Source organism: Cydia amplana, chromosome 2 (genome assembly GCF_948474715.1).
Source record: "Cydia amplana chromosome 2, ilCydAmpl1.1, whole genome shotgun sequence".
Lineage (NCBI taxonomy): Eukaryota > Metazoa > Arthropoda > Insecta > Lepidoptera > Tortricidae > Cydia > Cydia amplana.
The window spans coordinates 20394044-20466132 of record NC_086070.1 but is presented as its reverse complement, the minus strand read 5'-3'; the positions used below and the strand labels follow the sequence as shown (position 1 = coordinate 20466132).

Genomic DNA, 72089 nt, shown 5'->3' with positions numbered 1-72089 from the left:
ATAAATCCCCTAAATACGGAACCCTTCATGGGCGAGTCCGACTCGCACTTGGCCGCTTTTTAGTTTATACTTACCTATATTAATTTATAAATAGCCTACTTATTAATAACAATGGAAACCTAATGCGTATTGGGTCACGATTTCGAGGTATCTATCACGTCATTCACGTCCCAATGGAGCATTTGTGCAGAAAACTCGAGTGAGAGCATGAAAAGGCATAGGCCATTTTATTTCACATACAACAGAATTCTGATAATGAGGGTAATTCCCACCTATTCATAAATATCGCCCTTCCTAATATAAACCAAGTTGCTGAATAATTTACATAAATTTAAAATAATTTCCCAACAATTCATGCGAAATGAAATTTCTTTCAATCGAAAAGTGAATTAAGTCGGGCACATCTGCTGAGCGATCCAATTCGTCTTGAAATATAAATTACTTACTATACTAAAGATGCGTGAAAATGGGATATTAGCCTCGTAACACAGCCTCGTCTCGCTGTTTCTGCCTCAGTTTCTCAATATTGGTGGAGATGGAGGCATTGTTTGTTACGTTATATACCATCTGCGCTGTCTCGTGTTGGGTAAAATTAACGTACTGGAGCCACATAATTACGTAAAACGCAGCCTATAATACTACGTCGCAGAAAGGCAATTGTCAAACAAACGACTCACAAATTATTCCCAAGGGGCCGGTCACGATCCGTCTGGATTTCGCGTATACTCGGCGCTGGGTGAAAAAATAAAGGAAAACTGATAAAGTACGTAATAAATCGTTATCTTACTAAAGTACTTATTCGTATCTAATCTACCCTTTATTATTTACGTATTATAGTTTGGCACACCACACTGCTAATAACCACGATGCAGCAGCACCATATAAGTATATATTTTTTGTCGCAGAATGGAGGTCAGGGCCTGTGCCACGTTCCTTTCCTTGCCTTCCTGTAGGTATATCTGATTTCCAATTGAATCAACCTCTTTTGAAATACGAACCTGACTTCGGACGGGATCCGTATATAAAGTTTCCACTTTTCTTTTGGTTATTTCATTCAACTGCAAATCGTAATTATTGTGGCGTAAAGTTCACTTTATGTATCAAAACGAAAATAATCTAAAAGCTACCGACATTAAAGATATTTCGAATTCTAATACTTTAAAAAAATATAAAATATGTTCCCGTACTCCAGATATTTCCAAATAGATATGTTATCGCGTCTATGTGACGGCATCTAACCAATAAAACTTAAAGCGAAATGTGAAGCTACAGATCCCCTAAGAACTGTTATTGTTAGTCGAGAGTTACGGGATTGAACACCAAACTCTGGAAAAGCATCCTCAGTCCGGGTAGTTGCAGTTAGGGAAAGCTTCTTAACAGTATCCGTCTCTTCGAGGAGTTAGATGCAAATCGTCAGGGCGACCGATTCTGATTTACCGTTTTGTTACCACTTTGATCTCGTTTTGATACGACCTTTAAAGATCGCTCACGCTGATCACGCTTATACGCGCGAGAGAGACCTTATGACATGACGATCTTCAAGGTTCTAAACCAAACAAATTGTTAAATCAGAATCGGACAAATGTCTTCAGAACAAATGTGGCTTCATCCAGAAAGGAAAATCAAACGGAATAGACATCTTCCACCTAACCATAATATTTAAACCTAAGCCATAGGGCAGTATTCAAGTTTTGCCCTAAATGCTGGCACTAATGGGTTAATTTAGACCATGTGGTCGGTGATTCGGTAAACAATGTAATTTTTATTTTTGTTAACCATGGCAATCCACTGACTAATTCATATTTTGTTCCCTTCATTTCAATGTTTCTTGAATATTAAGTTCGTAATATTCGCCTTTCTCCGATGGACAAACTAATAAATCAAAAGGTATGCTTCAGGTAGGTATGCCGAGTTACGCTTCATTCGTACGACAAATGAAAACAAAACTAATTAAAGACGCTTTGTACTCCATTGACGAATTCTTTTTGTAATAAGTATTTAGAATGTTAAATTTAAATGTTATATGGTAAATACAACAAAAAAGTGTAAATGTGTACTGTAAATTTATAAACATGTAAATAATAATTAAAAATGTGGTATACATAAATCATAAATGTCAATAAGCCCATGCGCAGGGCCGGATTTGAACGCCCAAGTTTTCGGCAAAATGATAATTATAATCGGTTTACTGTAAGTAAGTTACTGTAACATATGTTATCTGTAATTGTATAATGACGTATAAAATGTAAATTTTATGAATAAATAATTGAAATTGAATATGAACCGTAATAATTCCTAGTTGGACTACGGAACCTTAAAAAGGGAGAGTCGTGAGAAAATAAGCGATTAAGGGTTGACCTACATCGCACAAAATCCAGCGCATTGTGCGAACAAGCATCTGGCACGAATCGCGATTGATTTATCTGTTCCGAGGCCAGACCTTGTATCCTTAGTGGTTGCACGAGCATGAATCGAGTTCCAGAGCACCTTGACCTCCAGATCCGTAAGAAACATATGTAATGCGAGAAGCGTGAGTGAGTACCCTTAGGGCTCATTTAGACGATGCGAGTTTCATTAAGTACATTGCGGGTTTTGATAGGTCGGTTGAATTGGGCGTAACAAAACAGTCCGCAATGTAACTAAAATCGCATGCGAGTTCGCGCGCCGTCTAAATCAGCCCTTACACTGGTTTGTCGAGTAATCAATTCGCCGGCAATCGCTTGTCGTTGTAATAACAGCTTGGGCGATATTCCCATTGCTTGCTGACCCCAGGTGAGCATTCGACTGAGGGGTTTGCGATCTGAGTACAAAATGTAAGGAAAATTCATAACACTAATTAATCTGGATACGGATTGCAAACTCTAACTGAGGTGAACTAGTAACATGTTAGTTGTACCAGAGGACTGATTCACGTCAATCCTGCAGTTTCATGTTTGCTAACGCTCGCTCTGGTAAATACAGTTGGCTTTGCCGTAGATGGATAAAAAGTTCTAGTTTTCTGGATATAGTAATTATAATATATAGATTTAGACTAACACGATTTTCACTCATAATTTTAAAACTAACACGAACTCAGCCTGCCTGTGACCTGTGACCTGTGACCATGAACGTAACGTCACGTTCAAACCATCAGGCCATAAATAAACGTAAGTTTTACGCGATTAAGTCCCGTGTTAATTTTAAAATTATGATAATTCTAATTCTGAACTCATGAACGTACAACAATAATAAAAAACGCCCAGAAATGGTTAAAATTTGTATGTATGTATGTATAAACTCTTTATTGTACAAAACACAAATATATGGCACAGGATAGGCAATACAAAGGCGAACATATCCCTTTAAGGGATTTCTTCCAGTTTACCTTTGAGTAGATGAGAATTGATGAAGAACGGTAGACAAGTATAGCACTGAGTAGGTACAATAGACTAAAGCTAGAGGAAAATCAATAAAATAATGAAAGAGGGCGAAAATAAATCAAATAAAATGTATATCAGTAACTCACTTTTTTCCTGTATCCGCATGATGAGACAGCCGACGAGTTTCTCGGTGCCCTCCTTCACCGCCGCGATGGACATCTTGTCCTTCATCCATATACGCAAGTTGTGCACGAACTCGTCCACGCCCTCTTTGTCCTCGCTTATTTTTACCGATCTGTACGTCAGCTAAAAGAGGAGGTTACACGATAAGAAAGTTATTATTTTCCGTAAAAAAATCTTAAGCTTAAGCTTCTTGATCTTGTTTTGTTTTGCCTAGACAATAGACATCATTGGTCTGAGCAGATGACGTTATAAGCAGAGATCGGACTTTGCGACATTGCTCGCAATAATGTGGACATGACTCCAAAATTGATTAAATAACTAATAATTTAATTAATTTCTTACCTGAGGTTTAATTTTGATTCCTAATCAATAAAAAACACAAAGATTTCTTATAATGTAAATTTATTAAAGAAATTAATCAGTATGTTTTCCAAATTTTCTGTAGGTACTCATTTTTTTTATATCAATAATATATTTAAGTGCTATTTATTCACGAGGGAACAAAATTAAATCTCAAGTAAAAAAATAATTAAAATAATTAAATGATTAATTATTTAATCAATTTCGGAGTCTTGTCCACATTACTGCGAGCAATGACGCCCATCTGTCCGATCTCTGGTTATAAGAACGAATAGGTACCGTTGTCTGACTAGTCTAACAATACTTTAGTTAGGTAAATAACCATATTATTTTTCAAGACGGTTTAATTTCGTCTTCACTGCTAGGTGAAAATCTGATATTTTGGTTCAGTTATAATAAAATTCGAATTACATGCCGTAAACATCGCATTGTTAAATTAGTTACTCAGCCTACTGAACGTCTCGCCGTCTCCTGTGTTGAAACGTTTTTTCTCGGAAATTATACTTAATAATTTTGAAACTCTTTGATTGAAACTAAATGGCAAATATCCAGAAATTGTAGGTAACTTCGATAGGCTATACTCAGGCGGGTTTTATATTCAATCAGCAGAAGAAGTAGCTAAACAAACGTGGTGATACAAATGATTTTTAGGGGCAGCCGATTGGTGAGAAAAAGGTACCTTTGGCGAGTAGACTTTGACTAATTTAATAATATTCAATTCTTAACCTTATATCTTCTGACATTTTCCATAACATCTGTCATATTTAATTGCATTACAGTTTTGTAAGAAGTCAAGACACTGAATATTATAAATTTACAGTTATATATTATAATTTATAATATATAACTGTATCCACAAAAATGACGAACGCACATTAAATTTCTTCATTCATGTACGGAAACGCAATTTTGGTAAATTAATCTAATTACCCGAGTGAAACGAAACTGGGGGAATTGGAAGCGAATTGAAAAGCTATGTCTCTTGGATAAACTCCAAAAGAGGTTTATTAAAAAAAGAATCCCAAAGAATCCTTGAGTGCTCTAGAGTGGGGCGCGGGCCTCTTGCAGCGGATCTTGAGAAAACATCTATCCCACCAAAAACATTTTCATGTAAAATGTTGCCAAGACGAAACCATAAGGCTCGCACTGACAAAAAGTTATCAGATCTCTTGTAGAGCCAAGCTTCTAACTCTACAAGCCCTAACTTCACAAACTCTACACCTTAGTCAAAATATGTGGCTTGACCGTTTCGCTACTGTCACATGGACGTAAGGTGAAAAATGTATTCACTATTCATTATTTTTTTATAATACAATAGTTCTTGGAGTAACGACTTCATTTACAAAAGATGGACTTACTGCTAAAGAGCTTTTTCTGTCAGAATCTTTGAACTAAGTCTATAAAATAAATAGGTAACATTAGAAGTATTCTGCGTTGGTGTTTTTATTTGTATACTATTAAATTTTTGGGTAGGCAGAAATACCTATACCTAAATTACTCAAAAAAAACAAAACTAAAAAACCGCTAACAGTAGACCCGTGAACTGCAGCTCAACGCGATTGCTTTCCGGTCAGTTTCCCGCCGCGCAAAATATCTTAATTAACTAAATTAAAATTTAAAAATTCATCTTCCCTCTCTGTCAGTTTGCTAATTAAGTGCTCAATGTCTGAAGCAGATGCAAGACTTTTTGTGCTCGTGAAACGAGAGGGAAATGCAAATTCTTTGTTCCTTTGAAGCTTGTGTCTAGCTAGCGCATAGCATGAGATGCTTATATAAAAAACTCAAAGAAAATTAAGATCAATAAGGGGTCAGTAAGGGTTGGTATTTAATATGTTTTTCGTGGTTTATTGATTGGCTTTGCTGTTGTAATTGTAGCACCGACCGCTCACAATCACTCTGCTTAGCCTTAAGATTGACTGGTAGAGAATGCCTTATGCCATTAAGTCCGCCTTTTGTACTATAAGGTTTTTCTTTTGTGCAATAAAGATTAAATAAATAAATACTGTTTTTTAAACGATTACAAATTAGACCACTGATCCATAAAGTGTAAGTGTACATATGTATAAATTCGAATTTAAACTATCGTTAGACATTAAACATTAAGCTAATTAATAATTAGGAGACCTAGGCTCTCCGAAACATGTAGCGCGAGTGACAAAAAACAAAACTCACGTTAAACCGTGAAATTCGCTAAATGTTTGTATAATAAGTAACTATAACTTGTCTGAAGACCACAAAATGGAGCAAATTAAGTGGGGACCATACCCACACGGTGCGTCACTAGTCACTACTACTACTGTACCTACGTGATTGTCGTGGTAGTTCTATATTTAATGTGGCGGAATCTTATACCTTTAAATGAGCAATTCTTGTAGGTATACCTACATATTAATTTACAATATATATATTTTTTGGGGATGTCGAAAACGGCTCTAACGATTTCGATGAAATTTGCTATATTGGGGGTTCTCGGGGGCGAAAAATCTGTCTAGCTAGGTCTTCATCTCTGGAAAAACGCGCATTTTTTAGTTTTTATATGTTTTCCGAGCAAAGCTCGGTCTCCCAGATATTTATTATTATATGTATTCATTAAATTATGATAAGATAACTTACTTCTTCGGACAAGTAATGTTTCTTCAACAACCTCACAGCGTCCTCGTAGTATTTGTCCTGGAGATCTTCGAACCGGACGCCGCACGGCACGCGGCCCCATATGGACGGGGCTCTGATACGGTCCTCCAGAACCTTCATCTTGGCCAGGATCTCGGCTTCTGTCATCTTCGCCATGGTTAAAGCTAGGGACAAGTATATTAAAAAATTCAAGCTCTAAAACCCTGTGAAGACGAGAAAATTCTTAAGATCATAGAAATAAGAATCGTGTGATAACTTTTCCATGTCATTTTTGTTATAAATAAAAGAGTGCAATCGTATTTTGCGGTTTTTAAAAGCATCACACAAGGTTTGTGACAGATATATGTGTAGATAACATAACTTTAAATGAAAATGTTAACTGAAGCGTTTCGACCCCAACCCGCATTTTTTTACTATAATGGAAATGGAACAAGCGAAAGAAAAGTAGGTACCTACAAACACCTGACACTCTTAAGCTCACCCCACCGATATCAAATTGAAACTTAATCCAAGGCAATTCTTAATCCTAATTTAAGCTGTAGCAAAATGCCGAGGCAATCCTAGGAAGATGATGACTCAATTTAACATCGTACTTATGGGATCGCGTTTTCCTTAGACGGATATTAAAACAGATATAAATAGCAGAAGAGCCTTACTCAATAGAACTGGGTTAAGAATTTCGAATAAGAGTATAGGATATTGTTGTATTGTTGTATGTAACACAACATTTACAAAATCATGGCTCAAGTGATTTACTAATAGCAGTGCTTGGTTGATCGGTGCAACAAGCTATGGAACTAAACGGGTAGGTACCTAACCGGACATATTCAGGATTAATTAAATGAGGAAAACTGTTAATTATTAATTATTCAAGTAAGATGAATAATTAATAATTAATTTCAATAAGACACTTTCACCTACCCCACTTTAAATGATGATTACTGGCCACCTTGATACAACTGGACACCTTATACTAAAAGAGATTTTGTTTAACTTTCACACGATCAAAGTAAATCATAACTTAATGTTATTTGGTTTACTAGAATTGTGTTAATAAATAAATAGAATTCTTATTTGAACCATTTAAGTATTATGGTGTCCATTTATTGAAAGATGGCAGCTATAGACGATTTACCCTAGGCATATTTAGTAGTAGTACTAGGCATATTTTGAATTTCCCCCGCATATCACTTTCTAATAGTTTTTGTTTTGTTCAAAAATATGCCTACAAAAGCGATTTACCAATAGCATTGCTTTACGTTTGATCGTTGCAGAACTAAACGGGCATATTGTATATTGATTCAGACAACCGGACATATTCGAGATCAGTGACTGCCATGCGATTAACCGGTACGTGGAACTCGAAGTTGCCGTTGGCAATAGGTATTGCTTCCTCAATATTCATGTATATACCGTGCTGTTGCGTTTATTCTGCCCTGAAAATACCTTTTAACCCCTGGAGCGCCCCAGAATTACCGTAGTATGGAACTCCTATACTAGTTACTAGCACACGTGTCTTGTTAGGGCGCTCCACGGGTTAAACCGATATCACACCAAAGTTGAGTAAGCGTGGAGGAAAGTTGTATCAGTTTTTATGACATTTAAACCATAAACCACGTAAAAGCATGAAATGAAGAAAGTACTGAGTGATAGAAGACTATTCCGATATAAACCACGTGAATTATACTAAATACTCGTAGTATTCTAAATTTAAATCATACCTTCCTATAGAAAGTTATAACTTTCTTGTATATTTTCCCTACAAAAGCCGGGCGATTTACCAATAAATAGCATTGCTTTACGGCTGATCGGTGTAGTTTGCTACGGAGAACTACACGGGCATACCGGTCCGGGTAACCGCACATATTCGGGATCAGTGATTGCGATGCGGTTAACCGGTAATGGTATAGTTACATTGACTTAGCCGTTGGCAATAGTTTAACTGTTTGTACTTACATAAAGCAATAAATCAAATATGGCAGAGGAACTCTAACGACAGTTAATGCGAATCTAAGCTGGCAAAGGCAATTTCACAGGTTTGTCTCCTTAGAGTCCTGAGTCAGGTCTTATACCTGAATATTGCACAAATATCTGATAATATGTAATACATCTCTCACAGTACAGTAAGCCCATCAGTGCCATTTGCAGCATGAAATGTGGTGTGGAAGTCAAATTCATCATATATCAGATAATTTCTAATTATTAACTAGTAACAAAAATATGATTGATTGCAATGGATGTAACTAAATAGTAACCATCAATAAATATTTTTGCTAGTCACCTACCTTTGTCTATAACACGATCGGTCTTAAATTAAACTGGTCGGTAGGTCGGAAATTAAACTGAAAACGCTCCGTATACACCCACAGATACTGTTTAAAATATTAAGAAGTTAGTTACAATACATTGCTAACAAATTACTGTAAATAAACTTATAAAATTATATTTAATCACAAAACTTGGATGAAAGTCGACGTGGCGTTTGACGGTGACGTTAGTCTATGTCGATTGATAAATCAATGTCATTACGAGTTTGAAAGTAAAACGTACATGAAGGTTTTAAATATCGTAAGGTACACTATGTAGGTATTACTAGAAGATAGACCAAGGAAAGTATGCAACTATTTTGACAGCATATACCTACGCAGTGCAAGCGTTACTTATACGCTCGCTTACCTATACCATGCTTATACGTCATAATTTCATAGAAGTTTGACGTTTAAAATAACACTTGCACTGCGTGTGCTATCAAAATCGTAGCAGACTTATTTTGGTCTAACTCTAATGTTTTCGACTCATGGAAAAGAACTTTAGCGCTTACTGCTTACCATAGAATAATAGACGATATTATAGTTAGCATCTGTTTCCATAAATAGGGAAAGTAACTTTATCATTATCACTTTACCAACCTAACCCTAACAAAACTCATCAAGGACAGACCGGAGCCTACGGCCTAGCCTTACCTATACTTAAATTATGTATGGAATTAGTTTCGTGACTTTTTTTAGCATCTATGGCAGATGAGATGATACATTTTTTCTGTTCGTTAATCGTTTGTCGATGTACGATTTTCATGTCGGCTAAATTAAAGTTAATCTCACAAATACTGGTACGAAACAGTTGTTTATATTTTATAACTTTGTGTATGCGTAGGCTTGATCCTGCTCACGTCTCATGAATCACCCTGTATTGTCAAGTACTTGATAGTAGACGTCTTTTCGCCGATATGTTAATGAAGTGACGTCTTTTAGCCGATATGTCCATGCTAATGAAGTACGTCCCAATTAAGATAGGAGCATAATGATCGGAATTCGGAATGGACTAACAAGCATAATCAAGCACGGTGCTAATTATCGAGTGCACCGAACCGGTCGCATGTGATCCAGATTTAGTGATCTTAAGCCATCGGAAATAAAATGTATTCTATGAAGTTTGGGAGGTCATATCGTTGCTCAAAGGAACAGTTATATAGAGGTGACAAGGGAAAGGGGGGAGAAGACCGAAAGAGATGGTCTTATGGAACTTTCGGTGGGTTTAGCAGAAAAGGCACTATTAATGTTTGTCCTTGTCATAGTCTCACTTGAAACGTATAGTGGTTATATTTACTTTGGTCACACTTTTTATTATTTGTGCCTAATTTGGCCTAAGTACTACTAAAATGTACTCAGTGCCACGTCAACACAGACAACACGGTTGACACCTATGGTTGACACCCGTGAATCTAGTATTTTAACTGGATAAGGCATGATGGGTGGGGGAAATGAGCGAACGGGATAGTCTTATGTATCTTTCAGTAGGAGTAGCAGCGAAAGCACTATTATTGTTTGTCCTTGTCACAGTCTCACATTTTTTTTATTCCCCACCATAAATTAGTATGGGTTATGGTGGGCAACAAATAAATTCGACCAATCATAGTGTCGCATTGCCTATGTTTTGTCCCTCACGGAGGCACGCGTATGCCACTTCTATAGGATCCTACCTTCTATGTTGACACCAAAGCTTGCTGGGCAACAATTAACTCGTCTAAATTACGTAGGTTGTTTTGGTAATATGTTGTCAGGAATATTATAGTTTCACTTTACAACCCTAAGATCGCTTATGTAAACGTGAACAATCGCTGCCCAGTTCGGCGTTTAATCAGAACACACCTGCCGGTTCCGGCGCTACTTCCGGCTCGGTGGCCATGCTTCGAGATATTAACGGACTGTCTCAACCACTCAGTATTAAGTAAAGTTCAGCCCTGTTAAATTTTGTCTCTTTCTAGCAAACAGAAATGTCAACATGACGCATAGGGACACACGATTATCAAGTATCAACGATGTGTAAAATTTGACAGACGTTTATGAATAACGACATAAGTGCATAGGTGGAACCCGTGGAACTGGTGGAAGCAATGAAAAGTTAGGCGTAACACCATGACAAAAGCTACGAGTAAATATAATTTTTACTTCGATGCTAAAGGAATAAATCAATCTTTTTTGGGTCTAAAATGTGTAGGCGGTTTGACTAGTGAGGTCAATAACCGCGAAATGAATTTTTCGAAGCTCGGCTATCCTCATTTTTTTCGCAAGATCATAACAACGAGTGACAGTGATGGAGATAGGTCAACTTGCCAATGTTTGGCTTCTAAAACCCATATTTTAATTATTATTTTCATCGCCACCATGAAAACTATAAAAGTGATTTTAACCAGCATGTTTGAGTATGTATTATTGAAAATCAGATGGTAAATATAAATTAGCAGGTAAAAATGGTAAAATTGTTTCTGTTTTCTAAATTAGGTAGCCGTTTGCATGAACTAACTGAACTTGGTAATTTAACGCCTTTTTATAAAGTCTTTACTAGCCGCAAAAGTTTTAATTCGACGGCGGAAGCACTCACTTCCGTCACGCCATTTGCGAAACACGAAAGAAAAAGTCCGATTTCCGTTTCCGATTCGCACTAACTTCTAAAGACTTGAGAGAGAGTAAAACATTTTAAGTGGTTAAGTTTTAACTGGTAATTGGACTAAATATTAATTTAATACACCACTTTCTTTTATTCTTATTATCTTTCGTTTTTCTGTCACCGATATTACTTAATGCAAAGTCTATGTAGTTACATACCTAGTTAATTTAGTATTTAATATTTTGGAACAATAATTTACAGTGACCCATTTTTCTCGTATATTTTACATGTATTTATAATCTTACAAGTTAATATTTTTTTTGAGATTAATATTTTCTTGGTGTGCCGCATGGGGTGACCCTTTCTTATAAAGTTTCTTACCACTAATACATAGTGTGTGGACACCCGAGAATTGGAGATGAAATGCGTTGATTGCAATGCAAACTAGGTGTCGGGCTAACACTTGAGTAAATTATTCTACTTCTACCGTAGGTCATTTAAAGTAAAAATTCAAATATAATTTTACAATGAAATAACTAGGTAAGTTGAGTTGATGAACAATGAGATACCTACTTATTACGTAGTTCAAACACTTTTGAGATTCTAGTCTACCAGGTAAAGAATTTGTTTAATAATTTAAATTATTATATTTGGCAACCACTAAGGCCCAATTGTACCATTTCACTAACCCGGGTTTAACCGGTTTAACCTGGAGTTACCATGGTTACCAGTACAATTTGACACTTGGTTAATAGTTTAATCGCTTAACCCCGGGTTATTGGTGCAAGTGGGCCTTAGTACCTAATCTAATTTCAATAACACTTGAAAGACATATGTCAAAAATATTTAAAAAAAATACTTTCCTGGAAATGTAAAACTCTACTTACATTAATGTGTCCTGTGATTTAAAAATCGAACAAAGAGAACTTTCAAACCGCCAAAACACCGGCAAATACTAGCTGGCACGGCACACTGACTTGCCGATGCTCAATAATAAAAAGAAAGAATAGATCGATAGCGTTTTTACGGGTATAAAAGTAAAGTTTGCACGGCAGGCGGGTTGGGAAGACATTCGTGACGCTCGGGTTCCGTTAGTTAAAGTCGAATTGATTATTTTTTCTTGCATTGTAGTGTACTTGGCATCAAATACTTGTCCAATTTCATATGCACCTATTCTACATAGCCCCAAAACCTTCTGTGAGATGGGGCGGAATATCTCGCGCTCAAGTGCGCGTTTGCACTTGCCACACTTTCGCGCTATAATAAGCGCGAATCGGAATGATGTTAAGTGTAATTGGCAGTGTTTAATTCAGGACTTATTTGCTTTTGTAACAGCGTGCAGTAGGGTGTTTAATTTTTCCGAATTTTCGATTTTCATCTGACTTTGCTCGAATTCTGGTTCTTCCTGATTAAAAAATATTATATACCAAAAAAAATTAAAATTGGTGAATATTTAGAGGTTGCACAACATCAACAAAGTTTTCTCAAACAACCAACGACTCTACATCGGAGAGTAGAAAATGGTTTAAGCGGCTACCATCAAAGCCGTGAGTAGTGTGATACTGAACCTTCTACATATAAATCAATTTTAAAGTTAGTAGTTAACATGGATTTTGGTTACTTGGTAAATGTTCTAATTAAGATTATTCAGTTTTTCCACCTGTTTCCAAAGGAAAAGTGGTTTTATCGTGTTTTAGACGCAAAATTCAGTTTTTTCATTACATTTTAGCATCAGTTCATAAACGTTAAACGTTAATCGATTATTATGAAAATTGAAATAGATAGTTTTTACAGTGGGGAGACTCGATTAGTGAGCAAAGTCAGGAAAAATATCACAACTTTTTTTTCTCCATACAAAAGTGAAACACCCTAGCGTGCAGCGTACGGCATTCCAAGATATACCTAACCACACTCTGTAGGATATAGGTACCTCTTCTGAATGCAGCTTTTCTTATTTTCTAATCCGCTAGCCTTGCGTTTTGGTACATAAAAGCGAACACTTTAGGACGCTACAGAAATCAATGGTTTCTTTTCGTTGCCTATTTGTTTGCACTTATATTATATAAATTTATAAACTATACCTACTTAGGTGATCGCTTCCCTTTTGCACACCAATTATCTTCATTCTATATTTGTGGTTTTATCTATTCTGTTTCTACGGGTCCACTGATTAACAGTCCGCCAGACGGTATCGGTCTGGTATCGGTCTGTCAGTTAGAACAAAAGTTGACAGTTTCGAACAACTGACAGACCGATACCGTCCGGCGGACTGTTAATCAGTGGCACAGGGCGGACACGCCATACATCAAAACTCGTTTGCGTGTATATGTGTGAACGGCATGTTTGTACACGCGTCATTGTGTGTGAGTGAGTCGCTTAGGGCTGGCGGCGTGCGGGGAAGGCGAAGCCGAAGCATGCCGAGGCCGGCCGAACTGACACGACGAGCCGCTCGCCGCGTTGGATTTACATGTTTTTGAGTTCACGGTGCGTTATCGTTGTACTCGTAAAGAATTCAAACTACCAAAACTAGAACGTATTCGCAACGGTACAACAACGTCGTACATGGTAGGTAATTTATTTACTTACCTGCTTTCTTCTTTTGGAAAGCGGAAAAAACATCTTTCTTTATTTTGTGAATTTGACAAACAACCATACATCGCACAATACACCGGCATTTTGAACGTTGCGTCATCGCGTCGCGGCGTCGCTAGCCGAACTGAGCGCCTACCGCGAACCACGTTCGACGTGTTGCCTCTCTGTCGGACTTGTAAATTCGTACGTAAGTGTGACAGGGAGGTAACACGTCGAATGTGGTTCACGGTAGGCCCTCTGAGAGTATGTCGAAAGTCCGTCGGAACTCAGTTGACGGGAGAGGTAGTCCGAGTCGGGGCGGGGCGGTGCGTGTCCGTTCTGTAGGTATGATAATACTCGTACTATTACTTATTCTGTGTCAGTGGGCCCCTTTACAGCCCGCGTAGCCAACGTGTCTATCGCTTACGCTCCGTAGCGATCGAAACGCAGCTGTCACTGTCGCACTAATATGGAAGAGATAGAGTCATAGAGAGACACAAAGCGTTTCGTTGTCGAAGCGATAGCGATTGTCAGCTTGGCTAGGCCGGCAGCACTCTGTCCTGCACTGCCATCGTCTTGCCCAAATCTTAACTAATCTATACTGAACCCCAATGACTAAAAACTCCGAATCGATATTCGGGCGAAGTCGATACAATGGCTGCAATGGCACGAAGGATTACGTGGTGTAATTTGTCCCGAACTTCGCCGGGGCGTGTTCGGGTACTTTAAATGAGGTTTTTGGGTCGTCAAACTACGATAGCTTACAGAGAACTCCGAAAAAAGGCTGCAGGTGTACGCACTTAGACGTCTTATGTCAACTTTATCCATTCAAAACTCTGGGACGTACTTAGGTACTTTGGAATCTTGGAGAAGTAAATTGTAGGAGAGGTTGTCTGAATTTCCAATTTTGCATCCTAAAATAATGTTATGTTATAAGTTAAGCAGGCGTTCATAAGAGACAATCACTGCACACCAATGCCAAAGCACACACCGGTAAAATACCTGTTAAGAGCCCATCAACGTGCACACTAGCGCCACTGCTAAATAATCGTGATTATTTCAATTTAAACGAAAGATATTTAAAAAAAGGGGCCGCTACGGACTGTATCTTGTATTAAAGTACCTTTTGAATACATCTAGTTTCTATGTTGCTGGATTCGTCAATCTATAAACTCAAAACAAAAACGGCCGTTAAAAACTTTGAACGCATGGATTGGCACGGATGGATTATTTGTTAAATGTTAAAGAATTTTTTGATTGACCAGGCGTTTTACACGGTGAAAGATTTTTATAGTTTTAATGTAAAATGATTTCCTTTATATTATAATAGACATTTGATTTTTTTGTTTGATGGTCTTAATTGACATTTGTATATATTATATATTAGGTAGGTACTGTTTTGACATTTTGTATATATTACATTTTAATTTAGTGTAAGTCATGTATTTTTTAATTTTAATTTTATTTTAAATTTGTATTGTATATTTTGACATGTGTTTTTGACATTAAAGATATTGAATTGAATTGACGAATCCAGCAACATGGAAACTAGTTTGATGTATTTAAAAGCTACTTTAATACAAGATACAGTCCGTAGCGGCCCCCTTTTTTAACCGACTTCCAAATCTAAAAGGAGGAGGTTATCAATTCGGTTGTATGTTTTTTTTTTTTTTTTTTTTATTTTTTTTTTTTTTTTTTATGTTTGTTACTCCATCTCCGTCATTACTGGACCGATTTTGAAAATTATTTTTTTGATTGTATGTATATGCATACAGATTGGTCCCGTTTTTGTCAAAACCCAGTTCTGATGATGGGATCCATGAGGAATCGAGGGAACTCCTCAAATCTTAAAGGCACACATATAGTGATTTTTGTATTTTTATCAACAAATCAAGCATATACATTCAAAAAGGTGACATTTGATGAAGTGGAACTGCTGATGATGATCAGAACGGAACTCTTCAACGATGCATAGCACACGTCTGACGATTTGTCCTCTTCGTTATGTTTTTTAAGCAAGTTAAGTTTTTAAGCTACATTTTTGTCAAGCTCGAGTGCTGATGATGGGATCCACGAGGAATCGAGGGAACTCCTCCAATCTTAAAGGCATGCGTATAGAGATTTTTGTATTTTCATCAGAAAATCGAGCATTTTCATTAAAAACTGTCGCATTTGATGAAGTGGAACTGCTGATGATGATCATAACGGAACTCTTCAACGACGTATAGCTCGCATTTGGCGATTTGTCCTTTTCGTTATGTTTGTTAAGCAAGTTAGGTTTTTAGGCACATTTATGTCAATCTCAAGTCCTGAACATGGTATCCATGAGGAATCGAGGGAACTTCTCAAATCTTAAAGGCATCCGTATAGAATTTTATATATTTTCATCAGAAAATCAAGCATTTACATTAAAAACTGTGGCATTTGATGAAGTGGAACTGCTGATGATGATCAGAACAGAACTCCTCAACGACGCATAGTACACGTTTTGTGATTTTCAATTTCGATTTTGACTTGGATTGGGCCCCGGACTCCGGACTCGGGCCCGTACTCGGACTCGGACCCAGACCCGGACCTTGACCCGGAAAACCACTATGATACCTAAACTAAATCAACCACTATGATTACCATAAAATGTATACATATTACCAAATAAAGTATAAGCACCGTTAAGTGGGTTAGGCTAGTAGTTAGAGAAGTCGGTTTTTTTCTATTAAAGATTATTAAATATATTTCGTTAAATTTAAATAATCACGATTATTTAGCAGTGGCGCTAGTGTGCACTTTGATGGGCTCTTAACTAGTAAACGCTCACTACCGAAACGGTTTGTCCGGTAGAAGTTTAAGAAGTGTAACATTCTTACGGTAGATGTCGCTAGAGCCTCCCTATGGCTCACGTATATGGTGCAAATATTCGCTGCATTGGTTACAGTCTTGGTAGCTCTGATGGTTGTACTGGTGATCCAGTGGTCGTGGGCTCAAGTCCCATCCGAGACAGTAAAATTTTCCACTTTTAATTTATTTCTAAGCTTAATAGCATCATTCGCAGATGTTTATGCTTGATACGAAATTAAAATAACTATTGCTCATATAAATTCAAACCTTTTGAAAATGCTAGTGCAAGACAAAATATGCAACTTCCTTACCGCACATATACATTTCCAATTATTTCATTCTAAACGCTCGCAATCGTATAACTAGAATCCAATTTTTTCGCTGTCCAATACAGACACGCTATAATAGATCACAGTTAACAAGATTACAGCAGGTACAATCAGCAGCAAAAAAGATAGTGACGGCCTATGTGGCGAATATTGGACCACATTATTATTTCTATGAGAACTATTATAATGTTTTCCTGTTTTCTGTTCTGTTTTCCTTCACCGAAAAGTAACTGGTAGAATATCAAATTATACATATATCGTACTCGTAAGTAAGTACATATTAAGTTCCGAAAAACTCATTGGTCCGAGCCAGGGTTTGAACGACCGGATGGAAAGTCGAACGCTCTTACCCCAAAACTACCAACGCTTCAGAAGCTCCCATAAGAACAATGATTTGTTACGATATATGTGGTCATTTTGTCTATCACTATCTATTTGATGCTAGTGCACATAAAGACGCTGCGCTTTTTTATACGTTGGGCTTTTACACTTGCCGTCTGGTCCGGGTTTAACTAGTAGTGGGACTACCGTCTAAAACCACCAAATGACGGCTTCACCTTGTAATGGAGCGCCATGAGGTCGCTATCACCATCAGCATTCAACCACATGCGCCCCGGCAAGGAAAGTCTCCTACGGGCTGCCTTTATCGCTTACGTCACAATCTCGTGCCCCAACATAATACGTGACTAGGAATACATACAGGGTAAGTATCGTTCGGAATGGCAACTAGGATATTGAAGTGCCGTCCTTAAAAGTTAAAACCTGCCTATAGAGCTTTGAATCGATTTCCAAAAAAAACTTTTTTATTAGATTTTTTGGTATTTATACCAATTTACCTATGTAAATATAGTTATTTTAAGTTAGTTGTAACCTTTTTCTACGACACCAAATTTAATCCGTAGAAAGACGATAACGTTAACTATTATATCACTATTTTATGTTTCTAGATCCGCCTTATAGTCTTAAAACCACGATTTATCCAACAATATCACGCACAACTAAAAACAAATCGATAATCCTTCGATTAAGGAGACTGATCGCGAGTCAACAATGTGATGTATCGCCCAAGAGATTAATTGTAGCGACTAATTGACTCCGGCAATCCAGTCCACTCGATATTATATCGAACTTCAGACACAAAAGGGCTTGAATTCTTGCTATTTTGCTATAACGTAACAGTTTTTGTGTAATTAAGTTATTGTTTTATTTTATTTGTTATATGGGACACATACCTACATACATAAGATACAAACAATCTTAAACATTGATGTACCCCAGTTACAGATGAACACTTCATATATTAAAGTTAAGTGTGCTTTACATGCATTATACTCTTATTTGACTAATTGTCGTATTCGGCAACTAAAAAATAACTACTTATTAAATAAAACTTTCTTTCATTTTAGTGTTTCAGTTTGGCACAATCTTAAAATAATAATATGAAAAAGTAAGTTGCGTAATATTAGGCACTTTTTTTTTAATATGGCTTTCCCCTCTTGTGGGTCAGGAGGGATTTTGCCAATGACGACGTTTTAAGACGTACAACGCACGATAAGAATGTTCGGTGAAAAATTTTGATTTGGTATAGGAATTGTGCTGGGAACCTAAAACAAAAGACATTTATTGTTATGGACAACACAGACAACACATGACGTATGCACAATTTATAGACAGTTAGGAAGCATGCCAACATAAGGAGAAAAATAAGGTGTATATATAGATATAAGATGACAAGAGTTATAGTTATAGAGTGTAGAGCAAATGTAAAGCCGTTAAAGTTTTATATTATTTTCTTCTATGTGTTTAAGAATAATTCCAGTGATGGGAGGATCCATGAGAACCAGAAGCGTTTGGAAATTTATAGGCGGAATATTTTTCGGTAAAGCATCATATAAGGAGTATTTAAGTCTGTTGCAAAAAAAGAAAATGTGTGCTTTACATGCATTATACTCTTATTTGACTAATTGTCGTATTCGGCAACTAAAAAATAACTACTTATTAAATAAAACTTTCTTTCATTTTAGTGTTTCAGTTTGGCACAATCTTAAAATAATAATATGAAAAAGTAAGTTGCGTAATATTAGGCACGTTTATTTTAAAGTAGGTAATGTAATCGTTTTGACAGCTGTCAAATCCAATCCACAACATTTTCAGAACTAGAAATTAAAATCAGAACGGGCTCACGGTCACTGAGAGAGGTTTGCTATCTCTGATAAACGCTCTGAGTCATTGCCTCATTGGACTTTCTGATCTTCACGAGCCTATATAACTTGGACTAGCTAGCGTAGAACAAAACAAACCTTTTTAAAACATTAACGAGCCTTCAGAAAATTTTAATGTGACTCAACTAGATTATTTCAAGACGTAAGTGACATCAAATAAGATCCTTTCTAGGAAGTATCTCCAGGGCCCTTACGGAGTTGTGAGAAATTTACATAACATAAACCCTTGCCTCACTCAAAGGCTGCGCTAGAATAAAAATGTAAAGAATACTCAGATTTAAAGGACAGCCTGTTTTGGCATATCCACTAAAATATTTTATTATGTGCGATCCTTATACCTAAGAAGAAATCATTCTACTTAAATAAGTTAAGTATTTATTTTTTCAATGTAAGTATTATCATATTTAAGGACAAATCGTCAAGTGACTTATTTAAAACTTCGACATCTGCGGCTACACCAGCACCGTTATAAATCCATCATAGCGCTAGAGCACACCGCCTGATCCATAGAAATGGAATTTCTTGCGCTTTTCATACTTCATAAGGGATGTAATTCACTATTATTTTATAAAAGGCGAAGGTAATATACATCTCAACTGTAACTACTACTTTGTTGTCTTTTGTCGTCTCGTCAGTGCCTCAAAGGCGCCATTAGTACAGTGTGTCTAGCGAGACCTGTCCAGATATCTATGTGGCTAGTCCACGCTACTGGGGATAAAAAAGCTAACTTGCTTAATGAACTATTTGAAGTATGTTTACCTATTTTTTGTAGTTTTTTTTCTATTTTTGTAATGTATTGTTTTTCCTGTATGTTTTTGCTACGGTAAAATGTGCCTACTTAATTGTGCAACCCCAATGAATATCACAGCCTTATTTAAGTGTTATGATAATAGTGATGGTCTACTTCACTCGGCATATCAATGTAAGTACCTACCTTAGAGTCTGTGCGGAAAGAGAAAAGTTGTAGAATGTATTGGATCCCATACATTTCACGACTCTTCTCTTTCCGCGCACTCTAACAATAGAATATTTTTAAATTTTAAATTAAACTTCGAATTTTAGAGCTGGGAGCAAAGCAGGCACATTTTACGGTACCTAATGGCATTCTTCTTCTCGTTTCTCTAAAATAAATGTACTTAAATTCGCACCAGTCTTTCAACCGGATAAAAATAAATACACACTCCTTTTTTGGGCAGTCGTGAAAAAATGTAGAATGTGCACATGTGCAGGTTTGCAATGTTTAAATTATTATAGTTCTGTATAACACAATATGCTTCAATACGCAATAAAGCGAGATTAGCTCCAATAGGACTAAGACGTCTTGTAAAAAGGTGTTTACTAGTTGTACATAACTAACTTGCAAGAGGCTGTTGTATGATACAATGGGCCTTGTCGTCTTGTAGATTAGCGTTTATTGCGTTGAGTTAAATTATTAATTTCATGTACGTTTCATTCTAAACTGTTTAGGCGACAACGGTTTCACTCACTTGAATTTTAGTCGCTATTGATTTAAGTTTAATCTCGATTACATACGTTTCATTCTGTGGGAAATTGTTTAAGCCTGATCCTAATTAAAATGAAATGTGTGTTAAATAAAATCTTTTTCATTCAAAATCATCACTTAAAAGTCAATTCCACCAGCCAACAGTAAGAATCAAGTCAATTTTTGATTTAATTACTTTGTCATTCTTGAGAATAAACTGCAAGTTTCCCATCAGTTTTTAAAAAATAAAGAGAGCCTTTATATACAAACTGGTATGGTGGAAAAAAACTATCATTTGAAATCCAATTTGTCTTAAAAGAAGTTGGAAAAGCTGTACATACCTACTCCTGTATACATTCTCCAAAACAGAAGTAATCTTCATATAGGTACCTTAAGGTACATTAAGACACTAGGTACAGTCAGCAGCAATAGTTGCTAAGCGGGCGAGGTGTTCAAAATAATCTTGACGCGACTTTATTGTTAAGAGAATAAGAGCGCGTCAAGGTAATTATGAACGCCTCGCCCGCTTAGCAACTTCTGCTGCTGACTGTAGGTAGGTACTCTTTCAAATTATGTGATATACATTTAATATTCATTGTATTCAAATCGTGAAATTTGGTAACCTGTTTATATTAACTTAATTAACTTTCGGTATTACCTAAATGCAATACTACGATTAGTTTTATACTTAATAAATGTATTTTAATTACGATTTAGTAGATTTAGTTCTATTCGGTTTAATCATGCAGGATACAGGATCACTAGGGATTACCATTATTCATGTGAATACTAATAAATCATGATTTAGTATTAATGCACTGCAACAATGTAATCTGAATGAATATTAGTTGCATAATGAACGGGAGTAAAACACAGAATGCATAATATTTTAGCAGATCAGATACGCCACATAATTATTCTAACATAACGTTGCCCTTTACGACAGTAATTGTCATCATCATTCGTCAGCAATTCTTGTATATATGTACACCTATATGATGAAATTTGCTATGAGGGTTTTCAGGGGCGAAAAATCGATTATCTCTGGGAAAACGCGCATTTTTGAGTTGTTATATATTTTCCCCCAGATCACAGTATAATAAAGAGTACTAGCATACAGTATGGACGCTCCCTGCCTCCCGTTGAAAGTGCCGCCCACCCGCTGAGACCCGCTCTCGGTTACCTCGCAGTTACCCTACAATGTCTTATCTCAATCACACAAGCATGGTACGCGGTTCACCTACACGAGCTTAGGCTGTGTGCGTAGGAACGCGTTTGTTTCATACATTTGATCGTCAGTGTCCGAGGTGTGCCCAGATGTTATTATTAATCTGCGATATATTATAATACAAACAAACACAGGTATGTACGTTCCAAATTCCGACAAAGTATCACTGCAGGATTATTTCATTCCTATTCAGCTAAGTGCAACTAAGCCGTGCAGAGAGCACACATTAACATAACTTAGGCGAAAACTGGTTATTCATGCCAAGCCACTAGATATGTTGATGTCTGAAGTCAAAACAGCAATGTACAGTAAGCAACAATAGCAAATGAAGTGCTGGAACTGATTTTCATAACCTTGTGAATAGATTCGTTTTGGTTTACTTGACCTACTTCGTAAATACTTTAGATACTTTGTATAATATAATAGTTAGGAAAACCCTAATCAACATATGCTTGGTATTTCTTGATTATTATTATTATTTGTATGTCTTACCATATCTCGGGACCATGGAGTCCCGGACTTTTGGGAGGCGTGCGTGGGGCCGAAGCCAACAGCGCAGAGTCCCTTTAAGACAAGTTTGATGTCATGTATAATGCCTGCTAGAACCCATTATAATTATTATTATTATAGCCTTTTATTTCCACAATTTTTTTTTTTTATTACAATTTACTTAAAGATTATTATTTTAATTTGTTGTGGTCCCTGTTAGGGTAAAAGCCTCCTCCAAGCTTTGCCATGTTACTCTATTTTAAGCGGTATCCATCCAGTCCCTTCCCGCTGCCTCCACAATGTCGTCAGCCCATCTTTTTCGTGGTTTTCCTGCCTTTCTTTTTCCCGTGGGGCCTGAAGGCCTACCGCGAACCACGTTCGACGTGTTGCCTCCCTGTCACACTTACGTACGAATTTACAAGTGCGACAAAGAGGCAACACGTCGAACGTGGTTCGCGGTAGGCCCTCTGGCCATCTGGTTGCATGGAGAGTCCGTCTTTTGTCTTGGTATCTCGCCAAATGTCCTGCCCATTTCCATTTCTGGGATACTGCATGAGGTACTTCTAAATATTAAACTAATTTTTCTGTTTAAACTAACGTGTTTTTAGTCACTCGTGCGACATGTTTCGGAGAGCCTAGGTGTCCTTTCTCAACTACTAACACTAACAGTGCAAGCAACGTTCACGACGGCCGTAAAATTAGTTTTATGTTAGCATGTCTCACGACAGTTTAAATTCGATTAGTATTTCTTGGTTTCATTCTACTCAAAATTAAGACTGATCGTCTTGGGATTCTAATTTAATTAGACACTAAATTTTGCCCTGAAAATAAAAAAATCATCCCTCTTCCGTTAAACACCAGTAAATTCTTCAATTTTAATTATGCGCCTCTCCTAAATAATTTCGTTCCAATTTTATCTTCTTCGATGGATTATATTCTGAATATTCTTTGATATGAAAATTGCTATTTGTTCTACCTAATCAATTAAATACTAAAGCATATAAATACAGCACGTAAAGCGTAGTGTTTCATTGTAGATGAAAGAACCCAATCACAAAGAGAAAAATAAAATATTCCAAATTCAATAATCCCTAGACAAATTAGCCGCGAGGAAATCTTATTTCAAGCGTAAATCCGATCGAGAAAATCTATGAGTCAATTAAACGCAAACAAATTATTTTGCTGGCAATCTCGATCCAAGATGGCCGGGTTATTAATGTTGCCGCCGCCAGCCGAGTAGTGAGTTAAATTTATACCCTCACTAATCTACTGCCGTGATTCGGTGTACACTGCATACCTTTATGGAATAGAATTTACAACACTTTTTGATAAGATTTCATTTATTGACATGATTGAAGATGTAAAAAAAACAACTTTTGAATACCAGTTAGGTTTAAACCAGCGGTCGGCAACCTTTTAGCAGCCAAGGGCCACATAGTTAGTTAACGAAGTTGACGCGGGCCGTACTTTGTTAATATTTATGACTTTATCAGATATTGTCGTTTGTCAATATTACATACAAAATAGCCAGGGAGGCTCGCGGGCCGCAAGTGACAGGTTCACGGGGCGCATGCGGCCCGCAGGTTGCCGACCGCAGCTTTAAACAAACAAAATCTCGGCAGGGAATTCATTTGTCTTCGTTTGTGGTAGACCCATAGATTGTGACGGATTGTGGAAGTCGCCCCCTACGCAGAATTTCGCATACTATTCCCTATTGAAGATCCGATTTGCGTTTGCTATCCATGATTGTCATCTTTGCTAGACCCCTGGTTCTTACCATGAGAGGGCAGTGTACGCGATCGCTATCGCAGCCCATATTAATCGCGAAGCCTGCCTGCGATTTGCAATGGATATGTTCCCCGACAGACCAACTAATTAATGGATCATCTCTTATCATAATTGTGTCCTTTGATCACGGTGACCAGATAAGGCATTCAATTAAAATCGAACCTTAGGCTACAAGAAAGTAACACAGTAACCGTTATAGGAAAAGAATTTTAGCAGTCTGTATTATGTATGTTCATATACATACTTATCATAAGTATGTATGTAGGTATGTTTAAGACCTTATAAAAAAAATTGCCGTCGCAGTGAAACTCAATAGCCAGATTTGATAAATGAGGCATCGGAATTTGTCGGAATCGGTTTGTTATTATCGTCCGGGTAACATAGGCTAAATAATTAACTGAGTTCTAAAAAGGAGGGTCAGATGGCAGTCGCTTTCGTAAAAACTAGTGCCTACGTCAAATCATGGGATTAGTTGTCAAGCGGACCCCAGGCTCCCATGAGCCGTGGCAAAAAATGCCGGGATAACACGAGGAAGAAGAAGAGTTCTAAAAAGGAGCTTGTACAAAAACAGTTTTTTTTAGATTGTCTCATTCAATTTCACGACTCTTCTCTTTCCACACAGACTCTATTGGTATTGTTAATAGCGCCAATGGATTTATCTGGAACTATACGCCCGGAACAAATCTGTATTTGAATTCACAATCAGATCACCAGAAATAAGAGTTCACTCATCAACCCCGATTTTTGCTTTCCGAGAAAAGAGTTGTGGCCAGTGTTGTAGCAGCTTCAAATTTTTTCGACACGGAGATTACTGTGACGGTTGTCACGTGACCGCGACACGTCGCGAATATGTTATTTGAGACGGCTCCGACATTAATATTTATGCCGTAAAATATGTACGGACGGCCAAATTATACTATTTGAATATACATTAGTTGACTTGATTTTTTGTAGGAAGGGTGGAAAATGTTGGTAACATGATGCAATATTCGTCTTAAATTAGATTATACTTAAATAGGTACCTTAAAATTGGGACCGTTAGTACATTTTCCCATTACATATAGGGTAAAGGCACCAGTAGTCAGCCTTATAACGACTTTTTTAAGTTTGAACGTTCGGCATTTCTACAGCATTAGTCGGATAATTAAACAAATGACATGGTTAGATCAATTGTTTATCATAGTTTAAAAACAAAATATTTTAAAAAATAACAATCCTCTTTATAATATCTCTAATTAAGTTTAAACAAAAAATGGCACTTTTCTCCAGTAGTCAGCCTCCAAAATCCAGTAAGCAGCCTCTGTGTACCCAGTACTCAGCCTATACAAACTATTCATAATAATTAGATCAAAATCACTAATATTTATATCAAAATCAACGATATTATAATATTTATTTTTTCTTTATAATTTTTGTTATCGTTATTGTAGTTAGTTGTAGTTTTTAATTTTAGTTTATAATTTTTTGCATATATCAAAATCAACGATGTTATACAAATATCTATTTTTTATTACTATTTTAGTTTATTTGTATCTCCTTGGATTTCACGGGCCTATAATCCCGGTTTTTTGATAGGCTTGCGTGGGGACACAGATTCAACACGTAGAGGCCCCTTGGAGAGCTTTTATGTCATGTAGAACTATTTTAGTTATTGTTATTGTAGTTAGTTGTAGTTTTTAATTTTAGTTTATAATTTTTTTGCATATACATTTGTATTATTTACCTACTTGTTTACTTATTTAATAAATAAAAAATCTTATAGGTACATACAATTCTTATGACACGAAATTTGTTGGCCATAGGTACTTAATTAACTAACATTATTCTTGCAAACTAAGAATCGCAATATTTATTTTCTGTTGGTTCCTAATTGTATTATGTCAACATCTTTGTACACAGTTATACAATAAATAATATCTTATCTTATCTTATCTTATCTAATAATTAATCCGTCAAAAATTAATGAGGTAAATCAGGTAATATATAATTATGTTCCTAGTAGGTATTCGGTAAAAAATAAGTAATCGAGTCTATGCAGATCTAATTATCATTAATAAACAAAGTCATATACCGACCAGGAAAAAGCAAAATGATAGTTATGTATAGTTAACGTCAAAAATATGTATACACTTTGAACCTTATTTCAATGAGATAGGGTTTAAAAATGTGGACATATTTTTGGCGACGACGTACCAAGCAAGGTCAATGGCTGAGTACTGGATCCGCGAAACCCAGTGCTCAGCCGCATTAAAACGTTATTTCAAATGCGGCTGACTACTGGGTTTTACTTTAAATTGACTAGGGCATGCCTAACTAAATTTGAAAATGTAAATTTAACGGTCCTAACGGTCGCATTGGCTCGAAAATAATAAAATAAACGAATAACCCAAAGGTCAGCCGTGGGGGGCTGGGCACTGGATTCTTTGGAAAAAAGTGTTATCCAGTGGCCAGCCCCCTCAATTTATAAGTGAAATATTGATATTTTCATTCAAATAAAATGCAATTTAATAGATAAACTAATAAATAAACCAATCATTAACAAAAACAATAACTTTTAACATTAAAACATAGTTTTTCTTGCCTGTTAAGAGAACACCACGTGCAGTAAAAAATATGGCCGACATGACACTATTGCACTCGTCGACAAACAGCACCTGTATGAACGAGTATATTTCTTCCCCCCGTTCCCTCACCGCACTTGTCGTGTGACGTATTAACCAATAAGGAATCAAAGCTCCTATTTGAGTACTCGCGATTTGTTTAAACGAATATACCAGATATTTATGACCAATAAACGGCTCAAAAGGCTGACCACTGGTACCCGGCTGGCCACTGGTGCCGTTACCCTAACCCAATTTGAACCCAATAGACAAAACACGATATCTTTTGAATAAATAATACACAAAACAGTTCCGTTATTTAGACAGACAGACAACGCACAGCCTCTGCCTAAGCCGTTGACGAAGGTAGGAGCTTGCAATTTGTTCAAATATTGTTGAGCTCCCCTAAAATTATTTTTTTTGGAAATTCAATCTCTAGGAGGGTGAAAATAGAAACGGTTTTTTAACAACATCTACGTAGACGAAATCACGGGCGTAAAGACTTGCATTTTATTAGGGCGTCTGCTAAATAGCTGGCGCGGTTACACTTTTTACCTATACCTATAATGGCACCCGTGTGCGTGTGCTCACTCCGTACACCCGCGCCAGCTAGCGGATGCCCCACGGACGCCCTTATTGGTGCGCGTGAGATGCATTGTGAATCGTGTCAAGATGGTATGATAAGATCAAAACCTCAACAAATTGTTTAATCAGAATCGTCCTTCTGGAGAGCGAGGTCAATATATCGGGAACATGAAAAGTAAACAATTCAGTCACGACACGGCAGCTTCTTTCTCTGTTTTTCTAGTCTATTAAATAGGGATGGGATGATGTTATCGATAAGTATTTCGTAACAAGTGTGAATAAAATGAAACTATTTTATGAGCGTGAACGTATTTATGAGCCATCCAATAACAATTGATTATAAGTAGATATTAATAAGTATATTAAGTATAAATGATGAAAATGAATGATTCCATACGTTGTGATCAGAAACACAGCCTTCGTCATTTGGATAATTTTTTTATTCATGTGCTGTTTGAAAATATCGGTTTTTTTTTATATTTTTTAGCGATTGTATTACTAACGAATATAATTTTTATCAAGATAGAAAATGTACCTACTAAAAGGGAACCCTTTTAGAACCCAGTAGGAGACCAGAAATATTAGGATAACCCTAACCGTGTTTTCTTAAAATACAAAATTTTTTGGTCCAGGAATCGGTTTTTCAAGTATTAAGGTCACATTGAGCCTAATATGTAACGTAGTTCGCTTCAACTTTGTTAAAATAATAAATAATCGACATTTATAGCAATCGATATGAATAACCCGAATAAGTACATCCCTACACAAAGGAATAAAGCTTAGTGAGTATGTTTCAATACGGACCAATACCGTGAACGAAATAACCTTCGACTTAGCAACTGCATTGAGGTACAAATTGAAAAGCAATGAGAGAGAAAATAGTCGCTAGTTTAGATTTAAACTGACTTTTGTTCTCTTCGTTTGTGGGGATTCAAGGAAGGAACCTAAAGTGCAGAAGCAATTTTGAGCTAGGTATGTACCTTACTTAACTGAATTAAAGCTTTCTTTGTAAGCTGGGTAAGCTTTATTTAGTAAATAACACTTGGTAACACTATTCAACGGTTGAATTTCAACCATGGGAAGGTGGGCCGATTTTTATTCTGTTATCGATTTTTTTTCGTCAGATTTTGATACAATTAGTTGGATAGATATGAGGAGTTCCCTATTCTGTACAATATATGTACTGGCAATTTCGTCGTATGCTCTAAAACACTAAAATCTTCCACTGAGTTACGAAAAAGTATGGATTTTCGTATTTTTTCGGGACAAATTGTGAATTCGTATTTATTCCGTCCAGAACGCGGAGCTCTTCAAACCAGTTAAATTTTAGCTGCGGTTTTTATATTTCTCTTAAAATATCGCCCTATGTCACATAATTTGCCACATATTTTTTATAAAAACCTATTCATATATGTATAATTACATTATGTTAATTGTTAATTTATTTTAGTATGACCATAATCCCTCTGCTGACAATAAAACGTATCATGCTCTTCATATCGAAATATAACCCTGAACCACAGATCATCCTAAACCAAGTCTCAAGTTTTCTCTTCAAAGCCCGTTGGCGATCGCCAACAAACTCACAAAGTCTCCCAACACTCGTAGAGGGTTGAAAGTAGTTGAAGCATGCGTTGTGCATGGAAGTTGGGCCGATCAGAAAACTACACGCGTTGCGCAGCCAATTCAGGCGATTCCGTTTTATGCGCCCCTCTGGATATGGACCTACGAGTGACCATGAGTTTTAATTTTGGTGGCCAGAAATCACTTTAGCTTCGTCCAGCTTTCCTAAATCAGTAGTAATTATAAAATCAATCGTCAAATGTAATCGACGTTAATATTAGTTCTAGAATGATTAATAAATTTTTATTTATTTCGTAAGTTCAAGGGCCCTCTGAAAATCACTAAATCAGTCACTACGCGCTTCAACAGATACTGAATATATGATGCACATGTTACACGTCGTTTTTGATGACGACATTTTTGAATTTTGATATTTTATACTTGTTATATATGTATCGTTATAAAAATATTAAAAAGTTGAATCTACCAGCCATTGTTCAACTGGATCCAAAGGTATAAGGTTAAGGTTTGAGTGATAATACTGTTCCTAAATAAATCTCGTTTTTGGGAAACCTAAGTTAAACAGACATTTATGTTGCTGTTTGAGGTTATCCAGCAAGCCTATATCCTACTTCTTTGGCTAGTGAAATAATCTCCTTGTAATCTTGACGATACGCTGGTTCGGAGATAGTAGATATAGGTCAATTATAATATTTCTTATTGGTTTATTTATAGTAAGAAACTCAAAATCGTTTTTTTTTTATACCTATGTCTTATTGACAAAAGCCGAAAAAAAATGTTAGTTATATACCGTTCAGCCAGCCTATTATGGATAGCTTTATCCGTCTTTATCCACGTGATAAAAAAACTGTCACTGTTTAACACCGTGGGAAAGAAAGTGACGGACACCGTTTTATCACGCTGTCACGTAGACAAGAACGACCATCATATCCGTACAGAAATAGTGTTAGGAACTAAAGGAAGTTACATCATACATAATATATATGGTATATAAATGGACTGTCACAGATAGGACAGTCCCATTCCGGCCCGGAAAGTCCCGCCGTCTCAGAAAATACAGTCACCCTATCAATGACGGGTCTTCCGGAGGAGAAGGACCCTAATAAATATTTATGTAACATCTACAAAGTATATTAATAGTTGTGTATAGTTGGATTGTTTGATGTTTTACGAATTTCCTAACTCCTTCAAAGAAATTTTGGGCCGAAAGACATTATTGATATCAACTCATAGTTTCGGTCATTGGAAAAGTCTCGTATTAGGTACGCTTTCCCGGTATGCTCAGATTGTTTTGCTAGAGCTACGAAAATTTGTTGTATACGGTAAATACAAGTGTAATGTTGCTTCACTAAAACCCAAAATAATATATTTTACCTACTCATTTATCCCGAGTTTATCCCTAAACCGGAAACGGCACCATTTTGCCAAAAAAAACCCTTAACACGCTTAACCTCATTAAGCCAGCAATCATTTTCCGTATTTTCAAACAACAGCATAAATTTACGTTAATTATTTTATTCCACCTTGATCATCGGAAAGGTTTCCAGTACTGTAATTATTGTAAAGGAATATCGCCTCCCAAAATTTTAATAATTAAGTAGGGAGATATCTCATATACAGGCGTTCTAGGAAAAATTATCTTAGGCTGCAGGAAATAGAGCTCAATGTGCCTTCCAATATGCAGATTTATACGAGGTTGTGTAAGTATTTCGTATGTAATAATAAAGTTGTGCCTCGTTAGGGTTTTCTTTAGGCGTAATGTTTTAATTAGTTAGTCCGGTCGTGTGTGGACGGCGTTCAGCGATAATGAACTAAGTTCTTTAATATTGGCACAGGTTACAATTTAGACCTTATATCGATTTAGATCACTCGATTACGGATGCCTCGGAGCGAAAATCTTAAGGGTGGCGTTACTTGGCCGAGTGACCCTTCATACGGTTAATTAAATCAGTTCTAAGGTGCCGGGTTTAAGGGTCTGAACCGAAAAGCCGATGAGGAAGCGTTATTTCGAGGATGATTTACGGTATACCGTTGCAAATCAGAGATAAGTAGGTATCAGCCAGTTTTCGGTCATGTCAGTGTTTACAGTGTGGCTACCACCAGTTAAGCACTGACATAAACGCTATTGAGAACGTAACTTACTTTCTATGCAACTCGCTCGTACTCGCATCTTAGTGCGAACGAGATGTATAGAAAGTAAATTACGTAGACGTTAGCCTATACCTATGTCAGGTCAAGCCCGTTGGCTTCACCGTTCGCACTGTCAAAACATTGTCTTACACGTCTTGAAAGTCATATTAAATATATAAAAACGGGTCACTCATGTATTTTAAGTCGAAAAACGCTCGACATGTTTCACATGTTTCGTTTTTAATATATTTAATATGTCTTTGTCTCACGGAAGTTTTGTTATTAAAATCTTGAAAGTCGTCTATTCTAAAGCCTGAGTCAGGATTAAAAATGTTTTTACAGTACATATGGGGCTACTTTTCCGCACTAGTGCGTAAAATAGCACATTTCGTGCGTATGTCGAAACTTTAAAGTGCCATATGTACTGTAAAACGTTGTTCGATACACGTGCGAATAGGTAATTCGCAACTCGTGTCGATTTAAAACACCCCCTTCGGTCGTGTTTTAATTTATCGCCACTCGTTTCGAATTTCCTCTTTTTCGCACTTGTATTTTCGACCGCCTGTTGTGTTCGCTTGGTTATCTATATATATAAATGCAAGTGTCCTGACTGACTGACTGACTGACTGACTGATTCATCAACGCAGAGCCGAAACTACAAAAGCTAGAAAGTTGAAATTTGCACACTAGGTTGAATTTATAAAATGTACAAGAGATAAGAAGCGATTTTGAAAAATTCAACCCCTAAGGGGGTTAAAAAGGGGATGAAAGGTTGTATGGGGTGCAAGTTTTATTTCAAGCGAGGAATTTGAAACTTTGTAAAAAAGTACTATATTAAAAAACAAGAAAATTAATTTCTGCGTTTTCGAAAATTCATCCCCCAAGGTGGTGAAAAAGGGGTTGAAAGTTTGTATGGAGATCAAATATTTTTGTGAGTGTTGGACTTGAAACTTTGTATATGGGGATATTATTATAAGACGGGAAAAGTAATTTCAGCGTTTTTTAAAATTCATCCCCCAAGGTGGTAAAAAAGGGGTTGAAAATTTGTACGGAGATTTTTGAGAGTACGGGACTTGAATCTTTGTATTTGGGGATATTATTAAAATACAGGAAAAGTAATTTCAGCGTTTTGTAAAATTCATCCCCTAACAGGGTTAAACAGGGGTTGAAAGTTTGAATCCATTACAAATGCTTTGAAACTTCTTAGAAAGGCATAATAGCCGATGACAAAAAAAAGTAATTGCGACGTTTTAGGTAATTCAACCTCTACGGGGGTAAAAAAGGGGATTAAACTTTGTCCTGGGGTGCAAATTTTATTTGAAGCTAGGACCTTGAAACTTCGTAAAAAGGTATTAAATTAAAAAACAAGAAAACTAATTTCAGCGTCTTTAAAAATTCATCCCCCAAGGTGGTAAAAAAGGGGTTGAAAATTTGTACGGAGATTTTTGAGAGTACGGGACTTGAATCTTTGTATTTGGGGATATTATTAAAATACAGGAAAAGTAATTTCAGCGTTTTGTAAAATTCATCCCCTAACAAGGTTAAACAGGGGTTGAAAGTTTGAATCCATTACAAATGCTTTGAAACTTCTTAGAAAGGCATAATAGCCGATTACAAAAAAAAGTAATTGCAACGTTTTTGAAAATTCCACCCCTAAGGGGGTTAAAAAGGGGTTGAAAGTTCGTCTTAGGGTGCAAATTTTATTTTAAGCTAGGAACTTGAAACTTTGCAAAAAGGTATTGAATTAAGATACAAGAAAACAAATTTCAGCGTTTTTAAAAATTCATTCCCCAAGGTGGTAAAACATGGGGTTGAAAATTTGTACGGATATCAAATATTTTTGAGAGTGCGGGACTTGAATCTTTGTATTTGGGGATATTATTAGAAGACAGGGAAAGTTATTTCAGCGTTTTGTAAAATTCATCCCCTAACAGGGTAAAAAGGGGTTGAAAGTTTGTATGGAGTTCAAATTTTATTTTAAGCTAAGAACTTAAAACTTCGTAAAAATATATGTTATTAAAATACAAGAAAAGTAATTTCAGCGTTTTTGAATATTCATCCCCTAAAGTGGTGAAAAAGGGGTTGAAAGTTTGTATGGATATCAAACATTTTTTCGAACGCGGGACTTGAATCTTTGTATTTCGGGATATTATTAAAATACAGGAAGGTAATTTCAGCGTTTTGTATAATTCATCCCCTAACAGGGTTAAACAGGGGTTGAATGTTTGAATCCATTACAAATGCTTTGAAATTTCTTAGAAAGGCATAATAGCCGATTACAAAAAAAGTAATTGTAACGTTTTTGGAAATTCAACCCCTAAGGGGGTTAAAAAGGGGATGAAAGTTCGTCTTAGGGTGCAAATTGTATTTAAAGCTAGGAACTTGAAACTTCGTAAATAGGTAGTTAGGTAGTAGGTTTTATTAAATAGAGGACATGAAAATCTTCTAAGGGGGTTTAGAGGGATTATATCGAGGACAATTTTATTCAGTTAGGGGCTTGAAACTTAGTAGGTTGTGAAAGACAAGTCTCATGCATTGTATAATATTAATAATTAAGAAATGATTAACCGTCCTACCGCAATCTCTTGCTGCATAATGTTCTAAGCTAATGTAGAATATATAACCACCAATATACAAATCCACGCGTACGAAGTCGCGGGCAACAGCTAGTCTTGGTATATGTATACCGTCTCCGGTCGGTCTTGGTATGTGTCTCCGTGATTCTTTTCACTTGATGGTCTCATCGGAAGACCAGCGCTGAAACCCACCAGCAACATGCTGAGATGAGGCCATTTCGTGATTCGTGGCACTCTAAATTTTGTGTTTTCTTTTATATTATGTATTGTCTCCTTTGTTTGTGTTTACGAATAAATTATATTCGTATTCTATTCATATTATTATTTTAACTATTTCAATTCAAATACAAAGATTTTACCCGCAGAGGGACAAATTATATAAGTATTTTACTTATTTTATGAAGGTTTAGAAACGGTCGAGTCTAAAAAAAATTAGTTAAGCTATAAACATGTAATTTCCATTTCCATTTTTCATAAATTTGTAAAGGGCTCAAAGCGCCTAAAATACAGAAATAAACCTGTTTTAATCAGCTTCCAATTAAGTAAAAAAGTTTCTTAAAAGAATCAGACAAAATAAGAAAAGTTTCCGCTCAAAATCTGATAAAACATTATAAAGAACTTGTTATTTAAAAATAATCCGCCTAAAATTAGATTAGACTTCCTTCCGTGATTCTGTTTTAGGGCTAATCTGCTTATCCTTGTAGGTGAGCGTTTTCCAAAAAAAGTGTACATTTCATTCATGTCTTCAAAATATTGACTTCTTGGGCTCATTTTACTCAGAATCATTTGTACATTCACGCCTCATACATAAAAAAATGTGTCCAAAAATTTCCTTTCCTGATCGTCACATTTATGTATGAAATTTTTTTTTATTTGTATGAACGTGACGCACTGGAAAAAAAAATTTTCATACAAAATTTTGGGACACATTTTTTCATGTATGAGGCGTGAATGTACAAATGATTCTAAGTAAAATGAGCCCAAGAAGTCAATATTTTGAAGACATGAATGAAATGTACACTTTTTTTGGAAAACGCTCAGGTAAGTAAGTTTTCATTTTCCTTTGATCATTGAATTAATAAAACAATTACCTACTTTGTCGAAAAGTTTCACTATGAATTACAGTCGCCATCAGATACCTACATCGGAGCGGCCAAGATGTTCACAATGTCTGAACACGCACTCTAGCGCCCTGACAATAGAGGCGTGTTCAGATATTTATGAGCACCTTAGCCGCTCCGATATATCTGACGGCGATTGTACTAAACCCTGTAAGATTATGGTGCGCACCCAAGGAAAAGGAGAGATAGGTATGTATATCAAAGTGCGTCAGGTTGCCTGACATTTTTATAAAACAAACGTATATTAAAAGAGGTAAAAAAGGCGCAGACACAGATTCTTCTCACAACATCACGCATGAGAACTAGCGCCCCGGTATTCATACCATTAATAAAGTCCTGTCTGATGTAATCTCAATACAATATTGCGAAATTTGGCGTTTTTAGGTTATTAATAATTATATGAAGATGACACCTGACATCGAGTTTGAAAGATAGAGGTTCGTTTTAATTAAATCCCTCGAAACATTCGAAAATTTAAAATGTTATGGATAAATGTCTATGTCTATGTCATTTTCATAGGGTTAGCCATACTTACTTTTCTCTTTGGTTAGCCGCGAGATTGCAGCTGTTAGTCATACCAGTTCTCACTGGTATAAAATTATCAAAGTTCACCATGAGCATTAATTTAATTAAAATCCAGTAACTGTAATGTCATACGCTAAATAAATGAACATGACTACTCTACCAAAATAAACCGAACGAGTTTGCTTATAATGCTGCATCTAGTAGTAAGTAAATAGCGATCTATGATCACAGGTATTTTCAATATTCCCAGAACTAATTTCGCTTAAATAAATTCAGAATCATAAGAGCAAATATTCCAATTCATTTATTTATTTACTTATTTTGTATATTTGAATCACTATTAAGTACGTTGCATTTTAAAATATCCATTTTTTGTTTGAGATTGATTAAAAGTCGAGATTTGTGATTGGTGAAGTGTTAAAAATGTAAATGCACCTAACTTATTTAATTTTTATAATTTGAAAGGTAAGATCATTTAAAAAAATTATAATGTGAAAGAAAAGAATTTAATTAAAGAGTAGATTAGACTAAGACGAAAATAAGTACAAAATCTTTTTTGAGAACCAAATCAATAATCGAATTTAAACTGTAGTTAGTCGTACTAACACTAATATAATACGTATTACGTTAAACCGTATAATTATCTTAGTGCAAATGAAGAATCAAATAGGACTGAGATTGTCATACTTATTAATTATACGACTCTTTATAAACTGAAATAAACTTTGTTTCTACTTGTAATAAAAACAAATTAAAATATTTTCTGAAAATAATTTGTTCTAATACGTATACAGACTACTCTTTAACTGAGATTTTCGCAAAGGAAGAAATTATGCGCAAAGTGTGCTGTTCAGAACGTTAATACTTACTCGATGAGTTTGAACATAAAATCCAACTTTTAAGATTTGAATCTTAATGATTGAAGCTCAATTTGCATTTAGTCGGATGCATTCTTGTGCAACTTAACGCCGTTATTTCTGTCTTCGCTTCGCTGAATGACTTTACTAGTGCGATTGTACTATAAGAGGCGATCGGAGACCCTATTCAAGATGCAAGATGTTTTAATAATGGAATGATTGCACAGAATTTACTAATAAGTTCTTATTACCTTTACTACGGCTGACTTGTTTGGATTACTAATGAAATACATAATGTTATTTGCACTAATTTCATATGCTATATAATTTCAAATGTCATAATTTTTAGATTCCATAATTTTATATTCAATAAAATGTATTACGGTTGTCATCAAATTCATGCATCCATATTCGATTCTGGCAATATTATGACTAATGAGAAGTTTTTTAAAGGGCTTTAAACATTGACAATCAACACAAAGCTAAATCAACCGGACAACCTGGCATAGATCCAAACAAAAGCAGATCAGCCAAAAAAGGAAAAAACTATAAGTGGACGCCCGAGAAAGAATATAAAGAACAAAAGAATAACGGCTACAGGTGGGTAAGAGATCTCCCTAAAAAAGTTTTCAGAGGACCACCGACACAAATTACGTACCTGTAAGTTTAACACAAAAAAGGGTAAGGTCAGTGTGGCAAATTCCGTCATATAATAGGAACTATTTCGTCTACTAGCTTTTTTCTCGAACAACGAACAAAATTTATAATTTCATCGACAAAGCAGCGATTGCTTTTAGTTTCAGCAATCAAAAGCAGATGGTTATATTTCCTACGATTGAAAAGCAAAGAAATATACGCACGAGCGCGGTCGTGGACAGAATAGTCCCTATGACGAAATTAGCCACATTGATCTTACAGGTTTTAAAACAGCACGTACGTACGTTAATACGTACGTATGTAGTTTAAAGATACTGTTTGGATGGACTGAGATCAATGGGACGTTTATGCCAACTAAATAATCGCGATAGACCGCGATAGAATGTCGAATCTGCCTCTTTGTGTAGGCAGCAGAATTCTGCAGTTAGTTTTCAGAGAGGATTTACTAAGAAACTTGTAGAGCTTTTGTCCATCGATTTGAGTTGAATATTGAAACTGGAATTAAATTTAGTTCCACATTTCAGGAATTTCACGATTTGGTTTGATGATGAATTTCATTATTAACAGAAATGTACTTGTATCATTTCCATTTACATCGTGAGCCTTTAAATTTATTTAAAAGTTTATTGCATATTATTACACAATATCTGGAAGACCGAGCTTTGCTCGGAAAACATATAAAAACTCAAAAATGCGCGTTTTTACAAAGATAAAACCTCGCTAGATCGATTTTTCGACCCCAAAAACCCCCACATACCAAATTTCGTCGAAATCGTTAGAGCCGTTTCCGACATCCCCGAAATAATATATATATATATTTATATGTATAAATAAACAAATAAATATACAAGAATTGCTCGTTTAAAGGCTCAGTTTAAAGGTATAAGATAATAATATTATTATACAATTATGCACAAATGGCGGACTTAATGCCAAAAGGCATTCATTTCATTAAAGTAAAACCATAATTACCTACGAATATAATTACCTAGCCCACGATACCTACGTATGAAAAACTATCTTTATGTATTGTTCTTATTTGAGTTAATTTTGGAAAATAATTAATGTATATGCTTTATTTTTTTTTATTGCTATTTTACTTATGCATACCGCCATCCACGTTTCACGCCGCTGCATTTTTGACTGGCGGGCAGGGGCTCACTAATTTGTATATTTTGTAATTACAGCAGTGGGCTCTCGGGTGCCAACTAGGCGCTTCTGGCAACCCTTAGACGTACACGTAGCCATTTTATTTTCGTTAAAATAGGCCGGGGTAATTGGGCCATAAAGAAAACGTAGTTAATTCGGAGTGATTAGGATGAAATGTGTTCCAGTCATAATCTTCTATATTACCTGATCTTCGTAAATAAGTCCGTAATATCCTTATGTATTAATAAAGCTTAATAGCTTATTGTTTGTTTGGATTTTATTTACTTGATTATAGTATAATAAGTAAATAAATTACGAAAAAATACAATGGTATACCTACCATCAATTTCATCATAATAGTAAAAGTCATAATTCTTTGCATAAGGACTCCATAAATGTTGAACTGTATAAAATATACCTACAGAAAACTTTAAAATAGGTATAACATGACTTTAAATATTAAACTATTGTTCCAGTTGCAAACAAACGATAAAGATTCATTCATTCAAGACGTAAGCAAGCGGCCTAATACTAACACACATTGTTATCGTAGAAATAATGATGAGTTCCAACATTTTTGACCACTTTGGCCGTCACTATCTATTTGGTACTTGACTGTCAATTTCTGTCAACTGAAACCTGATGGTTTTTCCAGAAAGTACATAGAGTCTGTGCGGAAAGAGAAGAGTCGTGGAATGTACGGGGCCCAATACATTCCACGACTCTTCCCTTTCCGCACAGACTCTAGCTGCAGCTAGCTGGACGTCATTAACAGCGCATTCGAGAAAAGAGCTGTCGGATCGTGAACGCAGGGGGGCCTACCGCGAAAAACGAAGTTCCCAAATTACAGGCATTTTTCTCTGTCACTCTAATTATGTCTTCATTGGAGTAAAAGAGAAAGATCCCCGCATTTTGAGAATTACGGTTTTCGCGGTAGCCCCGCAGGATTGCGAAGTGACAGCGCAGCGATAAGTCCCGCCAATCGGGGGGGATTAAAATAAAATGGCGGACACCAATTAGAAGGAGATTATGAAATACTGGAAATATTTTTAAAAGGAATTAATACGCTGCGGATAATTTACGGTAAAGCTCTATGTGTGCCATGGGGATACGAAATTAATTTTGAACCCTACCTTGTTGTTCCATATAAAATATCTGGGTGACCGAGCTTCGCTCGGAAAACATATAAAAACTCGAAAATGCGCGTTTTCCCAGAGATAAGACCTAGCTAGATCGATTTTTCGCCCCCGAAAACCCCCGTATAGCAAATTTCATCGAAATCGTTAGAGCCGTTTCCGAGATCCCCGAAATATATATATAAATAAATAAATAAATATATAAATAAACAAGAATTGCTCGTTTAAAGGTATTAGATAGATACGTATAAATTTCGTGATGTCAAGCAGAATTTTAAGATTTTATAGTGATATCAATGGATTTATATTTATACATACAGGTTAAAAAAAGTTATATATAAATAATAATCTTAAAATATGTTACGAACTCGGGTTACGAAGTACTGCTACTAAATATGAGTCTATTTCCTTCAATAATGACGTATTCTATCGATGAAGTTTAAAATAGTGTACAGATCCATAATTAGAATAACGCGCACGTGTACAGAATTTCCCGCAGTTGGATATTATTATATAATAACGGACACTATTTTAAGCACTCCTGAAATAGTTACAATAGTTATTGTAAAAGATAATTCTAAGTTACTAATTCCTACGAAGGAATACTACTATATACGAGGGGTATTCAAAATATTCTCGGTATGAGAATGAAAACAAACAAGTACGAAAAGTTTGATATTTTTATTTTTCAATATACTCCCCCCCTATGTTCATACACTTAAAAGATCGATCAATTATTTTTATTAATCCTGCATAAAAATATTTTTTATCTTTGGTGTAAAAATGCTCCTCCACTGCCGCCTTCAATGCTTCATCATCGGAAAATTTATTTCCACGCAGATCCTTTTTAAGATTGGGGAACAAAAAGAAGTCGCTGGGGGCTAAGTCCGGACTATACGGTGGGTGAGTAACAGTTTCAAACCCACATTCAACAATAGCTGCCTTGGCAATATGAGCAGTATGGACGGGGGCGTTGTCATGCAGAAGCATAACACCTTTGGTTAACTTTCCTCGCCTCTTTTCTTTGATTGCATCCTTTAATTGACGTAGAATGTTAGCGTAGTACTGTCCTGTGATATTTACACCTTTTTCTTTATAATCGATCTGTAATACTCCTTCACAATCCCAAAATATCGTGGCCATGACCTTGCCAGCTGAAGGGATGACCTTGAACTTCTTGGGATGAGCTGAACCCTTAATGTGCCACTGCATGGACTCTTGTTTACTCTCTGGGTCATAATGATGAACCCAGGTTTCATCTCCAGTAACTATTCTTTGCAGCACCTCATCAGGATTTTCACCGCACAGGTCAATAAAATCGGAACAACAAGCTACACGCATGCCTTTTTGAAGCCGAGTCAGCATTCGCGGAACCCATCTTGCACTTACTTTTGACATATTAAGATGGTCATGGATAATATCATGTATGGTACCAATAGAGAGATTGGTTACTTGTGCTATAGATTTTACCTTCACTCGACCATCTTCCAATATAAGTTTTTCCACTTTATCAATATTTTCTTGTGAAGTAGCTACTACAGGCCGGCCAGGTCTAGGGTCGTCTTCAACACTCTCCCTTCCACGTTTAAACTCGCTTGACCACTTTTGAATGGTAGATAAAGAAGGAGCAGACTCACGGTAAACACAATCCATTTCCTCTTTTATGGTTTTTTGATTTTTACCCTGTTTTGTCAAGAATTTTATCACGCATCGATGTTCTAATTTAGTTAACATTGTCAATTCCCACATGATGTTCATGTTTGTTCAGCAATTGCAGAAAAACAAAAGAACATCTCGCTTCGAATTATACTTTTTTTTAATGTCAATGAATAAACCTTAGCGGCCAGTAACGAAAGAAATTTTAGAAGAGGTTGTAAGATATCAATACCGAGAATATTTTGAACGCCCCTCGTATAGCCTATTGGCACCGTGCACGATGGCAGCGCCGCCTAGCGTTCGCAACGTGGTCGGCGCTGTCAAATAGCGAGCGCAACAAAATAAAGATTATTCCTTAAAAATATTTACTATAATGTACTTAACAATGTGCGGAATCTATTCGTATTTAATGTTAAATACACCTGGTTTTTGCTTTACTGAAAACAGTAAGAATTATCTGTGTATTTTATATTATTCGGTCAATTTCCTTCGTTGTTGTTTCAATGAAAAACGCATGTTTCACTATGTTTTGATGACTCACTTAGTGATCCTCTTCCTGGGGATACGTACGATGCTTGCAATTATAAAAACTTTGACCTTTTTCACAGGTTTTAACCTACACATTTTATGTTAAAAATGTATGTTCTCCCGCTTAATAGGCACAATGTCTGTTGTGACACTTGTGTGACTTGTGACATGCTTGTGACAGACGACAGATAACCCTACATGCCAAAAGTGTGCTTTTGATGGGCTTTCAATAACTAATATTACAATCACTTAATGTTGGTACACTGTATTAGCCATACTATTTTATTAACATACAAGAAAAACTTTGTGTTGACATAGACTAGATAAAATGTTTAGGCATTACGTTGTTAAGCCTGGAATAGTACTATATGGTATAAAAGGCTAATATCTAGCTCGGCGTTGAAAATATATAAAATTTACTATTACTGTTTCGTCCAGTATTATTGCAGTTTACCACACAATAGCTATCGTGACCCATTTTTATCGTAAGTATGATTATAAAGCTAAAATAACTGAGAAGTATGGGAATTGACAGAAACACGGTTACCAATCTTGTCATTATTGGCCACATCAAGCGCTGCGATCGTTTCGGCTTCCCCAACCACCCGCTTTGCACGGAGCTAATATAATATAGGTATTCTTAGTAATTACCTGGAGATAAGAATTTCCGAGTAAATGGCTCGTGGCCAAATATCCTAATATTTGGCCACGACGCTTTCTCGCTTACTCTTACAGTTACTATCAGATATAGAGGAGTGGCCAAGGTGCTCACAAATACCTGACCACTTCTATTGCCAAGATCTTGCGGCTGGTGGATGCGCCACCAAAGTTGTTTTCGGCCCGAATGTGGTCGACCGGCATATCTGAAGCTGAACTGATTAGGATTTCTTGCCAGTACTCGCCAAATCCTCATAGAAATTTTCAATGTTTTAACGCGAGTTATTTCGTTCGTGTCGTGTTCGTGTCGTTTCGTCAAGCCTGCACAGCAAGACCGGCAACGCCCGGTATCAGAAGAAGTGAATGTGAATGCTGACGGTCGTCCGATAGTCACTTGTCCGAACACAAGTGGACTCATTACCACGTTTTGGACGCGTAAAGTGAGCGATAGTGTGCAATGATACAATCTAATACATACAAATCGGGCACGATATTCTATCTGAAGAAGCTGGAGGGTTGCGAGGCACACCGTGTAACGAACGCAAACGGAGCTCCTGTACCGTTCCCTGGATCTCTTGCGTGAATCGGATTCAAGTACTTGTTTATTTAATACATTTTATTTGGAACCCTCATTGTAATAATAAATTTGTTAAAAACACAGAAATGGAGGTAAAGTTAGAGGTAAGTTTGGAACGCAGCCAAGCTAACAAGAGGTCGCTCAACATTTCGTATCGCATTCTGTACACCATTGTTTTCCCGATAATTGGCCAGCACTTGCCAATAAACTAAAGTAGATTTACCTTCCGTTCTATTTTTTCTTAAATATGGCCGACTGTCGCTCTGAAAGTTAAAAATTGAGGTAAACGAAGTAGGTAACCAGTTTATGGTCAGTTATTTAAAAGTTAAACATGATCGGTTCAGCCATTTTGAGTTACTCAAAGTCTTCTCTTCTTAGTATTGTAATACATGATACTTACTAATAGAGATAGAGATAGAAATCTTTATTTTGCATCCAATGTACATATTTATAGCTTATAATAGCCCCTAGTTTAGCCTATTCTGACAGCTTGGTTACTACGTAACACTAACACTGAGCATGGTCCGACATGCTCTTGGTCTATTTTTGTTCGGTGCAGCTACCACCAGTTTGGCACTGACATAAATGCTAGCGTGACGTAACTTTCTAAGTATGCATCTCGCTCGTGCTGGCATAATTACGTAGACGTTAGCGTATATTATGTCAGTGTAGACACCGTCAGTGACTCGTGGTACGGGTACTGTAAGCAAACGATGACCATCGGTGTCTAAAAGTAAGTTAAGTAAGTGTTTTGTGTACCTAATTATGTGACATTAGGTTTCGTCTAAAATGTATGTAATACCTGTGTAAATATTAGAAAAAAATGTGTGTAAATATTAGAAAAAAAATCCTAATTGTTACAATTCTAAACGAGATGTTTTCACAATTAACATTCAAAATAAACGTGATAAATTCCGAAGCCAAGGTCAAGGAAACTCTCTTTATTTTAATAATAACCCATTCTCTGATCTAAATATCCCTAATTTATTATACCTTGACTTAAAATAACACCTCGCTATTCGTTATTTAATATTAATTCTAAAAATATGCAACAAACTGAAACTTCAAAAGCCCGCCGACGTTTTCAAATTGGCTATATTACAACAACATAGAATAATTTAGAAACCTATGAATATTAATTTCCTGTGTCGTCTACTTAATTAAAGTACCGATAACATAATGTTGTGGAAATTATTGCTTCCTATAGCCTACTTCGGAGTGCGAATTATTTTGCTCGTAGATTCGATAGGCACAAAATCGAAGTTCGCAAATTGCGGGCACTCTAAATTTACACCTTCATTGGAGTAAAAGAGAAAGATTCTGGTTGGTTTGACGACTGGTCTGGCCTAGTGGGTAGTGACCCTGCCTGTTAAGCCGCGGTCCTGGGTTCGAATCCTGGTAAGGGCATTTATTTGTGTGATTAACACAGATATTTGTTCCTGAGTCTTGGGTGTTTTCTATGTATTTATGTTTTTGTATATTTTATATATTGTTGTCTGAGTACCCACAACACAAGCCTTCTTGAGCTTACTGTGGGACAGTCAATCTGTGTAAGATTGTCCTATAATATTTATTTATTTATTTGTTTGTTTGTTTGTTTGTAATAAGGTTAGGTGGGGTAAGAGAAACTATGGGGCCATGAGAAACACCTGTAGGGTTAAAATAAACGGTTAGAGGTACTTAAAGATATTCAAAGACTATCAAGACCAAGACTATTATAAGACTTTTCAAATACATATATGATAGTATTATTTATGTTATTAAGAATCTAGACTGCTTCACTAAGAATTCTGATGTCCATAACTTTAACACTAGAAATAAAAATAAGCTTGCTATCAGAAAGTTTCGTGTCCGTAAAGTACAAAAGTCATTCGTTGGGCAATGCATTCATTTTTATAACAAGTTACCCTGAGGATGCTTTAAGATTACCCTTTCCAGCTCTTAAAAATTACTTAAAAAAGTCATTGATGTTGAAGGCTTATTACAGAGTCGAGGACTACTTGACAGACAAACATGCATGGTCCAAACCAGAAACTAATAATAACTAGTAGCAATTAAAAACATTGTATTAGGTATGTATAGAATTATAGGTGACACAGCTCAGTTAAGAAAGCACATCAAATATTTTATGTTGGTACTTTAATTCATAACAATCAATCAGATTTATATATGTTTTCCCATTTATTTTAATAACTATATTTTCTTTTCCTTTTGTAAGAATTTGATGTTTTCTGAAAGAGCTACGTATTTGTATGATTCCATGTACATATGTATATATTTTTAAATCTAATTTCTATTACACCTTCTGTGTATAATTGCATGAATTCTATAGTAATTTAAATTGTATTTCTTTTTCCTTATTTTCTCGTAATGCATGTTAATTATAAGATGTAATTTTTTTTTTGAAAAGATGTGTCCCGCCGAATTTGTTGCCGGTCCCATATTGGGATACCCTCCTCCAATTGAGGGGGGATTTAAATCTTCTCGGGGCAGAGGTGTAGGGTTGGAGCCGGTCTACCTAGCTTTATTTGACGTTCATAAGCGCACTGTAATTATGCCTACTTGAATAAACTATCTTTTATCTTATCTTTATTAAAAACGAAATTAGGTAAAAGATAATACTAAAAATAAAACTAATTCAAAAATCAAATTAACATAAAAAATACTTACGTAGAAGGACTTTACTCATACGGTTTTTCCTTTATATTATGTACTTCACCAAGCTCTAAAACTCGCTTTCTTCAAATAGCCGGCATTCTCTGACCTCCACCGATGTACAGCTGCCAGAAGACGTGTGATGGATCTAGTAATAAGGATATAGTATAGCAATCTAATTGTCAAGTTTTGTTGCTCTCATTATCATGTATATATCTGTATGTCTCCGTATAATACGATTTAAATGCAATAAGTTAAAATAAAATATTCATCGAGAGTAGCTATAGAGGTGTACCTACATTAATGTCTGCACCCTTGTTGACTACGAGAGATGTGAATTCATTTACCTAAAAGCCCTTTTAATCCCATCACGCATAAAATACGTAGGTAATAAACCGGCAAATAAAACATGTTCGGAGCTGTCAACAAAATAATAAAAAGGCTACGTCGTAAGAATACAAAAAACATCTCAAGTCTAGCAACCGTTTACGCTAGCTATAAAAAGACATTGTACCTATCCAACTAGGTCATAAAACGTAACTTTTAACGTTAATTTCGTTAATGATTCGTTTTTAACGGGACTACTCTAGCGCAACGGGAAATGGCGGGAAATCGAGACCATTTTACACTTCTAAAACGGTTTCCTATTGCATATAACAAAGGAATATAGTCTTTATTCTTAGCCGTTTAAGGCTTTAGAACCACAGTTTTTAGGTGGATATTGGACGCAAATGGATGTTGGGTGGAATTTTATGAAAGCAACACTGTTTACACACGGCGTTGAATAGTTGGTGCTATTAATTAGCCTGTAGGTATTTTGAATACGGCAGTTTGCAAAAGTTCTGCCATTTAATTATTATAATTTTCAGAGAAGTTTCTCTCATTTTGAACCAATTCTCGAAAAAGTTGGTATTTATTTGTTTGATGTATTCGCCGGATAAATTTTATTAACAGGTTAGCTTGCACCCGCGACTCTTTATACGTAGTAAGTAGTTAAAAATATATTAAACCCAAGTTTCAACCCACTTAAAGATGAATTTCCAAAAATCCTTTCTTAGAGGAGCTATAATATGTATATGTTAATTAGAAAAACTTTCAAAATGTTCAACTTTCAAGACAAAATTTACCAGAAATGTTAGGTAAAAAAAATACTTCACTACTGAAAATAGTTATTTGTACAACTAGAGATCAAAGTTTGATATTTCTTCAAGTGCTTATTTTGAGTCCCGTGCAAGCGAAAGATTCTATACCTAATAGATTCACGCGCTACGCTCGTGAATCTAATTTAGAATCTTGAGCGTAGTAAGGGACTCAAAAGCGCACGAGATGTAAATAACTTTGATCTCGTGTAGTACACAAAATTTTTCATCGGAGCAGTGAGAACCTATTAGACGACTTGAAAAATGTAATCCTTCTTCATCACTTATAAAATACCTAAAACATAGTATTTTATCAGTTTTTATCTAATCTTAAACTTTATTTTTATTAATAAATTATTAAGAATTCATACTCGTACGTGGTTTGGAACGATGCGGTCTGAAGTTTTTCGGGGGTCTATTAGAAACCGTGAATATACCGTTGAATGTCGTAACTTTTTTTGTCTGTTTCTTCTTGCTAACAGTGTGAAAGGGACAGAGATAATAGAACCCAAGTATTTCGAACTTGTATTAGACCCCGCATGTTGAAATGACATTTGACTATAAAGGTCACTTGAATGTCATTTTGTCTCACTCAGTGAGCAAAATCGCATTTTGCTCACTGTTTTTAAGAAGCAAAGTACCCCTGTTCGAGCTGCTGAGGTGAAAATTAGTTTGCCAGGCGCACATAGCCTGGCAAACTAATCTTATTAGTTAATATAGAACTGCGCCAATTTTTTTTAAATATTTAACCTTTTGCACAAAACAAAGTAAAATGTACGTAATAAATATTAAGGGTTTAATGACATTAACATTCTCTACCAGTCAACTATTAGCTATTTAGTCAAACAGAAACATAATTTAGTGTACTCCGAGCTTAACTTATTACTTTACATTGTACACGAGTATTAGTCTGACCGTATTTAACATTGTTATTGCGACCTCATTCAACAATATCTCCAGGAAAACTAATTACTTGAGGTAACTAAAGTTGCCAACTCTCTAGAAATAGTGGTAGGTAACTAAAGTTACCAACTCCCTGGAAATCGTTTTTCACACCACCTATTCGGAAAAGAGCTTTTTCTTCCCTGCTAGGACGGATCAAAGTAACACTTTTCTGTTCTAGCACACTATTTTTACATTTTTTGCACATTATTTTTTTAGCTTAAATAATCTGTTTAAGCATCAGATTGTGTCAACACTAAGATGTTTTATTTTCCTCATAGTTGATGTGAAAAGTAGTTAGTAGGTATGTGTCACACGGTATCAAAATTATTTCGTCTTGGGCGTTAACACTTGAATCCCTCATTACGCTCAGGATTTTACTTTAGATCCCGAATCGCTTCATTCAGGATTCAATGTACGCCCTTGACGAACATATATCATTTTGATCCCTTGTAACACAAACGACTACCTATTCTTGTAACCAAACTACTATTGTTACTAATAATTAGACCTACTACATCCTACATACCTATTCGTTATCTATCTACTATAAAATACGAGTGAAATTAATATTTACCTACATTCAATATTTCTTTCAGTGTATTGGTTTTTGAGTTTGAGTAATTTATTTGATTTTGCGATACTTCGAATGACGGCGATGCCCGTTTTTTATCAAATCCCATTTCCTGTGTACACCTGTGTTGTGTGCAATAAAGTGATTACTACTACTACTACATTTCCCTACATTTGTTTAAATGACATGAAATCGGAACCAAATACCTATTATAGATAATAAATAAATTATAGATAATAATAAAAAGTTACAATATTCTCCGCATGCGAGTTGAAAATGCCGAAGCAGTTTACCTTTATAACTCCAGTATAAATCTTATACTCTGGGATGCATTTTCCTTTGGACTTAAGTCACCTCTCATCTCAGTCTGTAAAATGAAATGCCTTACGAGTTACGAGTATGTTGTCATTGTAATATTTACTATTATAACAGTTTAAATCCTCAAACCGACTGACACAAATCCTCGCAAACTTTACACAATTACGTTGCAGGTTCGAAGTTTCTACGAGTGCAATGCGATCTCAAAATCGCGGGAATCCGGTCCGCGAGGACCACAGCCAGACCACTCTACGGCTGACCGCACTACGAATAGACCGAGATTGTAGTGCAGTGGGATTAGAACTGGCTGTGTATAGTTCACATAGTTGGCGAATGCGGGCACAGTTCTTCGAGGAACCAATCTAAAGAGGCCTCGAGGCATCATCATATTAACCGCAAGTGTCTTCCTCTAAAAGACATGGGCTGCCCGTGTCCGCCAGTTACCTGCGATCTTTTCAACGTTGTGGGTACTAATACTAATAGTCACTAGACACTTGATGGAGACCTTCCGCTGTTGCGTTTTCAGGCACGCGGTCGCCACTCAAGAACCTTATTACAAACAATGTGCCCCGCTTCGGCCCCTTTTCATGATACTTAAATAGGTACTAGATATGCGTAGCCGGACTGCCCCTGATTTGTGTCCCCGACACTGCAATTGCTAGAACAAGAGTGATGGAGATAGACGATCTTCTCATCATTCTCATTTATATATTCGCGGTGGATGTTCAATTGTTTCTAGTTCGGATCTATCGACTCATCCGAGCCCGTGCGATTGGAATGGCAATCCCGCAGACCGCGGCTCAAATTAACCAGGAACTCGCGTTATTTATTTGTAGCTCTCAAACAACTATTCTAATTGTAGCAGTTCAGTTGAGTTGAACTAAGTGTAAATGGAAATTTTATACCTTTGTTTACTCTAATACTCTAATATAGCCAGCCTTTAATACACATTTATTTTACCAGTGCAATATGGACGTTATTTAAATAAAATAAAGTTGATTCATGAAAGAGAGCAGTGAATAATTAATGCGTACGTGATTTACCCCCAGCTGGTCCTAAACAGTGAAAGCATATAGGTTTATATGCGTTCACTGGTCCTAAAAATTACCGTGCAAAAAATGATCTGAGCTATACAACCTGACTATTTCATTGTTCTGATTATTTTATTCACTGGGTAAATGAAACATGAAATGTCATTTTGAAATTGTCATAACAATAAATCAAGCTTAATTTTATTTCCAACAAAAATCGTAATTATTCCTATACTAACAAAAATTTTACTTAATGTAAAAACACAAATGTTTCACATGTTTTAATGGAAAATCAGGACGTGTCACATTGTCCAGAAAAAGAAGATACTGTCAAACAACAAGAAGATGAAGCAGAATGGAAAATCAAACCCGTGGTCGAAGACGACGCTGGACCTTCACAAACAAGCGATCTACCTGGAGCAATTCCTTTTAAAGCTAATCACCCACTAAAGCTGTCTAAGTCCGAGCAAAGCATTAGACAAATATACACACACAAAGATGTAGCACCACTTGACCTAACATCTATAAGCTTCGGGCCACAAGTACGCGATGTAAACATAGCCAATGCTAAAGATTTAAATGTGGAAGAAACAAATAAAAACGATTCCATGTTTGTAGACATAAAGAATTTCATGGCGTCGTATTTTAGAGTCGATAGAGAGAACCAGGTTGCTGTAAGTGAAGTCCAGAACACGGCATTGAGTACTGTATCGGCTGTGCAAGATACCAATTGTGTCACGGCCGCTCAGATGGAAGACAAGCCGTCTGCACCCGCGAATGTGATAGTGACCAACCAGCCGGCACCAGATCCTAACTTATCGAAGACTGGTTCGGAGAACAAGAAAAAAACTTCGGAAACTCTGTCTGAGAGGTCTGGCTTTGCAATTGTGCAGAGGGACTCGCTGTCAAGTATTGGATCAAACGTTTGCAGAATTTGTATGACTCGAGGCAGAGAAAGGTTAGTTGCTTGGTTAAACTAATAGCTAGTAGCACGAATTAAAACCATTCACGATTAAAGCAAAAAATGTACTCTGACTAGTACCAACCGCCAGATTCGGAAAAGACGTCAATGAACTGATATTAGAATTATATTTCATTACACAAACTAGAAGATGATAATATGATACCGACAACGCATAGAATGTCCAATTTTAAGTTATTCAATTATAAAATAGCAGTAGAGTAACAGTTTTCATACGCAAATAGGCTACTAAAATGTAAAATACACCCAAAACATCGACGATTCTCGCGGCATTATAATAGGCATGGACTAGTAGATTAGTCCATGTAATAGGTAATATTTGATTCCAGGTTGATATCACCGTGCAACTGCAAGGGGTCCTTGGCGAACGTGCATTTGACTTGCCTGGAGCGATGGCTGAACCAAGTCGGGAGAAACCATTGTGAGCTTTGTGGATTTAGGTATGACGTCTTTTACTAGAATCTAAACTATCTCTGCAACGATTCTAAACTGCCACTGTCACGGAAAAGCAGCTGCAGAGTTACCTTGGTCCCCTATCCAACATCAATAATTACAGCATTATAATGTCTCGTCTGACTTTCTACTTAAAATCCCGTCCATGTATGTATCCTTAAGTTAATAAAAAATCCCTTTAACGAAAGTCAGAAATTATTTAGGCAGTCGATGTGTAAACATATAATATTTTTATTATATGGGTACCTTCCTACACCTCAACCAATTTCCATCCACATTGAAAATAAAATCAAAATCAAAAGTTTCTCGGAGTAATACAACGCACAATACAAAACATGCCACTTTTATATAGCCCTTAAATTAGTTTATTTTATACATTTCGTCTCAAAGCTTTACAAATTAAGTACTTTCAGGTATAATAAAACAACTAGATTTTGCACGTGACTTTGACGCAAGGCTTAAAGAAAGTACTTTATTTTCTCGACCGTAGTCATTTGTTGAAATTCGTCAAAGAGAAAATATGAAGAGTTTTTGATTTCAAAGCGTTTTATTTAATTCAGTAATTTTCATAAATTGTTTTTCATGCATAGATTAGGTACAAAATGTAGGTACTATAAAATCATTTTCACGTGTTCAAATATCTATAAATTAACAGAACCACGTCTCAAACTAAAATGCTAAATCACCAATATGCAATTTCGCGTATCAATGCACGTTGGTAAAGTTGTTACGATCCTTTCTCTCGCCAAACTAAAAGGACTTATTGACGTAGCCTGGTCCTGTACCATAAACAAGCCGAGCGGCCGGATATACCAATGTAGTGAGACCTTAACTAGCGTTACATCTATGCGAAATTAAAGAGCACGCTTATACTGGTTAGTTTGAGAATTAGACTCGCATGCCCCAACCTTAACCGAGCGCAGGCGAGCGTTAGCCTCAAGCATCCTCAAGCGAACCATTTTGTGTAATTTGAAGTTCTTTACCAACTGTTTTTAAATAGAGATCGCTTTACATTGGTTTATAAGGTGATAGCTTGCTTGCTCAATGTAAGGTCGGTGGCGTATGCGGTGTTTTCGTATCACGCCACATACAGCCTTAATATATGCAAGTATGCAAATCGCCGTAATGAAGACAGCAGCGACACCTGTGGGCTTTGAGCCGTTATGTTTTTATTAGACTTCTGTCGTATAGACGTCTAAGTATATGGGTTGAATTGCCTATTGGAATTTGGGAATGAGCATTAAATTTACAGTTAGTTGTATTTATTGCTTGTAATTAAGCTAGTTGATAAAGTACCTAATAGACTAAACTGGCTAAGTTCTGATTCTTATTTTCCCTGAATTAAAGTACTTACCTAAACAAAGGTGTGGCCGGTGAAAAAATATTTGCAGCATTTGACATATTTATATGTACTTTCCACAATTTCCACATTAATTAGAAACCTAGTACCTATATGTAAAAATAATTGATTAGGTACTTGCCTATTGGAATTTGGAATTCAGTGTGTTTGAGGAATAAACTAATGTTTCCTTAGGTATATCTCTTGAAGTTGATGGAGTTTAAAAAAACCAATAAGTAGGTATGTAGGACAAAACCCATAGAAGAGTAAAACAAGGAAACAATGTGCAAAAACCGTTAATCCGTCCATTTCAAAGTAATCGCTTAATCCACACTCGGATGTCCCCCGTTCACACCTGAATAAAAATCCAAAAAAGTCAAATTGGAATTTTCATGTGATCAAATAAAGAAATGACTGACACAAAATCTTTCACAATAAAAATATGAAACACCCATTCATTGCGATTTATGAATTCATTTAACGATTCCGCGTTTCATATTGTCGAATTGGGGTATAGAATTCAATTTAAATTCTTTTTAGGGTATCGTACACAGTATGTGCGTATCTATAGGTAAATAAATTCTGTATTATGTGTGTGTAAATGAAATACAGTTAAAAACTAGTTAACATCAGACGTTTTTTCGCTAAAAAACAATCTCTTCCAGACAACCTTTGGGTATAGGTATACCTAGCAGGAGACTAAGAACTTACAACATTGAACGGGTAGTGCAGAATATAGTTCAACAAACTAAAGACACAAACATTTATAGAATTTAAAATAATACATAAAGTGTCATTCTATAGAACTTGCTAACTATGTAAACAAAAGTTACTAGTAAATTGACATTCAGTGTCAATTTTAGTATGGCGGTTTGTTTACATAGTTAGCAAGTTCTATTGATTGACACTTTACATATTAATACAATGTATGTGAAGTCCCCAATCCGCATTGGGCTAGCGTGGGGACTATAGCCCAAACCCTCTCGTGCATGAGAGGAGGCCTGTGCCCAGCAGTGGGACATGTATAGGCTGAATTATTATTATTTATTAATACAATAAATACATAGACATTTAATACATATCTACATAAACAAAGGCATAATAAGGCAGCGATAGGTAATGTGATTTCAAAATATATTTTTATAATGGGAAGGCATTGCACATCTGATGTCTAACGACAAAGCGTTAGAAAAGTAAAAGAGCTGTCATACAATTTTGATGAAGAAGGAATAGGTACTTATCCCATTTTACTTATAAATACATTTCAAATCTTAAGTTGCTAGACAGAGCAAATGACGTAACCGACCGGTTTTAGTAGGTATAATAGCACATTCACTGCGAGCGACCCGCTAGGCGGGTTCTCTGCTCGTAGGCGCTTTTCACTACAAGCGGATAAACCATGTAATCAGCTACGCTCGTAGCGCATAGCGCGAAGTGGCAGGGAATGCGTTAAAAAATGTGACGTTCCACGGCAAAAGGTACCTTATGGCCGTTGGCACTTACGCTATTATTAACGCCACTCCGCCGCCGCGCGCTATTATTATTGCGGCGCTATGCGAAGTAAGCCCCAACTGCCATAAGGTACCTTTTGCCGTGGAACGTCACAAATAGTAACAATTATAACAGCATACGTTACAGGAAACTCAATACAAGTTGAAGTTTACGGAGTGGCCTATCTATTAGAATTTAGAACCCGCCGGTTTAAAACTTTGGAGACTACGAGATTTTTATCGGCTACTAATAAGAAAGATGGATTTGCCACTGTTCTTTTAGACTTTCAGGCGAAAGGAGAATTTTTGATGAGATAAAAATTTTAGACCCCCTAAGAAAGTGAGGTTTTTGACACAACACAAAATGTATTAATTGTACTAAACTACTACTACAAAACTGTACTCCTAAACGGTGGTCATATTAGAATTAACCCTCCTTACATTAAAATAGTTTTCATATTCTATTGTAACTTGCAACTGTAACCTGCACTGGCGACAGCTGGTCGTAGGTACATGTACGTGTGTGTGACACTTAACTGTTCCGTAGCTACCCGGCCATCCGCACGCCGCGCTACACGGTGCTGCAAGCCCTACGCCTGTGGTTCGGCAACCCGCGGAACAGGAGCCATTTGCAGGTGAGACGAGGCATAACCACGGGCTAATTTTACTTAGTAAAATATCAGGTAAAAATACTTGATAAAATACTAGGTAATATTTTCACCCGGCCATCGGCACGCTGCGCTACAGTGCTGCAAGCCCTGCGACTGTGGTTCGGCACCCCGCGGGGCTACCGTGAAAAATGAATTTCGCAAATTGCGGGCATGTTTCTTTGTCACTCTAATTACGCCTTTCATTGGAGTAAAAGAGAAAGAGCCCCGCAATTTGTGAAATTCGGTTTTCGCGGTAGTTCAGGAGCCAATTTTATTGCAGAGTGATATGAGGCACATGCTACGCGCTGTTTTTATTTGGTAAAATCTCAAGTAAAGGGCCCACTGATGATCAGTCCGCCAGACGATATCGGCATGTCAGTTAAACGCAAAAGGTGACAGCTCCGAACAACTGACACTTGACAGGCTGATATCGTCCGGCGGACTATCAGTGGGTCACATAAAGTAGAGCTGCAGGTCCTACGAGTGTGGATCAGCAACATGCGGAAGAGGAGCCATTTGCAGGTGAGACGAGGCATAAAAAAATACATGCCTGATGGCATGTATGTAAGAATAAGAATACTTGCCATAAATACTTGTTTAATTGTGGGAATAAGATGAGATAAGATTCTAGAGAAGGGCATGCAGGTATTTTTTCTTGAAATCGTGTAAGGTGTTGCTAACCTTACACGAATAAACAGGTACCTATACTTTACTTAAGTAAAGTATAGGTACCTGTTTATTTTACTTCCTCTCGGCATATAGCCCCATCTCTACACCGACATCCATTTGGCTGCGGCCATTTGGGTCCAGCGGACCGTCAGGCGATTCGTCTTCACATTTTTGCCGCGATTTTCAAACTTTTTGCGCGTTTTTCGACGATTCAAAATCGGTGCGCGCTTTTAAAGGGCCATTTGGGTCGTAACTGCTTGTTTATTACTCCCGTACTGGTCGTAGTTTATTGTTAACTTGTGCAAAACTTTTCTGCTGTATTGCCCAGAGAAGTTACCATTTTCTAGCACATCCGTAATTGTATGCTCAAGTGTTAATTAGGTACTACAGGAAGGATTCTTGTTTTTCAATAAATAAATACAAAAACAGTTCAAAATTACCGCAGGCGGGTTCTTGTTCTTACTTCTGTATATATCTAAGTACGTACGTATTATTATTGTTTATGCGGCCTATCTCGGTATTAAATATGTATTTAAAGTAAACAGTGAAGTAGGTAGGTACCTAAATGAATGATGGATAAAAACATCACTCCAGTATTATACTATATGTAGGTAACCTATTTATATTTATATATCTACTAGTCTTATGTAGTAGTAGGCAGTCTACACAAAAACTAAATTCAATGTACAGAAAGAAAGGTTTGATCTTTTTAGTAAATAGGTTTATTTGATTTCTAGTAAGAATAACATATAACTATACAAATGTCTAACTTTGACTCTAATTTTAGACTTTTACATTACTGTACATTTACATTATAGTAAATTGTTAGTAATAGTAGATCTTTATTCAATATTTATTTTAACTCCGGATCCGGGATGAATGGGCTGTTATATCTGTAACTATTGCTTACCTACTGAGCTCAATATCCCAAAATAACTAGAAACATAATTGTATAACCCTTTAAAGTTCGTATAAATTAAGGCTAAATTATATTTAACCAATATGTTATTCGCTAGTTTGTAACTTCGGAACTTCAACTCAATTAAAATTACTTTGATAATGAATTGGTAACACGATATTATGTTCGCTCGATAGAAAATCGAATAGAAAATATAATAGATTATGTAAATACAAAAGCGAATAGATTATGCATAATCTGCGATCACATTGACTCGGTGCACCTGACGCACAGACTAGACACCGCATAGCAAAAGCGCACGAAAAAAATACACATAGGTATGTCTGATAACCTCCCCCGCCATGGGTGCACCGGTGCAATTTGCTCGTAAATGCTACGCCGCGAGTAGCATCACAGAGTTTTACCCTAGAGTCTATTCGGAAAGAGAAGAGTCGTGGTATGTATTGGGCCCCATACATACTGCGAATCTTCTCTTTCCGCACAGACTATACGCTATTTTATTAGCCCATGTTCATCCGTAAAACATAACTTTTGTACATATTTTTTCTTTACCTACACACATTTAATTAGCTGTCTTATTGAACAACTGAAATAAGTAGTCAGTCAGTCTGTGGAAATAGTACTCTTTGGATCTGTGACCTGAAGTGGTTAGAAAGAATAATACCTACGTTACGTAGCGTTAGAAGCTAAAACATTATGTATTTCCCGTGAAAAACGTAATAATATAAAATAATGAAGGAACGGAAAAACACTCGAAAAAACTCAATACAAAATTCGAATGAGCGAATCAATACAAAATTCGTGTAATTGAGTGTCGAATATGTGAATTATTTTGCTTCATTTTGTTTTCTTTCTTACAAATTTGTCGCCTTTCCTTTTGAAGGACCTTTTGCCTGAAGTCTACGTGTAAATCCCCTTCCCTTTCCGTTATGCGTGTTTTGTATAAAATATAATAAATTACAGGGTCTTTTTGTGTTTTTAACGTTGGCGTAAGATGAGACGACCCGTGCAAGGTTTGCACGACTTTGTGTTTTTATCCATCTGCCACAGTACAAGCTTGCCTAATTACCATCCGAGTTACCGAGTTACCATGGTTACCAGTACAATTTGACACGGGGTTAACGGTTTAACCGGTTAACCCCGGGTTTCCGGGTTAGTGGGATGGTGCAAGTGGCGCTACTGACGCTAAGTAGGTAAGTATGCTAGTGTGAGTAATGAGCGCAGACCACCACCGATTGATTAACACTGACAATCCAACCTCTAGACTGAGCTTATAGGCCGGTTACTAAACTTTAAATTGTTCGAGAGCATCACATTATATCCTACAGTATATTTGTGTTTGGAATATAATAGAACACTATTTTGTGAATGTATGTGTAAAGTAATCTCTAAAAAATATATTGAGATTTTTGGAAAAAAAAATTTTAAAAATTTAGTTTTTAAAAAGATGTAAACATAAAATTCTACAGTAGCGATTTTTTGTTCAAAAGGCATAACTAAATATTTTACACTGTAAGTAAAATATGCACCACTTTTTTAGTGGTGCATAAGTCACGAGCAATAAAAATGTTTGAAATAAATAATTACAATACAACATTAATTAAACACTTGGTGATTTTCCACTATATTGTTACGCCAATTATTCTACTCAATCTAATAAAATAAAAAAACCAGGGGATTTTATTTTTACTATTTTTTAAACAATTATAACGTATTTTACCCCACGCGCATTAATTCTACAGTATATTTTTTTAATGCACCATACAGCCTGTAATTAATGTTATCACAACGTCAAAGAATCTCCTATTAATACAATGAGCTTTTGTCACAATTGTAAAAATGGCTATCGTTAAATTATTTAAATGATCGGCGCGGGGCGGGAGGGGAAGCGATGGCGATACCTCAAGGCCGCAAAGCAACGGATTGGATAGGATGAAGGTATCTTAGGGCGGTTACAGAGTAGCGTTTTATACGAGCGTACGCGTACAGTCACCAGTAATTAAATGTCTGCTAGTGCACGAAAATACTAACGACCTTTTTTCCTACGTCCAGTTGACCTAAGTTTAAAATGTATAAATTGCGAAACTTGTAACGACATGTGTCCCACGTTTAGCTGACCTAAGTTTAAAAAGTCTACCGTACCGCGAAGAAATTCAAAGGTGTATGTGAAGTCCCCAATCCGCATTGGGCTAGCGTGGGGACTGCCGTACGAAACTGATAATTTTATTTAACATCACGATTTTTGGTCGTTCATGAACTGTCAAAAGTGACGTTTCTTCAAATAAAAACGTCACTTTTGACACTTGTATGGATGGGATATGTCAGTGTCAAACAAGTGACTAAAGTGACGTTTTTTTTAGAAACGTCACTTGACACTTGTATGGATGGGATGTTAGGGTCAAACAAGTGAGAAAGGTGACGTGTTTTTAAGAAACGTTACTCTTGACACTTGTATGGATGGGATATGTCAGTGTCAAACAAGTGACAAAAGTGACTTTTTTTTAAAGAAACGTCACTTTTGACAAGTATGGATGGGCTATGTCAGTGTCAAACAAGTGACAAAAGAGGCGTTTTTGAAGAAACGTCACTCTTGACACTTGTATGGATGGGATATGTCAGTGTCAAACAAGTGACAAAAGTGACGTTTTTTATGAAACGCCACTATTGACACTTGTATGGATGGGATATATCGGTGTCAAACAAGTGACAAAAGTGACATTTTTTTTTAAAGAAACGTCACTTTTACATGTATGGATGGGATATGTCAGTGTCAAACAAGTGACAAAAGTGACTTTTTTTTAAAGAAACGTCACTTTTGACATGTATGGATGGGCTATGTCAGTGTCAAACAAGTGACAAAAGTGACGTTTTTGAAGAAACGTCACTCTTGACACTTGTATGGATGGGATATGTCAGTGTCAAACAAGTGACAAAAGTGACTTTTTTTAAAGAAACGTCACTTTTGACAAGTATGGATGGGCTATGTCAGTGTCAAACAAGTGACAAAAGTGGCGTTTTTGAAGAAACGTCACTCTTGACACTTGTATGGATGGGATATGTCAGTGTCAAACAAGTGACAAAAGTGACGTTTTTTATGAAACGCCATTATAGACACTTGTATGGATGGGATATATCGGTGTCAAACAAGTGACAAAGGTGACTTTTTTTTTTAAGAAACGTCACTTTTGACATGTATGGATGGGCTATGTCAGTGTCAAACAAGTGACAAAAGTGACGTTTTTGAAGAAACGTCACTCTTGACACTTGTATGGATGGGATATGTCAGGGTCAAACAAGTGAGAAAAGTGACGTTTGTTTTTAAGAAACGTCACTTTTGACACTTGTATGGATGGGATATGTCGGTGTCAAACAAGTGACAAAAGTGACTTTTGTTTAAAGAAACGTCACTTTTGACATGTATTGATGGGATATGTCAGTGTCAAACAAGTGACAAAAGTGACTTTTTTATTTAAAGAAACGTCACTTTTGACATGTATGGATGGGCTATGTCAGTGTCAAAGAAGTGGCAAAAGTGACGTTTTTTTTTAAGAATCGTCACTTTTGACACTTGTTGACACTGATATATCCGATCCATATCGTTTCTATAACTAATATTTGACGTATCGCAACTGACCTAAGTTTAAAATGTATAAATTGCGAAATTTCTATCGACATGTGTCCCACGTTTAGCTAACCTAAGTTTAAAAAGTCTAGTGTACCGCGAAGACATTCAAAGGTGTATGTGAAGTCCCCAATCCGCACTGGGCTAGCGTGGGAACTACCGTACGAAACTGATAATTTTATTTAATATCACGATTTTTGGTCGTTCATGAACTATCAAAAGTGACGTTTCTTCAAACAAAAACGTCACTTTTGACACTTGTACGGATGGGATATGTCAGTGTCAAATAAGTAACTAAAGTGACGTTTCTTCAAAAACGTTACTTTTGACATGTATGGTTGGGCTATGTCAGTGTCAAACAAGTGACAAAAGTGACGTTTTTGAAGAAACGTCACTCTTGACATTGACACTTGTATGGATGGGATATGTCAGGTCCGGGTCAAACAAGTGACAAAAGTGACGTTTTTGAAGAAACGTCACTTGACACTTGTATGGATGGGATATGTCAGGGTCAAACAAGTGAGAAAGGTGACGTTTTCTTAAGAAACGTCACTTTTGACACTTGTATGGATGGGATATGTCGGTGTCAAACAAGTGACAAAATTGACGTTTTTTATGAAACGTCACTATTGACACTTGTATGGATGGGATATGTCAGGGTCAAACAAGTGAAAATGTGACGTTTTTTTAAGAAACGTCACTCTTGAGTCTTGACACTTGTATGGATGGGATATGTCAGTGTCAAAAAAGTGACAAAAGTGACTTTTTTTTAAAGAAACGTCACTTTTGACATGTATGGATGGGCTATGTTAGTGTCAAACAAGTGACAAAAGTGACGTTTTTGAAGAAACGTCACTCTTGACACTTGTATGGATGGGATATGTCAGGGTCAAACAAGTGAAAATGTGACGTTTTTTTAAGAAACGTCACTCTTGACACTTGTATGGATGGGATATGTCAGGGTCAAACAAGTGAGAAAGCTGAAAGTTTTTTAAGAAACGTCACTAATACACTTGTATGGATGGGATTGTCGGTGTCAAACAAGTGACAAAAGTGACGTTTTTATGAAACGTCACTATTGACACTTGTATGGATGGGATATGTCAGTGTCAAACAAGTGACTAAAGTGACGTTTTTTTTTTAGAAACGTTACTCATGACACTTGTATGGATGGGCTATGTCAGTGTCAAACAAGTGACAAAAGTGACGTTTTTGTAGGAACGTCACTCTTGGCACTTGTATGGATGGGATATGTCAGTGAAAAAAGTGACTTTTTTTAAAGAAACGTCACTTTTGACATATGGATGGGCTATGTCAGTGTCAAACAAGTGACAAGAGTGACGTTTTTTATGAAACGTCACTATTGACATGTATGGATTGGATATGTCAGGGTCAAACAAGTGAAAATGTGACGTTTTTTTAAGAAACGTCACTCTTGACACTTGTATGGATGGGATATGTCAGTGTCAAAAAAGTGACAAAAGTGACTTTTTTTTAAAGAAATGTCACTTTTGACATGTATGGATGGGCTATGTTAGTGTCAAACAAGTGACAAAAGTGACGTTTTTGAAGAAACGTCACTCTTGACACTTGTATGGATGGGATATGTCAGGGTCAAACAAGTGAAAACGTGACGTTTTTTTAAGAAACGTCACTCTTGACACTTGTATGGATGGGATATGTCAGTGTCAAAAAAGTGACAAAAGTGACTTTTTTTTTAAAGAAACGTCACTTTTGACATGTATGGATGGGCTATGTTAGTGTCAAACAAGTGACAAAAGTGACGTTTTTGAAGAAACGTCACTCTTGACACTTGTATGGATGGGATATGTCAGGGTCAAACAAGTGAAAATGTGACGTTTTTTTAAGAAACGTCACTCTTGACACTTGTATGGATGGGATATGTCAGGGTCAAACAAGTGAGAAAGCTGAAAGTTTTTTAAGAAACGTCACTAATACACTTGTATGGATGGGATTGTCGGTGTCAAACAAGTGACAAAAGTGACGTTTTTTATGAAACGTCACTATTGACACTTGTATGGATGGGATATGTCAGTGTCAAACAAGTGACTAAAGTGACGTTTTTTTTTTAGAAACGTTACTCTTGACACTTGTATGGATGGGCTATGTCAGTGTCAAACAAGTGACAAAAGTGACGTTTTTGTAGGAACGTCACTCTTGGCACTTGTATGGATGGGATATGTCAGTGAAAAAAGTGACTTTTTTTAAAGAAACGTCACTTTTGACATATGGATGGGCTATGTCAGTGTCAAACAAGTGACAAGAGTGACGTTTTTTATGAAACGTCACTATTGACATGTATGGATTGGATATGTCAGGGTCAAACAAGTGAAAATGTGACGTTTTTTTAAGAAACGTCACTCTTGACACTTGTATGGATGGGATATGTCAGGGTCAAACAAGTGACAAAAGTGACTTTTTTTAAAGAAACGTCACTTTTGACATGTATGGATGGGCTATGTTAGTGTCAAACAAGTGACAAAAGTGACGTTTTTGAAGAAACGTCACTCTTGACACTTGTATGGATGGGATATGTCAGGGTCAAACAAGTGAAAACGTGACTTTTTTTAAGAAACGTCACTCTTGACACTTGTATGGATGGGATATGTCAGGGTCAAACAAGTGAGAAAGCTGAATTTTTTTTAAGAAACGTCACTAATACACTTGTATGGATGGGATTGTCGGTGTCAAACAAGTGACAAAAGTGACGTTTTTTACAAACGTCACTATTGACACTTGTATGGATGGGATATGTCAGTGTCAAACAAGTGACTAAAGTGACGTTTTTTTTTTAGAAACGTTACTCTTGACACTTGTATGGATGGGCTATGTCAGTGTCAAACAAGTGACAAAAGTGACGTTTTTGTAGGAACGTCACTCTTGGCACTTGTATGGATGGGATATGTCAGTGACAAAAGTGACTTTTTTTAAAGAAACGTCACTTTTGACATATGGATGGGCTATGTCAGTGTCAAACAAGTGACAAGAGTGACGTTTTTGAAGAAACGTCACTCTTGACACTTGTATGGATGGGATATGTCAGGGTCAAACAAGTGAGAAATGTGACTTTTTTTTTAAGAAACGTCACTTTTGACACTTGTATGGATGGGATATATGTCGTTGTCAAACAAGTGACAAAAGTGACGTTTTTTATGAAATGTTACTAAATAAAAAAAAAAAAAAAATAATCGTTTATTCAGATGAAATAAACCCTAACATACATATTTACAAACGTCACTATTGACACTTGTATGGATGGGATATGTCAGTGTCAAACAAGTGACTAAAGTGACGTTTTTTTTTTAGAAACGTTACTCTTGACACTTGTATGGATGGGCTATGTCAGTGTCAAACAAGTGACAAAAGTGACGTTTTTGAAGAAACGTCACTTTTGACATGTATGGATGGGCTATGGCAGTGTCAAACAAGTGACAAAAGTGACGTTTTTTTAGAAACGTCACTCTTGACACTTGTATGGATGGGCTATGTCAGTGTCAAACAAGTGACAAAAGTGACGTTTTTGAAGAAACGTCACTTTTGACATGTATGGATGGGCTATGGCAGTGTCAAACAAGTGACAAAAGTGACGTTTTTGAAGGAACGTCACTCTTGACACTTGTATGGATGGGATATGTCAGGGTCAAACAAGTGACAAAGGTGACTTTTTTTTTTTGATATTGACTTTCAAAGTATTGTCATTAGGCTTTTTGAACGTAGCTATTTTAAGCGTAGCAATTTTAAAAGTATTGGTCTCAAGTTATTTGTTATTTATTTTGATTTCTCGCAAAGCACTTGTTATTATTCCAATATTTTTTTGATAACACGTGTTAAATAAACAGATAATTGTAGAAATATAAAATTTTCGAGTGTAGGATGCATAAACATATTTTTTAAGCATAAAATAAAAAATAAAAAATCATAATAAATAGATCTCACGGTATCCGAGTGGTGCAAATTTCCATATCAATTGAGATTAATATTATGACCTAATCATCAAATTTTCGAATTGTGTAGGAATTTTTAAGTTACATTTATATCGATTATTTAAAAAATAACTATAGATTGAGCTTACTGTACACAGCTCACATGAAACTCTCGGGATTTCTTTGTTATTAATCATGAACTAACTTAAGACATATAATTGATACATTATCCCGACGGTATGACTTAGTCTGTATAGTGTTCTAGATATTGACCCTAGGGTCATTAATTTCATGAAGAGCTCAATTACGGTACTCGAGATAATCGTATAGTGGGCATCTGTAAACCCTAAATATTGATTAGAAAAAGCTTTCGAAACTGTACGAATTAATGCAAGCAAAATTTTTTCTTCCCCCGCCTATTAGGCCAATAATTTCATGAAACCAATGCTGCCAAAAATACGGGGGTGCGGGGGGACGATGTGAGCGAATCCCGTGCCGTGATTGGTCCGTTCAAAGACACGGACCAATCACGGCACGGGATTGACTCGAAGATGGAGTAACGCTACCGTATGTGTGGCAGAGGGGGTAGCGCGACTATGCTATGTCTAGAGGTTGGATTGTCTGTGACCGGTAACCACGGCATTTGCTTAAAAAAAATTAAAGACCCATAGTTAAATATGTCGTTAAGGTAATTTCAATTCTAAGTAGGTCACCTACTTGTATTATGTCTTGAGTAATATTAACAATTAAGTAATTATTATTTCCTTTATTCATTTAATTTCTCAGATTAGGTTATTTATAATATGGATATAAAAGTAAAATATAAAAACACTTACAAAACAATAAAAAATACATATAAACACATTATAAAAAACCTAACCTAGGATGCCGCTGGCAGCGGGGCAGGGCCCAAAGCTACCGGTGGTCAGGGCCGCAGAGAGAGGAATTATTATTATTATTATTTAATTAAGCTTTGTTAACGTTGTTTATACCGTTGTTCATTAGAACCTCCAGGTTTTTTTCTTTGTCTCTGCACATTGTGTACAATATTATGTAATATGCTGATTACGACTGTTTGTGTTCTAAATAAAACAAAAAAAAGCGGCCAAGTGCGAGTCGGACTCGCCCATGAAGGGTTCCGTATTTAGGCGATTTAAGACGTATAAAAAAAAACTACTTACTAGATCTCGTTCAAACCAATTTTCGGTGGAAGTTTATATGGTAATGTACATCATATATTTTTTTTAGTTTTATCATTCTCTTATTTTAGAAGTTACAGGGGGTGGACACACATTTTACCACTTTGGAAGTGTCTCTCGCGCAAACTATTCAGTTTAGAAAAAAATGATATTAGAAACCTCAATATCATTTTTGAAGACCTATCCATAGATACCCCACACGTATGGGTTTGATGAAAAAAAATTTTTTGAGTTTCAGTTCGAAGTATGGGGAACCCCAAAAATTTATTGTTTATTTTCTATTTATGTGTGAAAATCTTAATGCGGTTCACAGAATACATCTACTTACCAAGTTTCAACAGTATAGTTCTTATAGTTTCGGAGAAAAGTGGCTGTGACATACGGACGGACAGACAGACGGCCAGACGGACAGACGGACAGACAGACAGACAGACAGACATGACGAATCTATAAGGGTTCCGTTTTTTGCCATTTGGCTACGGAACCCTAAAAATGGAGTGCCAAAATGATGGATTCCTGTTAAATGTGGTTACCGTGTTAATGTTAACCGTCCCGTGGTTCAAAGTGTAAGTTTTATCCAATTTCCCGACTAGCGGTGTCGTGTATGTGTACACCTACCGCGTCGTTTGCAGACGCCGTTCTACGCCAAAAAGAACGTTTTGACATTCGAACCTTATGACAGAAATTAGATCCATCACATTTGATATTATGCCACGTTATGCAGCGTGATGTCTTCTTTCGATCAATGTCATCTCATCAATGTTATCTCATCAATGTCAATTTCCTGTAGGTACATTATTGGAAGGAGATAGAAACGTAATTATGGTCGATTTCAGAATAAACACTCTAGACTAATTCTGAATAGTAAAAATCTGTTGGGGTGTCTGAGGTTTTCACGTTGTATAGTAAAGTGGGCGAGTGCACGCAACATTTTCAATCTAAAGGGTCCCACAGATTACCAGTTCGCCGGACGATATCAGCCTGTCAGTTGTTCGGAACTGTTCACCTTTTGCGTTTAACTGACAGGCTGATATCGTCCGGCCAACTGGTAATCTGTGGGTCCCTTAATATCAACAGTTAAACATCCACAAGGTTTGTCAATGTCAAATATTGCTTGAAACAAGAGGGGCTACCGCGAAAACCGTATTTCGCAAATTGCGGGCATTTTTCTCTGTCACTCTAATTACGCGTTCATTGGAGTAAAAGAGAAAGATCCCCGCAATTTGCGAAATTCGGTTTTCGCGGTAGCCCCTAAAGCTGGCCACACACACTAGGTTTTGCGTGTCGGTTTTGCTTGTGCAAGCAAAACCAACAGGCACGACCGAGTTCCATAGGGCACACACACGTAACGACAAACCTGCACAAACTCTCAGTTCAAACATGGCACCGGTAGCGGTGGTTGTCGTAGACGCAATAGCGCTATTAGGTTTATATTTCGTCAGCCATACACGCATACAAACCATGAATCCACTCCACACTTAAAAAATAATAAAACTGGCCAAGTGCGAGTGGGACTCGCGCACGAAGGGTACCGTACCATTATCTATAAAAACGGAAAAAAAAATCATGGGAGCCCCACTCCGACTCGCACTTGGCCGGTTTTTTAGTATTTGTTGTACTAGAGGCAACAGAAATAGATCATCTGAGAACATTTCAACGGTCTAACTAGCATAGTTCATGAGATACAGCCTAGTGACAGACGGACGGACGGACAGTGGAGTCTTAGTAATAGGGTCACGTTTTACCCTTTGGTTACGGAACCCTAAAAATCTACTAAAAATCCTCTACAATTGCATTTCGTTTGCGAGACGACATTGTTGCACAGTGACTTGCGACCTATCCCCTCGGCAATCACTGGATAACTGAAGCCTATCAAGCCTGCCAGCCACACACGTTCAGTTATGCCTGCGCAAGCGAAGTGCGCAAGCACAACCGACAGGCAAAAAATATAAATTTTGATATTTTCAATTTTGCTTGCGCAGGCAAGGAGTTTGCTTGCGCAGGCAAGGAGTCATGTCATACACACGTTCAGTTATGCCTGCACAAGTAAACTGTGCAGGCATAACCATCGGTTATAACCTAGTGTGTGTGGCCGGCTTAAGGAATGTGGCCAAAATTCAATCAGTTGTTCGAGCTGCGACGATATTTCAGCGGCGGCACTGACCGCAAGATGCTGCTTGCCTTTGTCACTTTTGCAGGATAGTCAGGGTTCTGTAGGTACTAAAAGTTGTTCGTAGGAAAGAGATAATTAACATTTCCCAGGTTTCCAGTTTCTTGTCTCTTTCCTGTTTTGTTCGATATCTTTTTGCATATAATATATCAACATATTATGTTGATGACGATATCGATAATGAAAAAAATCTGTCAATGAATGAAAAAACTAGTGATTCTGAGTATAAATATACCAAATATACAATGTAGGTACTTTGTATTGAATTACTCCATTCTTAGTTCCATTTATAATTTAGTAGGTACCTGTTTCTATTCATTTAATTTCGTTCGCAACTTCTTGTCGTAATATTATTCATTCCAATTAAAATATGATAGCAACGCGCAAGTTTATGTTGAAAAAATTTCCTTTTCTTGGATCTAAGAAGTAACCTATTGTAATCGAAATGTTAGATGATAAGAAGAAAAAAAGTTATATAAAGTTTTTTTTTTCCAGCGAGCCGGAAAGCGTCTACATTTTTTTTTTTAATTTCGGGAGGTTGGTGGAGGGGTTTTTGTCCACGTTAATGCTATATTTTTTCTATAACTTAATATAATATAACACTTATTTGTAGGCATTTTCTTAATCTGACGAACACAAGTTTGACGCCTAATTTTTACATTGTAACCGTCAGATTAAGGAAATGCGTGCAAATAATTATCAGATTTAGTAATAGCACAATTATAGCGTTAATTAGGACTAATATGACCAAATCTACAATCTGCTTAACAATTTGTTGAACCCCCCACCAACCAAGGGCTCAACATAGATGGCTAAAAGGGGTAAAGGTAGACTACACGGCGTAGCAAGATATTACTCATATCTTAATCTGACGCGCTCGAGTAAACACAAAAATCCCCTCTTGGGCTCCCCTACCATGATAAATTGTTTTTTTTTGTCTCTAAATGACTGTCACTTAACATAGTTCACGGTTAAAAATTCACCGATATCTTCTATCATTAGAAATCCTAACACTTCAACATCCTCAACTTCTTTTTGCAAACCCGAAATAGCGTCTTTTTGCAAACCTGAAATGGGTCTGTAACGAGGGGTTAGGGGTTTTACCTATTAGGGGTAATACTAAACTCAAAATAAAAACAAAATACTATAAGTTAGAGACCGGCAATCCAGTCAATCCCTTGCCGATGCCCTAACCGCAAGCGTCACCGTTGGCGTCTTGCGTTGACAAGACACGAGCATATTGGATTTCTGTCACTTATTGAGTCACGGTGAAACATGGCCCGTTATTATGGAAGTAACAAAATTAATAAAATGTAATTTCCTTTGCCGGGAATATTACTTCTTGTTCATTTTGTGACGTTACTCGTTCCTGCGCACTTGTGTTAATTAAAGGTTTGTTTAATTAAATTGGAACAGGGCACCATTTCATACTAACGTTTATATTAATCATTAATTGTCAAAATTAATTGTAGGCGTATGTATTGTATCATTTTACCTTCGTTCCAACTCCCAAGTAGTCCCAACATTCTACCGGGTTTTAACGTGATGTGATTTTTTTATAAAGTCTAGGTATATAATATAATGCATGAAATGCATCTATAGGATTTTTCGACACATCTTCAATCTACAGATCTACACTTTACAGGCATGCTAGATCAAATATAACATATCTACCTACCTAAATGTATAATGAGCTTTTGTAAAATGTTTCAATAATGTATTACTGGTAGTAATAGTGGTTACTTGTAAATAAGTATAAAACACTTATAAACAAGACTCAAACTGAAACGATAATAGTTACGAAATATGAAACATTTAGATATAATACATACATGTATTAAGTATATACAATTATTTTAAAAGATAAGGTCAATATGGGTAAGCGGGGCATACGGATAAGTGTGGCTGGCCTTCACATTTGGGCCTGTTTACACATTAATTACTTAGTGTTTAATGCGAGTTCATAAATACTTACATTTGCTACTAAACCCTACTAGCAAACTGTAGCAAATGTACGAACTCTCAATAAAGACTAATGTACCTTTGCGTAAACACGTACAATGTGAAGGCCAGCTCACTTTTTTAAAACACGAAACGGCAACATAATATAATTGTTGAATCTGTTGTACTTTTTTTAAACTAGACCATGGAATAAAAACGGGATTGATACAATCTTTTTATTCCAGTCCGACTGCTTAATATTCTGGCTGCTGTCCACGGTGACCGCGGGCCTGCTCGCCGTCTGCATCGTCGGCACGCAGTACTTCGTCATTGAGGGCAACAAATTTGGTAAGATACACGGAATTGCCCGGAAAGAGGAAGGTGTGTTTTTGTTTTTTATTTATTTTTTCTGTATTAGTAGTCAAGGTTTAGCACCACTGACCGGGCGAGTATACGCGCGTGAACTACCAACCTCTTTCTAATCAGTACTGTGAAAAGTGAACGAAAGCTTGTCAGTTGTGCTAACTCCTTACCGCCACTTTCACCTCACTAACCCGGGTTAAGCGGTTAAAACGTGAACCAAGTATCAAATCGTACTGGTAACCATGGTAATTCCAGGTTTAACCGGTTAGCCCCGGGTTAGTGCAATAGTGTATGTGGCGCTAAAGTCTACCTACTAAATAATACAATCACTAATATACACACACAGTGCATATATATTTAGCATACGCTAACACACTTTCATGCATATAACTTAAATAGATAGGTACGACTTAATTTGTCGTAGGTAACACAATTATGGAATCAATTAACTTGAGAGTAATTACAGGTCCATAACTATGTACATTTTATTAGCAATTCACCCGTATCTCATCTTCTTGACTGAGGATCAAAAGTATAATTATGCAGTATGTAATGAATGTAAAATGCAACCCAGCGGTACGGCTAGCGACGTATCTTATATCTTTAAAGGAGCAATTCTTGTTTATTTATTTATATATATTTCAGGGATCTCGGAAATGGCTCTAGCGATTTCGAGGAAATTGCTATTATGGGGGTTTTTCGGGGGCGAAAAATCGATCTAGCTGGGTCTTATCTCTGGGACGACGCGCTTTTTTGAATTTTTATATGTTATCCGAGCAAAGCTCGGTCTCCCAGATAATTAAGTATTATACAGTCAAAGAGCGCTTAATGTGTGGAGATTTCGCCGCGGTCTTCATAAAGTGATAGCTGAGCAGCAATTAGGAATAAAACAGTAACAGTTTTAAGCTACATTTTACTCTCATAAAATCGCGGCGTGTCCCAGGGGCAAATAATTCCCTGCTACACTGTTTAGTCTTGCATACTCAACATAAAATCATGCTCTGCACAGTAATCCAAACGAAACCTAAATAATGTATGAAAATAGTCACGTGACTTTGTAGCATCTGTCATATACATTTTTTTTTCTTTTCATTTGGCGTTTGTCGATATAATATTTTGATCTTGGCTAGGCCCCCAGGGGTCCCCTGCCCCCGTAGCCACCATGCCAATCACTAACGCTCCGTAGCGAACGAAACGTAAGAACGTAACTGTCACTGTCGCACTAATATGGAAGAGTGATAGAGCAAAGCGATTCGATGGCGGAACGCAAGCGATCGTCACCTTGGCTAGGCCGCCTGGACAGACTAACAATAAGCCATACAATACAAATAAAATTAATTCCTTAAATACTGTTCTATGGACAAGTTTGGTAAATTTTCTGTAGTATAATATATTTGAATTTTTTTCAATGCTCTTCGTGTCTTCGTATAAGTTGATGGCTGCAGCGGGCACATTCATCAACGCTTTAGTGCGAACATTCTGGAGTGTTCCGAACAATCTAGAATGCGTTAAAGTATTTGGGATATTCCTTCATTACATTGTATAAATAGTTATGCTATTCGATATATTCTATAAGCTCTCATATTGAATATAGGAATGCTTAAGCCTAACGACATCTTAAGTAACTACCAACGGATTATTTTTTACAGTTATGAATTATGTTATGATCTACATTTTTTTTTATTACTTTAATGCAGACAAATCCGTCTGCGGGAAATTCCGTACATGAACGCTTTTTTTAACAATAGTAAGTACCTATTTACCTAAATAAATTATATTTCATCTTAATCGACAAAGCAGTGAATGCTTTTAGTTTCAACAGTCAAAAGTAGGTGTGTTCTATTCTATTGCCAACGTTTAAAAAAAAGAAGGAAATCCCTCACGTACGGAATTTCCCGCAGTTGGATTTGGTCGCATTCACCTTAACTAGTTTCGTATAGTAAATCGCGTTGGTACCTACCTTTGCAAATAAAACGGAAAAACTTTAAAAATAGCAGGCGAATTGCACGAGATAGAAGAAAACGAGTTAATTTTGCAACTTTCTTCCAATAAAATAACCAGTCACATTCGTTTCGTGTAAAACTCGGACCGTACGGGCCACCACCACCACAGTAGTGCGGTCTGCGGCCAGTATTGTACAAAATCGCCACAGTGACGTCACTAAATGCGCACAGATGATTGCAACGTTGCAACCACAAATGAAATCCCGTTCACAAGTCCATTTAACCGTTATATCCCCAGGCATATCGCACCGCATAACCGAGACCGCAATGGACTTCTTCATGGCGATAGTGCTGTGCGGGTACTCTGTGACGGTGTACCTGCTGTGCAAGGACCACTACGTGCTGTGGAGCCGCTGGCGGCGCGCTAACGTGCACGTGCGCCTGCTGCTGTCTGCCGACGCCGACCCGGTGCCCTTCGCGCCGAGGCCGTACAACAATATAGTGTGAGCCGTGCCGTTAGTTGTATGGAACTTTTGAATGCTTTATTAGACGTAATGTTACATTTGATATAATGTTTTATTTGACCTAATAAAAACTCATTAGGTGAAATGATTTGACCCGATCTCATTCGATCTACACTTTACAGCCAGTGCGAGTTACGGCAGTTACGGAGACGGAGCTACGCGCTACGAGTTTAGTCGAGAACACAGTTTTTTCTGTTTGTAGCGAAAACGCCTACGAACAGTACCTACCCGCTTAGCGGGTCACTGGCAATGAATATTAAATCATTAGAGTTCAAATGCTGCTTTAACCTCAATTATTAAGCTATAAGATACATTATTCGATCAAATTATTTTCGCTCAAAGTCAAAAATGGCGCAAATACCGCAATATTCCGTTTAACAGAGTCGAGTTTTATTTAATTCGGCTCGTTATTAATAGGGCTTGTTATAAATGTTATAATGCTTGTTACAGCTGTTATTGTAATGATTAATTTAATTAAACCGTATAGCTGTTTGTTGTTCATGTTGACTCAAAGCAATG

The 72089-nt window shown here is 36.5% G+C and overlaps 2 protein-coding genes across 3 annotated transcripts in view; one reads left to right on the top strand and one right to left on the bottom strand.

Moving 5' to 3' along the window:
• LOC134661307 (uncharacterized) overlaps nt 1–6689 on the bottom strand; it is a 14586-nt gene extending 7897 nt beyond the window's left edge. Inside the window, exons 1-2 of the mRNA XM_063517314.1 lie at nt 6516–6689; nt 3506–3665 (exon numbers count right to left, since the gene is read on the bottom strand). Of these exons, the coding sequence (XP_063373384.1) occupies nt 3506–3665; nt 6516–6689 (334 nt within the window). The remainder of the gene's footprint in view (nt 1–3505; nt 3666–6515) is intronic.
• A 42846-nt stretch (nt 6690–49535) lies between these two features.
• Nucleotides 49536–71618, top strand: LOC134660019 (E3 ubiquitin-protein ligase MARCHF8-like). Of its 2 annotated transcripts, none has more exons than XM_063515729.1 (5): nt 49536–50320; nt 50674–50784; nt 54174–54261; nt 68986–69088; nt 71345–71618. In XM_063515729.1, exons 1-5 carry the CDS (start codon nt 49647–49649, stop codon nt 71551–71553), a joined length of 1185 nt encoding a protein of 394 aa, XP_063371799.1. In that variant the 5' UTR covers nt 49536–49646; the 3' UTR covers nt 71554–71618. The 2 variants fall into 2 exon arrangements, with proteins under 2 accessions (XP_063371799.1, XP_063371791.1); XM_063515721.1 differs by having other exon boundaries at nt 49537–50320; nt 68986–69121.
• Nucleotides 71619–72089: the final 471 nt, after the last annotated feature.

What these genes read in the sequence shown, in the direction of transcription:
- LOC134660019 (XM_063515721.1), top strand. Translation starts at nt 49,647, where the DNA reads ATGGAAAATCAGGACGTGTCACATTGTCCAGAAAAAGAAGATACTGTC. An exon ending in GGAACAGGAGCCATTTGCAG is followed by an intron (nt 54,262 to 68,985) that starts GTGAGACGAGGC and finishes TTTTTATTCCAG; the next exon opens with TCCGACTGCTTAATATTCTG. An exon ending in AATTGCCCGGAAAGAGGAAG is followed by an intron (nt 69,122 to 71,344) that starts GTGTGTTTTTGT and finishes TTATATCCCCAG; the next exon opens with GCATATCGCACCGCATAACC.